This window comes from Mesoplodon densirostris, chromosome 7, assembly GCF_025265405.1.
Source record: "Mesoplodon densirostris isolate mMesDen1 chromosome 7, mMesDen1 primary haplotype, whole genome shotgun sequence".
Taxonomy (NCBI): domain Eukaryota; kingdom Metazoa; phylum Chordata; class Mammalia; order Artiodactyla; family Ziphiidae; genus Mesoplodon; species Mesoplodon densirostris.
Genome location: NC_082667.1, coordinates 87,436,610 through 87,502,167, shown reverse-complemented (window position 1 = coordinate 87,502,167; position 65,558 = coordinate 87,436,610). Strand labels below are relative to the sequence as shown.

At 42.8% G+C, this 65,558-nt stretch overlaps 1 protein-coding gene and 2 pseudogenes across 3 annotated transcripts; all 3 read right to left on the bottom strand.

Annotated features, from left to right (window-relative positions):
• Positions 1-13,071: 13,071 nt before the first annotated feature.
• Positions 13,072-48,460, bottom strand: LOC132494219 (centrosomal protein of 78 kDa-like; annotated as a pseudogene).
• On the bottom strand, positions 48,312-51,225 carry LOC132494217 (BCL-6 corepressor-like; annotated as a pseudogene).
• LOC132493266 (BCL-6 corepressor-like) lies at positions 50,718-61,092 on the bottom strand. 3 transcript variants are annotated; one of them, XM_060103615.1, is made up of 8 exons: positions 61,016-61,092; positions 59,090-59,479; positions 58,375-58,428; positions 57,717-57,903; positions 56,843-56,905; positions 52,053-52,298; positions 51,389-51,615; positions 50,718-50,803 (listed from the first exon to the last, which is right to left on the bottom strand). In XM_060103615.1, the coding sequence occupies exons 1-7, from the start codon at positions 61,016-61,018 to the stop codon at positions 51,524-51,526; spliced, it is 1,035 nt and encodes a 344-aa protein (XP_059959598.1). In that variant the 5' UTR covers positions 61,019-61,092; the 3' UTR covers positions 50,718-50,803; positions 51,389-51,523. The 3 variants fall into 3 exon arrangements, with proteins under 3 accessions (XP_059959598.1, XP_059959600.1, XP_059959599.1); XM_060103617.1 differs by lacking the exon at positions 56,843-56,905; XM_060103616.1 differs by lacking the exon at positions 58,375-58,428.
• Positions 61,093-65,558: the final 4,466 nt, after the last annotated feature.

Below are 65,558 nucleotides of genomic sequence, written 5' to 3'. Positions count from 1 at the left end.
CTTTTCTGAGAGTTCCCATCTCAGGAGTCTCTCTAGATGGTTTAGAAAAGTGGAAATAAGAATAAGAAAAAAAGATAATCTCTGCTGGGATTAAGCCAAAGGTTTCTTACCTTCCTGATGTTTCTATGTTTCCTAGGTGGTGCTAAGAATGGATTACTCTGGAAGCAGGGGAGTAACATTAGGAAGAGCCCCAGTCCACACAGGAACCCAAGGATGATATCAATCACCCAGGAAGTTGGGCTGGATCTCAGCCAGATAGCAACAGTGTTTTTCAAAGAAAAGAGATTCTCCATCTTCTGAACTGCATTGCTGCCCTCAGGCAACAGAGCACTGGGAGTTCACTTGATGGCAGAACCCCGGGCCTGCATCACAGAGCTGTGGCCTTGTCACAAAGGGCTCCTGAGTGTGGGGGAGGGGCAATAAGAGAAAGAGGCTGAATCACTGCCCCTCCTTCCCATCCAGACCCACAGACACCTGCACCCTCCTGGGGCTTCCAGATCCCTCCTTCCAACTACTCTCATCCTGTCAGAGAGACCTTAGCCAATTTTCTGTTCATTCCATCTGGAACCTGGTTCCTTCATCCATTAGAGACCTTTACTTGAGGCCCACCAACTTGATAACTCTTGAACATCTTAAGCTGACCCTAGAAGACTGGCTGTTTCACAGACATTTTTACTCAGGATTTCCTTTGTCCTCAGCTCCAACTTTCCCACATCATGTTTGTGTCTTGTGTAAACTCAGGGATAGAACTTGAATTTCTTTTACACTTATTTAGTTTTGTGAATTTTGAATAGTGTATGTTTTGCCTCATTTTCTATCAGAGGGAACTACACACAAAAATTAAAATAATTTATTTTTCAAAATTCATAAGTATGAAAGAATTATAAATAGTTATGTAATAGGGAAGAACAAATCTGACTCCACATCAGATCTTTTTTACTTTAATCTTTATGCTTTGTTGCCTGAGCTAACTCTGTCCATTCCTGTGACCCGGGCTGGCTCTGCACTTTTTGTAAAACAATGTTGCCTAGAGCCTGAAATATACAGGATAGCCTATTTCTAAGGCTCTGACTTTTAAGAGCCCATTCCTGGAGATAAAAAGTTGCAGAACAGAGAATAATAATTGTTTTGTTAGAGGTTTACAGGAACACGTGACCTGACCAGGATCTGACCCATCTGGCCAGCTGCTAGAACAAAAGATCCAACACCAAGATATTTGCAACAATTAGCCATGCCCCTCCCTCACCTTGCCTTTAAAAAGGCTTTGCTGAAAGCCTTCAGGGAGTTTGGGGTTTTTCCTGGGCATGAGCCACGTGTCTTCTTGCATGGCACTGTGTAAACCTTTCTCTGCTCCAAACTCTGATGTTTCAGTATTTAGCCTCACTGTGCATCAGGCACACAGACTTGCATCTGGTAACAGTTAAACCTTCAAATGATATTTTTGTAAGTTTGTAGTGTTTATAATTCTGGAGTTAGTAAATCTTTAAACTGCACAAAAACTTTTGGGACACACTACAAACACGCACACACACACGTACTCATTTTCCTTAACCACTCTAGTACTTTCAAATCCAATAATCCATAATTTTCTACTTAAAAAAAATCTTTCATATGTTGTCTCAACCCAACTTCTTAGTTTGCAACGATAAGACAGTCCCCACTCTCCAGATAAATTTTGAAGTATGTGGTCTTAATCCATTAGGGCTGCTATAACAATATACCATAGACTGGGTAGATTAAAGACAACAGACATTTATTATCACAGTTCTGGAGGCTGGGAAGCCCAAGATCAAGTCACCAGTATGACCACCTCATAGTGAGAGCTCTCTTCTTGGTTCACAGCTGGAGCCTTCTCTCTGTATCCTCATATGATGGGAGGAGGCTAGAGATATCTCTGGAGTCTCTTTTATAAGGCACTAATCCCATTCATGAAAGCTCATAAGCACTTTTGCATGGCCCGGCCTCCTATCTTTAAGAGGTAGGATTTCAACATGTAAATTTTGAGAGAACACTAACATTCACACATGTGCACTCATTCTATACCCGGAAGCTAGGAATGGGTTAGGGTGAGCCAAGGTCCTGACCCTAACGGGCTGTAGGGTGAAGAGTAGGACTAGGGGTCAAACCCTTGGGGCTGAGCCAGGTCTTGAGCAGCCTCTTCAGATATCCCTAGTGTGTTATGGATGTATTCTCTTTTCTGAGTGTGCCTTGCCTTTCCTGCCCCATCCTCCCAGGCCCCTGAAGCTTCAAGTCCAGCCTGAACCATATAGAAAGGGAGCTTTGAGTCTTACACAAAATTCCCTTATGACACCACTTCCTATCCCTTAGCAGTAACACAAGATTCACTGAAGGATTCACATGGTAAATATGTCTTAATGCCCCATGAGGGCTTTAAAATAATGTGTATTCTCTGCTTGTTGGTCATAATTTTATACAGTTTTAGTGGGAACGTGGGCATGTGAGTTTATTTGGCTATATTGCCATGAATGTGCACTTTCACAAACATATCTCCTACATCTACTGTTGTTCCTACAGTCTTTTCCTCCCATATGATATTCTCACCTTAATTCCACCTTTTATCAAAATTTAGACTTAGGTCTGTCACCATGTGGACATGCTTTGTAACAAAATAGCTTCAACCGAGGAGGTCAGTGGAAGGCCTGGACAAGCTATCTTGGTTCCATGATAGTAAGCAAAGGATCGCAAACTCCCATGTTAAGCTTAAGCAGAAAGCAAAGTTTAGTTAAGCATAGGTACACTCTCAGAGAGGGAGAGAGAGAAGGAGAGAGAAAGAGCAGGCTGTTTCTGAGAACAGGCTATTTCAGCGAAGTGAAGCAAGCCCAAAGCAAAGTATATCGAAGCAAAGGTACACTCTCGGGGTGGGGGGGGATGGGTGTACTGTTTCTGCAAATTGAAAGCAGCATTCCTATAAAGGCTTACGAGCGCTTTTAAGGAGCATTTTGCAGAGAGGTGGGGGTGAGTGACAAGGATCATTATTTGATTGACAGTCCTGAGCTATGGAACAAGTTTTCTGCTGCGCATGCTCTCATCCTTGAATCCCCAAGAAATGCCTACTGGGTGGGGGGAGGGGCAAAACCACATGTAATTTATTGTAATTATGGTATAATGAGTTTGGATTTACTATAGGTTATACGCCTGTCTGGTCTGGGCATGCACAGCCTGGAGAAGTCCCCTTGTGTTACTGTGCCTCTCTTTAACAGGATAAGCTGCCCACCACCCGACCATAGTTTCTCCCGTTCTGGGTGGAGTCAAGGGAGAGTCCCCAGATGGCTGGGTGTGACTCAATTTCTTCTTCTTGTCTTTCTCACCACTGTCACCTCCTTGCTGCTAATGTCTGACTAACTACCTAACAGGTCTTCTTTGCATTCATATTTGCTCTCTAAATTTTCTCTATTACTTTATTTTCAATATGTTTTGTTTGATGGGGTTTTTTTTTTGAAATTTAAAAATCTTATGATAACATTTACCTTGATTTATTTAATTATTGTTCTACTGTTATTGATTTCTGCCATCTTATTTTATGCTTTATTTTCTACATTTTCTTTATTGTTTCTTTTTTTCCCTTCTTTGGCATCTTCCATTTTACAGGTCAAGGGTACTTATGTTTGTTTGACATTTGGGAATTTTTAGTATTGTAATGGTTTTATATCTTGAATTATGTTAATTTTCTCCTCCATTTCTTACCCGTGGATGAAAAATGTTCCCTGCCATATCAGTAGACAAAGGATGTTGCAGTCATCAAGTCAGACGTCAAAGCAGGAACCCTCAACTGTGCACCTTGAGGGGATTCGGGATGGAGAAAAACAGGGTACTGGTTCTAGAGTTAAGGTGCATATCAAAGGAATGATTTCACGGAGCCCAGATTCTTTCATCTTCTCATACATAGAAAAGTGCTAAAGTCCTTAACTTGAGAGGTCTAGTTTTCTTTAATTAATAGTAATCTTTTGATGTTCTGACTACCTGGTTTTTCTTGACTGCTCCCTTAGGTCTTCTGAGCAGTTCCTCAGAGTGATCTGACAGGCTGTGTTCTGGGCTTAAGTCCTCAGAAAATCTGCCAAGTAAAACATAATTCTCGGGCTTCCCTGGTGGCGCAGTGGTTGAGAGTCCGCCTGCCGATGCGGGGGACACGGGTTCGTGTCCCGGTCCGGGAAGATCCCACATGCCGCGGAGCGGCTGGGCCCGTGAGCCATGGCCGCTGAGCCTGTGCATCCGGAGCCTGTGCTCCGCAACGGGAGAGGCCACAACAGTGAGAGGCCCACATACACACACACACACACAAAATTATGAATCACTATATTGTATACCTATAACTTATATAATATTGTACAGCAACTGTACTTCAATAAAAAAAAAATAATAATAAAGTTTAAAAAAAAAAAAAAACATAATTCTCCTTTTGGGTTGTGCATATTTTTCAGTCAGCAGTCTTGGCAACCAATGAAGGAGCCCAGAGCAGACTTTTCTTCTTTGCCTGAACTCTATGAGGATCCAGAGTCCTGGCACCAGCAGAGGCTTCTTGGGCCTGTCCGCTTTCTCAGAGAGTCCAGACGAATTTGGGTGAGTATCTCCTGGTTCTTGGATCTCCAGTTTTGGTTGATGATCCTAAGTTTTATTCAGTGGTGTTAAACTCTTCTCTTGAGTAGTAGGTTATCCTTGAAACTTGGTTTCAAGAAGAAGTACCTGGGTCATCCTCAGTGAAAGACACTGGGAAGATTTTTACTCAGTTTAAACACTGAGAGCTTAACCTCGGTAGAAAAACACTGGAAGACTTTTGCTCAAGTGGGTTAGCCTCACTTAAAAGACACTGGGAAGATCTTGCTCAGTTTAGACACTGCGTGGTTTATCCTCAGTTGAAAGACTGGGGAGACTTTGCTCAGGTGAAAGACACTGAGTAAAAGCTGGACTGGGTAATTAGGTGGAAGACTAACCTGTCTTCCTTGAATTGGCTACTTTAATAGAGTTTGTCAAAATAAAAGTGATCTTCACAAATTGAACTCAGAATGGGGAACTTAGCTTTCAATACAAAAGGAAAAGGAACAACAACAGATTTCCAGCCTCCAACGGATATCCTGGCCAGGTTTATGTCCATACAAAATTTACATTTACAAGTGCTTACTTTCTTGGGACTTAAAGAAAATCTTGCCCTAAAAGTGACTAAGATAGGACTCTTTTATTGCATATGCAGTTAAGTTAGAAAAAGCTGGCTTGATAAAAACATCTTTTCAGAATTCTGACTTCAAAAAAACAAAAGGCTTTCTAGGGGAAACTTGCATTTCTCTTCCTGTGTCTTTGAAACGTTAAGTGTTCTGATATTCTTCAGTGTGTGTGTGTGTGTGTGTGTGTGTGTGTGTGTGTCTGTGTGTGTGTGTGTTTTGAGAACTTGGTCACTACCATCCAAAAGTACTTATATGGTGTACATTTGCCAATTTCCTCACTTCCATTGTGAAAGGAGTTCCCTATTCCTAAGAAAATGGACCTATGTCCGACTGACACAGAAGATGGAGATTTATCCCAGTGCATTTATATATGTATGTCTATTAAATTTATATATATATATATAATGCCTAATGGAAACATCTCAGATATTCTATTTGGTATTTTTCTTTAATTTTACTTATAAAATTGTGACCATTTTTTAACTCAAAAGAGGAGAATTTTAAAAATTAATTAAGAAGACATCCTCAGTAGTCTAAGGTTCAGAGTGACTTGGCAGAGAAAATTGCTGAATGGTTAGATAATAGTGCTGGTATGCTTGGCTATTGTAACACTTTACATTTGAGTTTCTCTTCCTTGAAATTACAAGAACTATATGACTCAAGAGAAAGGTTGATAATTAGGAATATTCTGCTTGCTTTATTTTATTTATTTTTGTTGTTGTTGCGGTACGCAGGCCTCTCCCTGCTGCGGCCTCTCCTGTTGCGGAGCACAGGCTCCGGACGTGCAGGCCCAGCGGCCATGGCCCACGGGCCCAGCCGCTCCACGGCATGTGGGATCCTCCCGGACCGGGGCACGAACCCGTGTCCCCTGCATCGGCAGGCGGACTCCCAACCACTGTGCCACCAGGGAAGCCCCTCTGCTTGCTTTTCATAGAGCCTATTGAAGAACATTTTAATTATTTGGAGGTCATAGGAAGGAACCTTCATGATCTAAGTTTTGAACAAGTAGTGTTGCAACACAAAGCTATGACTTAAAAAGGAAATTTGAAATGACCTATTTCTTTTGGCATCTCAATCCAGATATCTGTCAGTAAAATGAGTCACTTTTCAGTCAAATGGGTGGTCAGCAATATAATTTTTTATTGGGAAGCTGAAAGACACCATTGCCAAGCAGAGCACCTGCAGTGTTCACATCTATATTTGAGCATCTTTCGTTTTCCCAAGGGGTGCAAGTGAACAGAAGGAAGGCCGAGAAATGCACTTGAATAAAGCTTTTCAAGATGGATAGAACAGAGAGCATTCCCAGAGGCGGGTCAAGTTCAACCCAAGAACAACTCTCTCAGTGCTTTCACAACTAGGTAAAATACAAGACCAGTAGTAACTCAGCTCTCAAATCAGTGCTGAAATCCAGCAGAAGGTTGTTAATATTGATACGGTTAACATACATCAAATAGGATTACTGAATTTTCTGAATCCAACTGAACTCCCAGGATTGTTTGGTTTCAAAGGCTGTCGGGCTCAAGACGCATTTGGTTTTAAATAAATAATCCTTCCTAAAATGTTCAGCTTTCAGTCTAATATGATTGAAACCCAGCTTGAGTGTGTCTTATAATACACTGGACTGGAAAGACTATGGGCATTGAATTATTCAAAACATGGCAGGCGAAGGAGTGATATGTGGGGAGGATGGGATCATAGAAATGAGTGAGACTTGATATGTCTTGTTATCTCATTTGATTTACCTGTTAGAACTCTTCCAAATATTAGAGGAAAGAAATCAATATCAATTTTCACCTGTCATGTTCCACACTTCAATGATGAATGAATGTCAAATTTGACTACAGTTTTCTGTACCACCTGCTCTGAAATAATACTTCTGGGCCTTTATTAAAAATGTAAAATTTTCATTGAATTTCCAAATATGATTCTGCAGTGGCTAATTCAGCTTGTTTTATTAGTAAGCAAGTTCTGATGAGTAATACTAATTTAATAAGCCTGCATGTGAGGTTAAAGTGTCAACTATTCCCGCCGAAGGTGATGAGATACGACTGTGATGTGGTGGTAGGGCACTCACCTTCCTGAACGAACCCTGCGAGCACACAGTTCTTGGGAGAAACCAGTACAAATCTGATATCATTTTGCATGTCTCCTGTAGCAGTGGAATGCACACACATACAAACATGATCATGGGTGAAAAAACACACATGCGCACCTTAGAGGCTTACATTAATTTCTGAATATAGTTCTCCGGAAAGAAAAAGCTTCACTGATGATTTGTATTTTTATAGTTTATTGTTTTATCCATACTAAAACACTTCATGAAATCACTTCCTGTTTTGTTGTCCATGGAATCCTTTCCATTTTGAGATGCTAAATATAAATCGAAAGAATGATTATGGTCCTTGGCCATGAAAGACTAAGTTACAGAGAACCCGGTGACTGGAGGTCAGCGCTGCCACGGAATTATTCTCTGCTCCAGAGACCATCAGAATATCACTGTGTACCCACTTAAGGATAGAATGCTGCTACTGAGAAACGAGCTCTCTTTTATTTCTACTAAAAGGAGAGAACAGTAGGGGACCTTGGCTGCGCGAGTGTATGAGACTTTCTCTGTTTTGTACAATAAGCCAAAAACACTACATGAAATAGCCTCACGCCTTTTGTCTTTTGTACCCAGCTCCTTCCTGTATTGCTCCTGATCAATTACACTTAAATCAACAAGAGTTGCTTGAACATTTTGACAGTTATGTTCCCCATACCCTGAAGCATTTTTAAAGGGTTACTGAGATAAAGCTATTTCAAAAATACTCCCTCTAAATTTTTTCAGGGTGGCATCAATGAAAGTAACTTAGAGGAAAAAAACTTGAGTTCCTGGCCTACCACTCTAAGGCCAGGCAAGCATAAACCTTCAGAGCAAAACCTAAGTTTGCTCCCAGTTGAGAATTTGGTTTCCACGGTCTTATATAAAAAGTATATGGAAACTTTAATTCCCTATAAGCCCTTTCCAAAGAGTGAATACAGTTCATCATTCGTAAGAGATGATGGAAGTTACAATTTTGTTGAATAGGTGGAATATATATTACATATAATATACATATTTATTTTTAATATATATATATATAATATATATAAAGTTACTATTCAGAGTCCTAAAACGTGGATTTTTCTTACTTACCAAGAATGAACAGTAACTTGATCTCTAAACAATAAAGCACCTGGTCATAACAGAATCATAACAAATATTTGATATCAGAATGAATTCACTGTTCAGGTGTAAAGAGGGAATAGCTTCAGTTTTCCTCTTTCGTGCACCCCATTATTGCATCCTGGACAGAGGGGATTTTCTTGATTTTAATCTGAAGGAGAAATGGTCACTTTTGTTGAGATGGAAATTGACCACCCCAGTAGGCAGAGGCACTGTTTTTATTTGGCTGAATTCATGTTTCTAGTGATAATTCAAGGTGTAATAGGGTTTTCTCAGCCACTGCAAAATCTGAAAATGATAAGCATCTCACCAGAGTTTCAGGATGGCCCATTACCTATTCTGTGGAAAGGATATTCAAAATACCATGCTTCATCAATGTCTTCTTTGACTTATTAATGAATGGACAACTACTGAGTTAAGACAGTGTCTTATCCTTGCTTCAAAAAAATAAAAACAAAAAACCCCCACAAACACAAAAAAACTGTTAACAATGAAAACTTATTATGCCAGGCCTTAGTATGGCCTGACTTGGAAATTTAGTTTCAGAGGCTTTTGTGAATATACCAAGGAAAGAGGGCCTAGGTGTATCTTATTCCCACAGGCCGCCAATAAATATTTGCTTAACGGACAAAAAATTAATATATAGTATAGGAGAGAACCTGACAGATGCTTAACATTATTGAGTGATAGCAATGCTCAAACTCATCTGTGATCAAACACTATGAAAGTATCCTCCTAAGGATAAACTTATTACAAATAAGTGAAAATTCAATTATGCAGATACTTTCAATGTCAGCTCTGATATGCAAAAAGCATGGAAGTTGTCACTGTATCTTGTCCTTACAAGATAATGTTGTACAAAATGAAAATCAGTGACTTTTCTCAGACGTGATTTATAAAACATGTAACTATGAAAGAATTTTCAAACGGTAATTATGTATGTGTATATATGTGTGTCTGAAAAATCTGTGTCAAAGAAAACTGAGGCTATCAGTATAAACTTATTTAACTTCTATCTCTTCTTACCTTTATTTTCTCCCAAACTTACCAGTATCCATCCAGCTCGAAGGATACAAGTGATTTTTATATACTGCGCAAGGTTTTTTTTCTTATTCATATGTCCATGTTTCCCCAATTCTCTAAATTATTATCTACATCTTCAGGATCTCCTTTATTGGTTCCTTCATTTCAACATATAAAATATGTCCTTCTCATTCTAAAAAATTCTTTTTTGCTAATTATTTTCTCTTTTCATCCAAACTCCTTGAGAGTAGCCTATTCCCACTGTCCTCACTAGCCCCGCCTGGCCCCGACAGGCAGCCCTACACCCTCAGTTTATTGCCATCTGGCTTTTTGTCCACCACTTCACTGAACTGCTCTAAGGTCACTGGGGACCTAACTGCCCAAATCCAATGGACACTCACATTCTCTGAAGGATGACACTGTCATCTACTTCCTCCTTCTTGAAACTCTATCACCTCTCTCCTTCCCAGAATTCTTTCTCTGCTTATTACTTAAACGTTGTCAGTACTCACAATTCTCTGAAATCTCATCCATTTTCATGATTTTAATGACTGCTGATATGTGCTGAGGACATTCAAATTTTTATCTTTCCATGTCTTCACGTGCATGTCCAGTTATCTACCAGTTTGTCTTCTGAATTCTACAGGTGCTTTCAAATTCTACATGTCCAGAGCTAAAGTCTTTTCCCCACTTCAGTTCTTTATCCCCTATTTCCAAACTCAATGATACCATCACCCAACCTTAGTCACACAGATGGGGGTTCAGCCTCCGCCTCCTACTTCTTCCTTACTTCCCAAGGTCAAGTCTTGCCGGTAATTTCCTAAATACAATTAGAACTTACTTCCTCCCTTCATCTATACCTTATTTCAGACCCCTTTCTTCTTGCCATAACCTGGTCTAGAAGTTACAAAATTGCTGTTTGGTGGAACCAGTTGTTAGACATTCTATTCGAAAAGGACTCTAGGGTCAAATAGCTTTGAGGATGGCTGTGTACCATACGCCTGCTGTGACGATCCAGAATGAACATTAGCCTACAGCAGCCCCGAGAAGCTGTACAGTAAGGGAACCTGATTAACTTTACTTAAGCCAGGTTCTCCCTTCTGCCGGTCTATAAACCTTTCAGTAGGGACAGGAGAGGAGGTGGCAGCGTGAAAATCCCACTTGAAAATATAAAGCACTGCTCCTCAGAAGAGTGGGGCATAATTATCTCCAGGCTTCTTCAGAGTCCTCATCCATACTGACGTCAGTGGTCTAAAATGCCACCTGAACTTGTCCTTTCCATTCTTAGCTATTTTCTGAGGAAACCAGCTCCACGCACATGGATGGTTAAGACCTGCTCTCCTCCTCCTCGCTGCCTCCTTTAGGGGCACTTGCCGCTGCCTGGGGACACTGCACTGATCCTCCAGAGCCTGTGCCTGTGGCTCCGTAACACACCCCTCGCACACTCACGGCTCTGGACTTCCGCTGTCCACTCTGCCTTGAGTATCCTTGCCTTTCACCGGCTGACTCACCAGTTTCTCACGAGTCCTTTAAGACTTAGCTTAGGGACTGCCTCTTTTGATGACTTTTCTTTGCCTCACGGCTCCCCCTCTTCTTCCACAAACACTGACTAAACGCCCTGAATATGCCCGTCACAGCAGGTCACGTGCAGGATGAGACATCTGCTGTGCGTCTTCCCCTCTCACTCCACTGCTAAAGGGCCAACACTACATCTTGCTCATTGTTTCACTCCTCTAACACTCAACCCATGACTAATGAACTAGTACTGTAGTAGCCCTCTTAGTAACAATCAGGCAGGACCTTCTACAAGAAATCTGACACTCCAGCTTTTCTCTGATCTCACCTTTCACTCTGATTGAACTAAAGACTTATCTGTACATGTTTTACCAGAGAGACATCATTTAATCCAGAGATGTGTCATCACATACTCTTACATACTCTGCCATTTAAAAATTCTGCTCACGATGGGGGAAGGAGACAGGTGTGCTTTCTGACAGCCCCACTGTTTTTGCACTTCTAGTGGTCACTGGCTTCTCTCTCAGTGCCTTCCTTAAACCCTTCTTCTCTTAACAAGGAAACAGGATAACAAAGTAATTAAGAGCCTGGTTACAGCCTATGTGTGAACAGAAACATAACCAAGGACATAGAGAATAGACTGGCGGTTGCCAAGGAGGAGGGGGTGGGAGAGGGTTGGATTGGGAGTTTGGGATCAGCAGATGCAAACTGGTGTATATACAGGATGGATAAACAAAAAGGTCCTACATGGGACTTCCCTGGTGGTGCAGTGGTTAAGAATACGCCTGCCAATGCAGGGGACATGGGTTCAAGCCCTGGTCCGGGAAGATCCCACATGCCAGAGAGCAACTAAGCCGGATGTCACAACTACTGAAGTCCAGGCACCTAGAGCCCGTGCTCTGCAACAAGAGAAGCCACCACAATGAGAAGCATGTGCACCTCAACTAGAGGAAGCCCACGTGCAGCAACAAACGCCAAACACAGCCAAAAATACATACATACATACATACATACATACATACATTTATTTTTAAAAAGTGCATGTATTTATAAAAAAACCCAAAAAGGTCCTACTGTAGAGCACAGGGAACTATATTCTATATCCTGTGATAAACCGTAATGGAAAAGAATATGAAAAAGAATGTACATAAATGTGTAACTGAGTCACTTTCCTGTACAGCAGTAATTAACACAACACTGTAATTCAAGTGTATGTCAATAAAAAATAAAATATAAAAAAATTGCCAGAAAAATGGTCACATAAGGGGAACTTCCCTGGTGGTCCAGTGGTTAAGACTTTGCCTTCCAATGGAGGGGGTGAGGGTTCAATCCCTGGTCGGGGAGCTAAGATCCCACATGCCTTGAGGCCAAAAAACCAAAATATAAAACAGAAGCAATACTGTAACAAATGCAATAAACACTTTAAAAATGGTTGACATCAGAAAAAATCTTTAAAGAAAAAATTCACATAAATCAGAAACAAATGAAAGATAATAAACTCCATACATTAAAAAAAAAAAAAAAGAGCATGGGTTCGGGTCACATTGAAACTTCCCACTTACTTATAGCTGTGTAATTCTGGGCAACTCACATAATGTCTCCTCAGATTGTTCATCTATAAAATGGGGATGGTAAGAGTTCCCTACCTCAGAGCGTTGCTGTAATCCATAAACACGGTTAAGTGCCTTGGTAAATGTTTGAGGCTCTCTGGTTATTATGAATTAAAATATGTCAATGGCTTCTGGCCGTGTGATTTATAATAGTTTGATGTTTAACCAAATGGTAAAACTATTCCATTTATTATTCCCATCACTTTTTAATCCTTAGCCTGCTTTGTTGTTTATGTTTTCTCCCACCACAGAGTGCTAGTTCCAGGAGAGTAAAGGCTTTATTTTGTTCACTGCTGAAAGCAACAGCACCCAGAAAAGTACTGTACATGTGAAGCCCTCAGTAAACACTAGCTGAATGAATGGTGCAAAGTGTTACAAGGAAAAGTACACCCAAACTTTCATTATAATAAAAAAGTATAGATAAAAAAATCTTTCTCTAATGGCTTCCAGTCAAGTAACTGAAAACACCATATGCTATAATAAAAACATAAGTAATTTATGAAAATTTGAAGGCAAAAACATAATTTTAAAAGATTTAGACCTATGTTAGGCGTGATAGAGTATGGATGCTTTCTTGAAATTCACAATCAGATCCAAGAGTATCACTTTCAGACTGTTCTAGTAGACTGAGTTTACTTTTAGTGGTCTTTGATGAAACAGTCACTATTCTACTCTCTTTCTTAACAGAAATGTGTTTTGTCGAAGGCTCACTTTTAATTGGTTTATTAACCAAAGAATTATTTTGCCCAATTCCTTTGCTTTTCTGCTTTACAGGTGAGTCAGAGCAGGAATGCAGGTCCTTCCCAGGTTGTTTCTTAGCAGAGTATTTTTTGGTCTATTCACCTGCTTTGCTCATTTTCTCTGAAGAAGACCTGCTATTTCTAGATAATTCCTCTTCTTTTCTTTGACTTCCAGTTCCAGAAATGACGTCTGCTGAAGGAGAACATGTTCTAGCAATGAAATCTTCAAAAGACTCCTGCCGCTGCTCTGTGACTGGGACCCCCAGGTTGTCTTTGGAAGTTTCTAAGGCCTCCTGAGTAGACGCTGGGACACGGAAGGAGTCAAGAGGCAAAGGAATCCTAGCATCACCTGTAATTTTCGGAAAGTGGAGGGGAAGACAAAAGACAAGACAAAAATTCAGTGATGAACAGAGCCAACCATTAAAAAGTAGAGTTCAAAACTTCAGTGTTACTCTGTAATCTTATTATTAACACAGTCAATTGATTAATCAGAAGATTTCAGAGCCAGTTTTTTTTGTAATTATATCTTGCCAAGTGATTCTCAGCTTAACCTAGCTATATCCAAGGCTATGTCCGCTACGTTTTCAGACTTTGGTGATTGGGGTAGTTATTACCCATTTCCTTTCCCTCACTAAAAATAAAACCCTATTCTGTAAGATAATTAATTTCTTTTCTATCCTCCAGGCACATGTAAACCGTATATAGTTTCTGACCAGACTGTGTTCTCAAGCTGTCAGTTCCCAAGACCACTCTGAGATTGGCTGATGGGGGCTCCAAGTAAGGCTAGAGGAAAAGCTGACAGGTTTTCCCCTCCCATTCCCATAACCAGGTGATTCACTCTAATTACCTATTAGCTATGTCTGGACTACTTATTTTAAAAATTATATCAGTATGTGTACCTTCATTAGTGTTCCTTCATTGTAAGCTGACTGCATACAAATAGAAACCTAGATAAAATATGAACAGAATAGACATTTATACAATTTAAAATCTGGAATATTTTCTCTAATGTCTTCTTTCTTCATTAAGGATAGTTTGCTTTAACTCATAAATTTTTTTTTTTTTTTTTTTTCCGGTACGCGGGCCTCTCACTCCTGTGGCCTCTCCCGTTGCAGAGCACAGGCTCCGGACGCACAGGCTCAGTGGCCATGGCTCACGGGCCCAGCCGCTCCACGGCATGTGGGATCTTCCCGGACCGGGGCACGAACACGTGTTCCCTGCATCAGCAGGCGGACTCTCAAACACTGCACCACCAGGGAAGCCCTTAACTCATAAATTTTCTAAAGAACTTCCAGTCTCCTTATTTACAAAAGTACAGTATCATGAAATGGGCACACATTTACTAATCTCAGATTTGGAAAGGACTCCAGAGTCTTCTAGCTCCCGAGCATGTGAACTATTAGAGACTGATCATTATTGTTTTCTCCCTGACTTGGTCATTTCCTTTTTGCTAATCACTCTTAGAATCATTAAGTGCTGTTCTGTCCATTTACTTCGCTATTTTGCATTTGTTATGGGGCACCCTGTTTTAATTCTGATTTTCCTTCTTCAAGTGCCTTCTTTTCTTCTTTAGGTGGACTACTAACAGGAGAATTCATCTGGGGACGACCTAGTAAGTGAAAATCTGACTGATCTATACCAGCCATTTTGGCCAACTGCCCAAGCCTAGACGAGAGGAGGAAAGGAGAAAAGACAAAGGTTATTATAATCACAGAAGAGCAGTTTAGATTTCCCCAGACCTACAATCATGAAATACTTCTAAAATCTTTTTTTTTTGGGGGGGGGTACGCGGGCCTCTCACTCCTGTGGCCTCTCCCGTGGCGGAGCACAGGCTCCGGACGCGCAGGCTCAGCGGCCATGGCTCACGGGCCCAGCCGCTCTGCGCCATGTGGGATCCTCCCAGACCGGGGCACGAACCTGTAGCCCCTGCATCGGCAGGCGGACTCTCAACCACTCCGCCACCAGGGAAGCCCTACTTCTAAAATCTTAAAAGCCAACATCCTACTCCAGACTACAAGCCTCTCTCTCCCCCAAATCCTCAGCCCTTTCCAGATTCATCCTCCAGGAGACATCCCACTGTCTCACTAGCAGCTTCAATATGTACCATGCACCCTGTCCACTGCCTGTCACACCTCCATTCCCACACTTCTTTACCACCTTTCCTCCAGTTTCCAAGAATGTGTTTGTTCCTTCCTTCCCAACACCAACACCAATTCATTCACTGACAAAACACTGACATTCACTGACAAAACTCCATCAACTATCAATCTCCACTTCCCTCTTTCAGCAAAATTGCTCCCGGTTGAGAACCACTGACCTATATCTCCCCTGCAGATTAATAATCATTTTTATGTCTAAGGCAAAGATAACTTTAATTCAAACTTATCAAACAAGCAAAATAAGTGAAAGATAGGAAAATTCTTATGCATTCCCAAATATTTTCAATGAAAACTGCCTTTAATTTAGTCTTTACAAAACAACTATACCTACTAATTACTCTGTCTACAGGTTACTCTTTTATAATGGGCTCCCCACTCTACGAAAGCAGGCTTCCCTACTTGCATTTCTTAAAAAATTTAATTCCTCATTTTAAAACGTCAACTATATTACCTATAATTACACTAAATTTGGCTAAATATGGCCACGTAAGTGATGAAAATTGCTCCAGTTCCTCAGCAAACTACCATTAGAGTCGCAAAGAGAAGAATGCCATGAAGAGAAATGAACTAACCCAGCATCTTTAAGGAGAACCAGGAAAGCGTGGAACTTCTGAAAAGAATTCTCAGTGCTGCCCAGAACACCTTCATCATCCAGGATCATGCTTGTCAATGAGTGGGCATGAAGGGCTTCAGACAAAGAGAAAGTTGTGTTTCTTAACTGGGCATTTTCATGTTCCAGCTATACAAGAAGACTGAAAACGTCTGACATGATTTCTTCTCATTGTCATCAAAAGTTGTCTTGCCTTGGGCTTCCCTGGTGGTGCAGTGGTTGCGAGTCCGCCTGCCGATGCAGGGGACACGGGTTCGTGCCCCAGTCCGGGAAGATCCCACATGCTGCGTAGCGGCTGGGCCCGTGAGCCATGGCCGCTGAGCCTGTGTGTCCGGAGTCTGTGCTCCGCAACGGGAGAGGCCACAACAGTGAGAGGCTCACATACCGCAAAAAAACCCAAAAAAAACCAACAAACAAACAAAAAGTAGTCTTGCCTAGTTTCAAGGAACAAAACTAAAACACTCAAAATGTAATTAATTTATAATTAATGTAACCCTCCGCCAGTAAAGACAGAGACCTTATCACATAATAACCAAAACCCACAGGCACCCAACAAAGTTTCCTATATAACACTTAGGTGGTATAGAAATAAACCCAAGCTACCGTTTTATTAATGATCTTTCACAAAAGATCACATTTCTAACTGGTTCAATTCATAATGGAGCCTCATTCCACATTAGAAAATGACCTGGACTTCCGGGTAAGATGGCGGAAGAGTAAGACGCGGAGATCACCTTCCTCCCCACAGATACACCAGAAATACAGCTACACGTGGAACAACTCCTACAGAACACCTACTGAACGCTGGCAGAAGACCCCAGACCTCCCAAAAGGCAAGAAACTCCCCACATACCTGGGTAGGGCAAAGCAGAGAGATTCCCGCACAGAGGAGCGGTGCCGAGCGGCACTCACCAGCCCGAGAGGCTTGTCTGCTCCTCCGGGGCGGGCGGCGCTGGAGCTGAGGCTCGGCCTTCGGTCAGAGCGCAGGGAGAGCACTGGGGCTGGCGGCGAGAACTCAGCCTGAAGGGGGCTAATGTGCCACAGCTAGCCGGGAGGGAGTCCGGGAAAACTCTGGAGCTGCCGAAGAGGCAGGAGACTTTTTCTTCCCTCTTGGTTTCCTGGTGCGCGAGGAGAGGGGATTAAGAGCGCCGCGTAAAGGAGCTCCAGAGACGGGCGCGAGTCGCGGCTGAAAGCGCGGAGCCCAGAGACGGGCGTGGGACGCTGGGGCTGCTGCTGCCGCCGCCAAGAAGCCTGTGTGCGAGCGCAGGTCACTGTCCACACCGCCCTTCCAGGAGCCTGTGCAGCCTGCCACTGCCGGGGTCCCGGGATCCAGGGGCGGCTTCCCTGGGAGAACGCACGGCGCGCCTCGGGCTGGTGCAACGTCACGCCGACCTCTGCCGCTGCAGGCTCGCCCCGCACTCCGTGCCCCTCCCTCCCGCCCGGCCTGAGTGAGCCAGAGTCCCCGAAGAGGCTGCTCCTTTAACCCTGTCCTGTCTGAGCGAAGAACAGACGCCCTCCGGCGACCTACACGCAGAGGCGGGGCCAAATCCAAAGCTGAGACCCAAGAGCTGTGAGAACAAAGAAGAGAAAGGGAAACCTCTCCCAGCAGCCTCAGAAGCAGCGGATTAAAGCTCCACAATCAACTTCATGTACCCTTTATCTGTGGAATACATGAATAGACAACAAATCATCCCAAATTGAGGAGCCAGGAGTCAGTGCTGTGCCTCTGAGGTGGGAGAGTGAACTTCAGGACACTGGTCCACAAGAGACCTCCCAGCTCCACATAATATCAAACGGCGAAAATCTTCCAGAGATTTCCATCTCAACACCAGCACCCAGCTTCACTCAACGACAAGCAAGCTACAGTGCTGGACACCCTATGCCAAACAACTAGCAAGACAGGAACACAACGCCACCCATTAGCTGAGAGGCTGCCTCAAATCATAAAAAGTCCGCAAACACCCCAAAACACACCACCAGACGTGGACCTGCCCACCAGAAAGACAAGATCCAGCCTCATCCACCAGAACACAGGCAGTAGTCCCCTCCACCAAGAAGCCTACACAACCCACTAAACCAACCTTAGCCACTGGGGACAGACACCAAAAACAACGGGAACTACGAACCTGCAGCCTGCAAAAAGGAGACCCCCAAACACAGTAACATAAGCAAAATGAGAAGACAGAAAAACACACAGCAGGAGAAGGAGCAAGATAAAAACCCACCAGACCTAACAAATGAAGAGGTAATAGGCAGTCTATCTGAAAAAGAATTCAGAATAATGATGGTAAAGATGATCCAAAATCTTGGAAATAGAATAGACAAAATGCAAGAAACAGTTAACAAGGACCTAGAAGAACTAAAGACGAATCAAGCATCGATTAAAAACACAATAAATGGGCCTCCCTGGTGGCGCAAGTGGTTGAGAGTCCGCCTGCCGATGCAGGGGATACGGGTTCGTGCCCCGGTCTGGGAGGATCCCATATGCCGCGGAGCGGCTGGGCCCGTGAGCCATGGCCGCTGAGCCTGCGCGTCCGGAGCCTGTGCTCCGCAACGGGGGAGGCCACAACAGTGAGAGGCCCGCATATCGCAAAAAAAAAAAAAAAAAAAAAAAAAAAAAAAAAAAAAAACACAATAAATGAAATAAAAAATACTCTAGATGGGATCAATAGCAGAATAACTGAGGCAGAAGAACGGATAAGTGAGGTGGAAGATAAAATAGTGGAAATAACTGCTGCACAGCAAAATAAAGAAAAAAGAATGAAAAGAACAGAGGACAGTCTCAGAGACCTCTGGGACAACATTAAACGCACCAACATTCGAATTATAGGGGTTCCAGAAGAAGAAGAGAAAAAGAAAGGGACTGAGAAAATATTTGAAGAGATTATAGTTGAAAACTTCCCTAATATGGGAAAGGAAATAGTTCATCAAGTCCAGGAGGCACAGAGAGTCCCATACAGAATAAATCCAAGGAGAAATACACCAAGACACATATTAATCAAACTGTCAAAAATTAAACACAAAGAAATCCTATTAAAAGCAGCAAGGCAAAAACAACAAATAACACACAAGGGAATCCCCATCAGGATAACAGCTGATCTCTCAGCAGAAACTCTACAAGCCAGAAGGGAGTGGCAGGACATACTTAAAGTGATGAAGGAGAAAAACCTGCAACCAAGATTACTCTACCCAGCAAGGATCTCATTCAGATTTGATGGAGAAATTAAAACCTTTACAGACAAGCAAAAGCTGAGAGAGTTCAGCACCACCAAACCAGCTTTACAACAAATGCTAAAGGAACTTCTCTAGGCAAGAAACACAACAGAAGGAAAAGAACTACAATAACGAACCCAAAACAATTAAGAAAATGGGAATAGGAACATACATATCAATAATTACCTTAAATGTAAATGGACTAAATGCTCCCACCAAAAGACACAGACTGGCTGAATGGATACAAAAACAAGACCCATATAGATGCTGTCTACAAGAGACCCACTTCAGACCTAGAGACACATACAGACTGAAAGTAAGGGGATGGAAAAAGATATTCCATGCAAATGGAAACCAAAAGAAAGCTGGAGTAGCAATTCTCATATCAGACAAAATAGACTTTAAAATAAAGACTACTAGAAGAGACAAAGAAGGACACTACATAATGATCAAGGGATCAATCCAAGAAGAAGATATAACAATTGTAAATATTTATGCACCAAACATAGGAGCACCTCAATACATAAGGGAAATATTAACAGCCATAAAAGGAGAAATCGACAGTAACACAATCATAGTAGGGGACTTTAACACCCCACTCTCACCAATGGACAGGTCATCCAAAATGAAAATAAATAAGGAAACACAAGCTTTAAATGATACATTAAACAAGATGGACTTAATTGATATTTATAGGACATTCCATCCAAAAACAACAGAATACACATTTTTCTCAAGTGCTCATGGAACATTCTCCAGGATAGATCATATCTTGGGTCACAAATCAAGCCTTGGTAAATTTAAGAAAATTGAAATTGTATCAAGTATCTTTTCCGACCACAATGCTATGAGACTAGATATCAATTACAGGAAAAGAGCTGTAAAACATACAAACACATGGAGGCTAAACAATACACTACTTAATAACGAAGTGATCACTGAAGAAATCAAAGAGGAAATTAAAAAATACCTAGAAACAAATGACAATGGAGACACGACGACCCAAAACCTATGGGATGCAGCAAAAGCAGTTCTAAGAGGGAAGTTTATGGCAATACAATCCCACCTTAAGAAACAGGAAATATCTCGAATAAACAACCTAACCTTGCACCTAAAGCAATTAGAGAAAGAAGAACAAAAACATCCCAAAGTTAGCAGAAGGAAAGAAATCATAAAAATCAGATCAGAAATAAATGAAAAAGAAATGAAGGAAACGATAGCAAAGATCAATAAAACTAAAAGCTGGTTCTTTGAGAAGATAAACAAAATTGATAAACCATTAGCCAGACTCATCAAGAAAAAAAGGGAGAAGACTCAAATCAATAGAATTAGAAATGAAAAAGGAGAAGTAACAACTGACACTGCAGAAATACAAAAGATCATGAGAGATTACTATAAGCAACTCTATGCCAATAAAATGGACAACCTGGAAGAAATGGACAAATTCTTAGAAATGCACAACCTGCCAAGACTGAATCAGGAAGAAATAGAAAATATGAACAGACCAATCACAAGCACTGAAATTGAAACTGTGATTAAAAATCTTCCAACAAACAAAAGCCCAGGACCAGATGGCTTCACAGGCGAATTCTATCAAGCATTTAGAGAAGAGCTAACACCTATCCTTCTCAAACTCTTCCAAAATATAGCAGAGGGAGGAACACTCCCAAACTCATTCTACGAGGCCACCATCACCTTGATACCAAAACCAGACAAGGATGTCACAAAGAAAGAAAACTACAGGCCAATATCACTGATGAACATAGATGCAAAAATCCTCAACAAAATACTAGCAAACAGAATCCAACAGCACATTAAAAGGATCATACACCATGATCAAGTGGGGTTTATTCCAGGAATGCAAGGATTCTTCAATATACGCAAATCAATCAATGTGATACACCATATTAACAAACTGAAGGAGAAAAACCATATGATCATCTCAATAGATGCAGAGAAAGCTTTTGACAAAATTCAACACCCATTTATGATAAAAACCCTGCAGAAAGTAGGCATAGAGGGAACTTTCCTCAACATAATAAAGGCCATATATGACAAACTCACAGCCAGCATCGTCCTCAATGGTGAAAAACTGAAACCATTTCCACTAAGATCAGGAACAAGACAAGGTTGCCCACTCTCACCACTCTTATTCAACATAGTTTTGGAAGTTTTAGCCACAGCAATCAGAGAAGAAAAGGAAATAAAAGGAATCCAAATGGGAAAAGAAGAAGTAAAGCTGTCACTGTTTGCAGATGACATGATACTATACATAGAGAATCCTAAAGATGCTACCAGAAAACTACTAGAGCTAATCAATGAATTTGGTAAAGTTGCAGGATACAAAATTAATGCACAGAAATCTCTGGCATTCCTATATACTAATGATGAAAAATCTGAAAGTGAAATCAAGGAAACACTCCCATTTACCATTGCAACAAAAAGAATAAAATATCTAGGAATAAACCTACCTAAGGAGACAAAAGACCTGTATGCAGAAAATTATAAGACACTGATGAAAGAAATTAAAGATGATACAAATAGATGGAGAGATGTACCATGTTCTTGGATTGGAAGAATCAACATTGTGAAAATGACTCTACTACCCAAAGCAATCTACAGATTCAATGCAATCCCTATCAAACTACCAATGGCATTTTTCACAGAACTAGAACAAAAAATTTCACAATTTGTATGGAAACACAAAAGACCCCGAATAGCCAAAGCAATCTTGAGAACGAAAAATGGAGCTGGAGGAATCAGGCTCCCTGACTTCAGACTATACTACAAAGCTACAGTAATCAAGACAGTATGGTACTGGCACAAAAACAGAAATATAGATCAATGGAACAGGATAGAAAGCCCAGAGATAAACCCACGGACATATGGTCACCTTATCTTTGATAAAGGAGGCAGGAATGTACAGTGGAGAAAGGACAGTCTCTTCAATAAGTGGTGCTGGGAAAACTGGACAGGGACATGTAAAAGTATGAGATTAGATCACTCCCTAACACCATACACAAAAATAAGCTCAAAATGGATTAAAGACCTAAATGTAAGGCCAGACACTATCAAACTCTTAAAGGAAAACATAGGCAGAACACTCTATGACATAAATCACAGCAAGATCTTTTTTGACCCACCTCCTAGAGAAATGGAAATAAAGACAAAAATAAACACATGGGACCTAATGAAACTTCAAAGCTTTTGCACAGCAAAGGAAACCATAAACAAGACGAAAAGACAACCCTCAGAATGGGAGAAAATATTTGCAAATGAAGCAACTGACAAAGGATTAATCTCCAAAATTTATAAGCAGCTCATGCAGCTCAATAGCAAAAAAACAAACAACCCAATCCAAAAATGGGCAGAAGACCTAAATAGACATTTCTCCACAGAAGATATACAGACTGCCAACAAACACATGAAAGGATGCTCAACATCTTTACTCATTAGAGAAATGCAAATCAAAACTACAATGAGATATCATCTCACACCAGTCAGAATGGCCATCATCAAAAAATCTAGAAACAATAAATGCTGGAGAGGGTGTGGAAAAAAGGGAACACTCTTGCACTGCTGGTGGGAATGTGAATTGGTACAGCCACTATGGAGAACGGTATGGAGGTTCCTTAAAAAACTACAAATAGAACTACCATATGACCCAGCAATCCCACTACTGGGCATATACCCTGAGAAAACCATAATTCAAAAAGAGACATGTACCAAAATGTTCACAGCAGCCCTATTTACAATAGCCCGGAGATGGAAACAACCTAAGTGTCCATCATCGGATGAATGGATAAAGAAGATGTGGCACATATATACAATGGAATATTACTCAGCCATAAAAAGAAATGAAATTGAGCTATTTGTAATGAGGTGGATGGACCTAGAGTCTGTCATACAGAGTGAAGTAAGTCAGAAAGAGAAAGACAAATACTGTATGCTGACACATATATATGGAATTTAAGAAAAAAATGTCATCAAGAACATAGGGGTAAGACAGGAATAAAGACACAGACCTACTAGAGCATGGACTTGAGGATATGGGGAGGGGGAAGGGTAAGCTGTGACAAAGTGAAAGAGCGGCATGGACATATATACACTACCAAACGTAAGGTAGATAGCTAGTGGGAAGCAGCCGCATAGCACAGGGAGATCAGCTCGGTTCTTTGTGACCGCCTGGAGGGGTGGGATAGGGAGGGTGGGAGGGAGACGCAAAAGGGAGGGGATATGGGAACATATGTATATGTATAACTGATTAAATTTGAAAAAAAAAAAAAAAAAAAAAAAAAAAAAAAGAAAATGACCTGCTTTAAGTTTCCCTTAAATTAGAAAGTGAGTTATAGAATCTGATTTGAACAAAACATATTACAACTCTGCTGAATGTTAAGAATTAACTTTAGTGAGTAAAATATCTAATGCTTACGTTTAAAAGTCCTAAATCATACCCAACCCAATTTATTAAATGTACGATCACCAATATTTTCTTTGGCTTCTTCAACATATTCACCCCCGTGCACTCTTCCCCTTCCGCTCAGCATCTACGCACTTAAAACCCCCTGTAAGCTCAACTCTCGTATTTCTCAGAAAGGCTGTTAATGTTCATGATGCCCCTTTTGCCTTACATGAGCAGGTACTCAACATTTATTGAATGAGTGTCTGCCAATCCAATGGATGCACTTTCAAAAATTCCTCCCTACACTCACCCTGTGATAAATTATATTTAGATAGAACTTTTTAGATTATGCCCTGCTTTCATGCACATTACCTAATGTAATTCTCATAGTATATATTTTTATCTTTCATTGCATTCTTAGAAGTTTTCCAATATCTTAAATTTATTTCAATGATTCACTTTCCTAATTCATTGCCAGGAGAGTCTCATCATGTCTTTTATGTTACTGTATATACAATACATGCACAGAAAGTGCCTTCTTGAATCAAAGAATCATGAACAGGAAATAAGCTAATGTCATATAAAAGTGCACACACACACACACACACATACACAAAACCAGATTTTCACATCTTTAAAAACATGCTTTCTGGAATATAGATCATATGATCACTAAATACCAGTAAATGCAAAAGTCCATATGATACAACCAATTTGCAACATATTACAGTTCTAAAGCTTAAAAAATATGTGTATATGGCTTAAAATCAAATCAAAATAAAACCAAAACACTCTCAAAAGCAGATGAAACGTGTTTACCTCACTGACTCATCTATCAGCCTTCAGTCTTATAACTCTTTCCTCCTTTAACTGCTTTAGGCACTGCTCCAGGGTTTCCTAAGCAAACAGAGTCAATATTATAACTAATTCATAGTATAATATCCAAAAGCCTTTCCAGCTATTGGTCTCATCAGGATTTAGGGGCAGAGCCAGAAGTGAACTCAGATTTTAGTCTGCTACTGGTCATATCATACCATGCCAGTGAAATGAATGATCAAAATCTATCAAATTTGCAAAGATTTATTTAAATTCCACTCTTTCCAACATAAATTTGTGGCAGCCCACCATAAAAGGCATATGCATATAACATAGTAAGTCAGAAATAAGAAGTTACGACCAAGAAAGAAAAATTCTATTTTTATTTGTGGGTCTCTTTATAGCAGGAAGTCCTATTAACGAACCTGCTTAGCATACCTGAATTGCATAATTGCAGATTCAAAAGCATGTTTTAAAAAAGTGATCACTTTTAAAGCAATTTACAGTCAAGCACTGTTCCTGGAGTTCCCTGGGTATTAAATAATCGAATCATCAAAACCCTAAGAGGGGGCTTCCCTACTGGCACAGTGGTTAAGAATCCGCCTGCCAGTGCAGGGGACACGGGTTCGAGCCCTAGTCCAGGAAGAACCCACATGCCGCAGAGCAACTAAGCCTGTGCGTCACGACTACTGAGCCTACGCTCTAGAACCCATGTGCCACAACTACTGAAGCCTGCGCGCCTAGAGCCTGTGCTCCGCAATAAGAGAAGCCACCGCACCGCAACGAAGAGTAGCCCCCCGCTCGACGCAACTGGAGAAAGCTGGCGAGCAGCAACGAAGACCCAATGCGGCCAAAAATAAATTTATAAAACAAAAAACCCTATGAGGAAAGAACGATCACTAACTCCATGTTATTTTACAGATGAGGGAAACAGAGGCAGAGCAGTAGAGTAAGTAGAGCAGCACAGCCAAGGTCACACCACTAAGTAGCAGAGCCACACTGTGGACTCGGGAAGCTGGCTGCCATTCCTGCTCACGGAGGTGGTAGTCTTCCCTTCACCAAGGTCACTGAAATAAAATGAACACTGATAAACTATCTTAGGAGTTTTAGGAACTAAGACACTTCGGTCCTTGAAGTGGGGACACTGCTTGCAATAGGCAGAATTCTGACAGAGCCCCCAAGATGACCATTTACTGAAGTACACAAACCTTCCACTTATCCAATCAAACTCTAAATGTAGGTGCTGTAGTGAAGGGATTTTGCACATGGAATTAAGGTTCAAAATCAGTTGATCTTTTAAGATAGATTATTTTAGGTGGATGTGGCCTACTCGGGCACCCCATGAAAAGGACCTGAACTCTTCCTGAATTGAAGTACAAAAGGGACAAGAGGGAGACTCTCCATTGCTGGCTCTGAAGAAGTCCAATGCTGCGGCAGGGAAGGCAAGCGAGAGGCCTCTAGGAGCTGAAACACTCCCCCGACTGACAGCCAGCAAGGAAATGGGGACCTCTGTCCTGCAACTGCAGCATCTGAATTATGCCAACAAGCCGGAAGAAGCCTGTAGGCATTCTTTCCCAGAGCCTCTGGACGCTAACACAGCCAGACTGACATCTTGATTTCAGCTCTGTGGCCCACACAAACTATGGTGAACATCCAACGTTTGGGGCTCAATATCTTACACTTAAATTTCACGTGCTTTAACACTCTCAGGAGGGAACCCACATGTTCCCGTGTGTATCTGAGCAGGAAGCCCAGTCACGCTGTGCCTGGACTTCTGACCTACAGAACTCTGAGCTAGTCAAATAGGTATTGTTTTCAGTCAGTAAGAGTGTAGTAAAAGAATTAATATTCTACTCAACCTCCAGGTTCGTGAACAAAATAAATGATTGTCATTGTTTTAGGCCACTGTTTTGGGGTGGTTTCTTATGCAGTGATAAACAATCATAATACCTATACTTATGAAAACAGTAAGGTATAGTTATCCATGTTAACTGCTTTGAACAATCACTTAAAGAATGAGGAACTCTATTACCTGCCATCATTGGGAGAGGAGCTGGTATCACTGTCTGGACAGTAGCTTTTGGTACCTAACAACAATCCTACATCAGGAGTTTACCCTAAGGAAATCAAAGATGGGGGCAAAGATTTATCTACCAACATGATGTCATAAGATTGTTTATAACCAAACCCTAGAAGAAAGCTAAGAGCCTCCGAATTGGGACTGGTTTAAATAAAAACAGCTCATCGTCTGAAGGAATGCACTATGAAGCCACTAAGAATGACAAGAGGTCTCAACCAGAGTTCATGAATGGGCTTCAGGAGTGCTACATTCAAAATATATCTGTGCGTTTTTCCTGGGAGATGATGCATAAGCTTAATCAAATTCTCTGATGTAGAAGAGTAGTTAGTGACATGGCAAAATATTTCAGATACTTTTTTAAGACAAAAGAGCAGATTAGGTGTGTGTACATGCAGAGGTGGCTTTTATTTCCTTCAAGAAGTTGTTCATTCTTTTCAAACATTTGCTCAGTGAACATATATATATATATATATATATATATATATTTTTTTTTTGGTGGTATGCGGGCCTCCCACTGTTGTGGCCTCCCCCGTTGCGGAGCACAGGCTCCGGACGCGCAGGCTCCGGACGCGCAGGCCCAGCGGCCATGGCTCACGGGCCCAGCCGCTCCGCGGCACATGGGATCCCCCCAGACCGGGGCACGAACCCGTATCCCCTGCATCGGCAGGCGGACTCTCAACCACTAGCGCCACCAGGGAGGCCCTGAACATATATTTTTATATTCAGAACATGTTTAAAAAATTGAGAGTCTAAGAACTTCAAATTCTTTAATGTTTCATTACTAAAGCCAGTCAAGTTTTCAATGGGGAAAAAGGGGAAAAAATTGCAAAATTCCTCTACTTTTAATATAATGGTTTAATCAATCTTCTAAAACTGATTTCAAAGAAATTCTAGACAAATAAACAAAAAAACAAAAAACCCTCAGCACGGTCAGAGGAAAGTAGACTAAAATTCCTGACTGGTTCTAAATAGCACATCAAATTGCAATTACATGCAACAGTTTCTCCCTCTAATGGAGGGAATTAGAACACAGTGTTCAATTTTTGTGAAAAAGTGTACCCTCCTCCTACAAAGTATTCAGAATTCATGTCCCTTACATGGAAATATGGAACCAAAAAAGTTAGAAAGTAAAATTGCTTGATATTCTATTACTTAAGTAAGACTAAGGATGAGGCTTTGGAATAATTTTCCTTCCTGCCATCTGCTCTCCCTTCCTCCCTTCTGTACACCGGCTAGGGTGATTTTTCTGGGACAAAGCTCCCATCATATTGGATATCAAATTTTATGTTCAACTTTTCTCCATTTAACATTGAAATCAATCATTTCTCATATAATCAGGGGACTCATAACCTTGATTTTTTGTGCGGGCTACAAAATATTCCACTGCGTGGGTTTACTGGTTAACCATTTTACACATTTAAATTCTTTCCAACTTTTCAATATTATCAGACAAAACAACCGTTTTTATGCATTAAGGCCTTTTTCCATATTGAGAATAACATTCTTAAAATAAATCCATAAAAATGAGTTTGAGATCAAAGCAAATGAACATTTTTAAGGCTCTGAGGTACCTATCTCCAGACTTCTTTCCAAAAGATTTCTGAGATTTTACACTGCCATCAGCGATGTATCACTTGGTATATAACCTCTACTATAACTGTTGGCTTACTTCCTCACTTAGAGTGCAAGTTATTTGAAGATAGGGGGTGTATTTTATTAAGTGTTTATCCCCAGCACCTGTGCCTAGCACAACGTAGATGGTCAATAAATAATTGCTTAATAAGGAAAATCCCTGCCACACACGTACATATAAGATGTACGTGTGTGAAAGACAGACTGTGTGTTTTTCTCTAACTAGATAGATGAAAACTTGTCATCTTCTTTAATGTGCAATTTTTTTGCTTATGATTAGTCATTAAATTTCTCTTTTAGATTATATTGTAAATATTCAGATTCTCTGAGGCAAATGGGCCTGGCACTACCCATTAGCTACATAACCTTGGACAAGTTGTATAACTCTAGGCCTCAACTTCCTCATCTATAAAATGGAGATAAGCTCCCATATTACAGAGCTCTTGTGAGAATTACATGAGTTACAACACATATAAAATTAGAAGAGTGCTTGGTACATAGAATATGTGCAGTTAATGCTGAATGAATGAACATGCGAATGCAAACAGTAGTGAAGGGCTTAAAATGAAACGGTCTCATCCCACTCCCACATCCAGCACTCAAGAAGCGACCGATTCTTTACGCAGTTTTTAATTGTAAAATACGATATGTGTACTGAGAAGTGCACAGAACAAAACTGTCAATGTGACAAATAAAAAGAGAATACTTACATAAGCACAACTCGAAGCTGAAAGTATTGAGACTTGTCAGCATCGCAAAAAACCCCCCATATCCTTTTCTCATCACAAGCTCCTTCCCTCTTCCCGGTTAAACACCAACCTCACTTCTTGACAGTCATTTCCTTTAACCTGCATGCATCCCTAACAAAAGAGTTTAGTTGGGTCAACATCTAACTTTATGTACAGGATCATAGTATATGAAGTCTTTTCTATCTTATTTCTTTCTCTCAACGTTGGTTTAAAAAATTCATCCATGGGCCTCCCTGGTGGCGCAGTGGTTGAGAGTCCGCCTGCCGATGCAGGGGATACGGGTTCGTGCCCCGGTCTGGGAGGATCCCATATGCCGCGGAGCGGCTGGGCCCGTGAGCCATGGCCGCTGGGCCTGCGCATCCGGAGCCTGTGCTCCGCAACGGGAGAGGCCACAACAGTGAGAGGCCCGCATACCGCAAAAAGAAAAAAAAAAAAAAGAAAAAAAAAAAAATTCATCCACATTGCTGCCTGTAGCTCTAGTTCATTCATTTTTACTGCTGGATAGTTTTCCCACTGTACAAATACACATCATTTATTTAATTTTTTTTTTTTTTAAATTAATTATTTATTTATTTTGGGCTGCGTTGGGTCGTCGTTGCTGCACATGAACTTTTTCTCTTCGTTGCGGTGCGTGGGCTTATCATTGCAGTGGCTTCTCTTGTTGTGGCTCGCAGGCTTCAGTAGTTGTGGAGCCCCGGCTTCGTTTCTCCGGGGCGTGTGGGATCTTCCCAGAGCAGGGAATCAAACCTGTGTCCCCCTCATTAACAGGCAGATTCTTAACCACTGCGCCACCAGGGAAGTCCCATTTATTTAATTTTTGACTCTTAATGGACATTTGGTTTGTTTTCAGTTTGTGGTAATGCAAATCATGGACAGGAATCCTGCTGTACCCATTATTCTGGTGCATTTACACAGGGCGGGGGTGAGGGCTGCTGGCTCACAGGCTATTTATATACCTTCAGTTGACGGAGAGGGCTAAATGCTTTCCAAAGTAGTTGTGTCGATTTACACTCCAGTATAATAAACAGGGTAGAAGATTCCCATAGTACTTCAGGTCTACAATACCTGATACTACCAGACTTTTTATTTATGTATTTGTCAATCTGATTGACATGTAGTTTCCTTGGTTTTGACTCACTTTTCACTTATTACTTAATGAAGTCGTACACTTTTCTGTGTTTACTGGCTGTATGGATTTCCTTTTTTATGAGGTTTACGTCAAATATTGTTATTTTTTATTATTTTATTATTATTATTTACTTTTGGCTGTATTGGGTCTTCGTTGCTGCGTGCAGGTTTTCTCTAGTTGTGGCGAGTGGGGGCTACTCTTCATTGCGGTGGCTTCTCTTGTTATGAAGCACAGGATCTAGGCGTGCAGGCTTCAGTAGTTGTGGCACATGGGCTCAGTAGTTGTGGCTCACGGGCTCTAGAGCACAGGCTCCGTAGTTCTGGTGCACGGGCTTCGCTGCTCCATGGCATGTGGGATCTTCCCGGACCGGGGCTCGAACCCGTGTCCCCTGCCTTGGGAGGCAGTTTCTTAACCACTGCGCCATCAGGGAGGTCCAACTCTTGTTATTTTGAATTCTTCTCCATGTCCAAGTAATACTCTTCCATGACTATTTTCTCACTAAATTGGAGGCATTATCTGTTCACTTTCTAACTTACTAATAAGTAAGGGTTTAGTTCCTCTACACTCTTTCCTATGTCCACACTGCTCAGTAAAGTTATGTCATCAGGAGTTATTCCACTGCTCATGATCTCTTTGACTTGTAGTCATATACTTAAAAACCTACATTGTTGATCAATTAGAAACTCTCTCAATGTCACGCTTTGTAAAATGAGGACATTCATACCATCTTCCCTTTTTTCTACCTCCTGTCTACCTTCCAAACCTAGCTGTTACGTTGTCAAAGTTGAAATTTATGTTCTGTTCTATGGGCAGTTAAGTCTTCTGTTATTTGAGAGTCAGTACGGAGTAAGGTTTAAGAGAACAGTCAGAGAGCCTAAACTCAAAGCCTCGATCCAACCTTAAATTAGGTACAGCCTGGGCAAGTTCCTTCCCTGACTTAGCTTCCTGCTCTCAAAAGTGGGAATGATATTAGCACCAACCTCATAAGGCTATTCAGAGGATTAAATGAGTTAATATATGCAAAAACACTTAGAGCCTAATATATACTAAGTACATACTAGTACACAATACATTTCAGTACATACCAAGTTAATACTCATACAAACTAAGTATAGTTTACTTTAGTTATTTGTGATTACATGCACGTTGACAATAAAAGCTGCAAACCAAGACAGTATTGCCATTATTACAATGAAATTAATATTGCCCACTGCAGAGGTACTGTGTCTCTGTGTATAGACTACACCTCGTTCCATACTGTGCCAGTGTCACTGCCCTTGTGCAGGGTGACCACATACCCCAAGCCGCCTTGGGCTGTTCCAGTTTATACCTGTTGTCCTGATGTTACAGCATTAGAGTGCCTCCTTACACTATTGAAGTGTAAGGAGTTTGGACAAGTTCTGGTTTGGACAACAAATTAGATAGGTGGTCATTACCCCTGTGTGTCACTGAAAAGGGGGACATCTATAGTGTCAAGTTGAAGTGGATTCTTCCCTTCCTCACCAATAGTAGGTTAAAAATCAACCATAGTTTAGTGTGCTTCAGCTTTATGTCCGTATAGCCTTTTCTCCTCCGGAGTTCAAGTTCCTTCTCCTCTTCCTCTCCCTCCTCCCTTCCAACAGTGCCTAACACCTAGTAAGTACAATATGCCTCAAGGTGTTTCTAAGCTCTCAATCATACAATCAATAGAAGCCTCTCCACTCTAGACTAGCTGCAATCTGCACTGAATCCCCTATTATCTTCCTTCTTGGTTTATTGCCTCATTTTGCTGGATTATGTCTATAAATAGCTTAAGGTGTAGCACAGGAGGTCAATTTTTCAAATTTCTTTCTTTACAAAATATCTTCTTCAGCCTCCACGTATGACTGATAGTTTGGCTGGATACAAACCCCTAGGGTGAAAATTATGTGCCTGAAAAACTTTGGAGATATCTTTCTAATGCCTTCCAGGATCCATGGTGCTCATGACAAGTATGATAAAGTAAGATTTTAACCTTTTTTTTTAGGTGACCAGTATTTTTCTCTCTGGAATGGATGTATCCTCTCAGTATTTTATTCTATTTTAATTTATTTTTTCAGTATTTGAAAGTTTCACAATGAAGGGTGCCTAGGTATGAGTCTATTCTTGCTCATCTTGCATAACTATTTTCAATCTGAGGCCTGATGTCTACTTTCAGCTGTGGGGAATTTTGTTGCCCTTTGACAGCTTCCCTCCATTTTTTTTCTGGGTCTGGACTTTCTAATAGTAACATGTGGGACCTCCCAGATGCAGCCTCTCTAACATATTTCTGTCACATTTTCCATTGTGTCTTTCTTTTTTATACACTGAGAAATTTTTTAAATTCCTACTGAATTTATTTCAGCAACCATATTTGCATTTCCAGGAGACCCCTCTTGCTTTCTGACCATTCTCCTTTTCATTAATACCCTAGTCTTATTTTATACTTGCTAGCTCTTTTTAACCCTCTCTCAGGATACTAATTAGGGTTTTTTCTTAAATTATTCTGTTTCCTAAATTGTCCCTGGTCCTCCTAGGATATGTTTGCACTCTTTCCCCCTCTCTCATATTGTAAGCTTTACTCAACTAACAGGCAAAAGACAGTTATTTTCTATTTAAGAATGAGCGCAGAAAGCTCCCTAAAGTCAACGATTGATTGGCTTCTTATGCAGGAAGAAGCGGGGAGTAACTGTAACAGGATCTCCCCCAAACACAGTTTTCGAGGGTGTAAAAACTCACAGTAGCTGCCCCAGTTCTCACCAGTTTCACTGTTTTCAAAATGAAATCATCTCATTTCAGGAGGGTGAGGGCGGGGCTGGGAGTCCACTCCTCCAAACACATCCCTTCAATGAGCTCCCCTATTTGTCACACTTTCAACTAACTCCACCCTCTCTCCTACATGCGCACCTGAGCATGGGGCTACTTTTTCAGGTGGGGTCAGAATCCTCCTCAGTTGCACGTGGTCCCTGTGCATATTCTAGGTGATGCTTTTCCTCTGTTCTACTGCTTCAGTTTCACACTCTTCCACTTGTCTTCTCTCTTTCAAAACTATGTTGAAATCTCTTGATTGTTGTGGGCATATATACTTAAACACTTTGATACCATCACTGTAGTGTCTTGTCAAAACAGAGAAGAGCTAAAAGGGTTCTCAGTGTATTCTGAATCTGCTATTCTGTGGTCCCAGTGTTTAAACTTCTTGGACTTCCCCAGTGTCTATTACTGCTTTTACAAATACAATCTCGTGGTCTATTCGTGAAGGAAATGAATACACCACATCTAAAATAACAAGGAATGCGGGTTAGATGCTCTAGGGTCTTGTCATACTCTGCCATTTACTAATAAACCACTTACGTTCTACAAATTGTAGGTGCTCATTTATAAAACGAAAGGGAGTAACTCCACTTGAACTATAGATTTCTCCTACTCTAACATTTCATAATTTTCTAAGTTCTTTTCTTAAAATTTCTCTATATTATCATTAATTTTAATTAAAAAATAAAAATCTAACTTTCTCTTTTGAAAATCAAAGAGTAATTCCTGTAGTCCTACAATAATGGGATAATCAGTTCTGAAACCTGTCAAGTGTCATGTTTCATATGAAGAGAAAGTCATATTAAATAATTTTAGAAAATTAAACATGGACTTTGTAGCACAAAGATAAGGTCCCCCCCAAATGGTGTTCATTTATTTACTAGAAATGTTCAGCTCTGCATTAAAGTTGAAATAAAATAAATATATTAATTTTGAGGTGCAAAAATTTCTTATAAAAATCAATCTTTCTTTTCTGCCCATACAAACAAAAGTATGGAATGACATTAGAGGTCAGGTTTATTTGGTAATAGAATGTAGCTTCTTGATATTTTTGATTTTAGGAAAGGAGAATATCAACATCCAAACTTTTTTCAACTTTACTTTTATTTAAAATGAGGCCATATTTTCCTCTTATAAAAAGAGAGTTCAACTAGAACTGTCCATTTTCTCATCTGTAAAACAAGAGCACTGAATCAGCTGACTGTATTCATTCAGAACTCAATTTCCTTATCTTATGATCACTAAGCTTCTCCCTAAATCTAACATACTAAGGTTCTAAGGAAAGGAAAATATATTACTAACGACATGTTTTGATTTTAGTTTCTTAGAGTTCAAATGTCCACCATTCACCTTGGTCTAAGCTTAAGGAACCATTCAAGGGGATACAATGCAGATGGGAGGAGAAAACAGAACCCTCACACAAGCTGTGCTGTGTTGCAATCAGCCTTCCGTTTGAAAAATAATCTTCTCTATAGCTTTAAAGTGATAACTTTGTACCTGCAATGCTTCTTGTTTCAAACGGATTTTCTCTGGCTCTTCCTGAACATGTTCTGAGGAATCATCGACCTCTTCGATTTCTGAGGAGGAAGGACTCTCTACTGTCACAGTCACAGGAAATTCTGATGGACCTGAGTGTCCCAAGAAGAAGATAGAAAACCACAGAGTTGTTACACTAAAGTGCAAAGAAAGAAGACAAGATTGTATAAAAGACAACACAAGCCAGATACCAAATATCCAAATATTAGAGGACATTTAACAAAAGTGATCTGAGGTATCATTATTTATAAATGTCTCTCACTGCTCTTTAGTGTAAACCAGGCAATGACTAAGTAAAAGTACAGGAACTTATTTTTGCTATGTTACTGTACAGACCTCTGTTGTACGTGCTTACGATGAGTAATGGGAATTGCCCACATTATTTTATTAAGTTTCTTTCACAGAAGCCAAGTTAAGATCCAAGGTAAACATTTCTTCTCAGATCAACTTTATACTGCAAATGAAAAATTTATTCTTCACCATCAGACAAAAACAGTCTGGAATAAAATGTAGTTTTTCAGAGGAAAATACATCAGTAAAGGGACTGATGAATAATCAGGAAGTCAACATATCTAAGCTGTGAATAATAGACATTAGAATTTAAAAAAAATAAATCACATACACATACACAACTAAAACTGACGCATCAAAAATTTCATCTTCTCACCACCCTTAAGCCAAAACTAGGGCAACAATTCTCCCAGCAAGCTTCACTGCCACTGCAATGTTGTTCAATAGGACATTTCCAAACATTTAAAAACTGACCTGGCCACAACCCCATAAAAGTCTACACATCATAAAGAACTGTGCTGGGATTATATAACCACGCAGAAGACAAGTCACTAGGACATCATTTTGACAACAAGCAGCAAACCCTGCAGCATAGGAAAACCCTAACAGGAGAACGAGGTCCCTTCTCTCTGGGAATGCAAGGCCAGGACTGACACCCAAGATGCGCTTCTCTCAACCTCAGCAGTGGTGCCATTCACAGAGCAACTATGCAGTCTCCCAAGACCACTGGGAAGGAGAATCTGATACTGACAGTATTAGCTTGCCATAAGGCCATAAGCGAGGGAATGTGTGTGGCCTTGGTGAGAGAGCAGAGGTTTGGGAGATGTTGCTTTATATTGGCTTTCAGATCAGGAATTTGTACATATAGCCTGCAAACAACGTTTCTTGAAAACATGCGAATATTCTTGAGTATGACAGCTCCATGTGAGGGGTCAGAAATGGCAGTCAAGTTCGTTTCACTGGGTAACAGCTGATTTGCGGACTGGAAAACAGGCTTCCTTGTTTACAGACATAACCATAAGGCTGCGAGTTGTGCGCCAAATCCACACAACTACACAGTTGCATTGGGAGAGCGACCAAACATGTTTTACATGGATTTATATCAGAGAGGGAAATGCTTCTTGTAAGGCTCTGTCAATTTAAAAAGCAAGAAGAATGACCATCCACCTTTCCGAATTCAAGCCCTATATATCATAAATATGATAGCTACACACCACCAACTGATTACATACATCACGAGCTTTGATGAATGGAAAGCCCCTAAAAAGATAGCAACAAAACGAAGTTAGATCTTCATGTAAATACATCACCAGTTAAACCCAGTTAATACAACTATTTAGTAGTATGAACAGTATCCATACAGAATTGTGTATAAAAATAAATAAGCTCAAAACAAGGACCTGGAGGGCTCTGCTACGGAGAAAACACAACAGAATTCAGCCTACTGGCTTGCTAATAACTCTCTGAACTGCTGAGAGGCCCCTTCAGCTCCTATGTTCAGGATGGTTGAGATTTCAGTCTCTCTTCTTTAAATGGTGATATTAAGCGTTCTCTAATTTACCACCCTGTGTGACGAGGATGGACCTGCGATGAAGTGTCTCAGCAAGAAGACAGGAAACCACAGAGCTGTGAAACTCAAGTGCAAACACTGGGGATTCAACACTATAGTTTATGCAACAGCAATTCACATTACCATTTGCAAAAAAGTAGTTGGTTGTCCAGTGGGGATTAGAAACATCCATTTAACATGAGCAACTGAACAGATATTTTACACAGTAACTACTTCAAGTACTATTTAAAATCAATTCTCTTTGTTTTCTTAAGCAATTGTTAATCCCCAATTTCCTGATTACTACCAAGTAAGTCACCTGAAGATCATCTAGAGCCATCTATTTCACTTAGCAAGCCTAAAGCTATAATTCAACCATTTTATTTACTGTTCTGTGACAAAAATTACTATGAACAGCTATCCCCTGGATAAGAAATCAGGTAATGCTAGTTTGACTCACTAAATCTGATTTACTGAGTTAATAAGCCAGTTGATTTAGAATAGGTCTAATGCATATTTTTCATCCATTCTGCATTAAACTATTTCCCATGCCTAAAATGTCTTTTTTCCCATTCGTACGTCTCCAAATTCCTACTTCTGTGCTGTAGGGCTTCGCTCAACTACACCTGCCTTTATTGAAACTTTCCTCACATGCACAATTGGTGATCATTTTAGTCTCCTCAAGACTCCCACGGAGTTACCTCTGTTGTGACACTTGAGAAACAACTTGAAACTCCCAATTACTTTTAATTTTTCTTCCTTAGAGGCCTCATTAGGCAGAAGCCATGTGTGAGTTACCTTTTTTCCTCTACACAAAGCACCAGAGACCACCCACATAATACAAGTTCCAAAATAAAGAACTCTAAATGACTGAAAAAGACAGGGAACGCAAACAGGTTACCTGTTGCTTTTTGCACTTCCTGCAGGACACAATGGCCGGAAACCAGACACTCCAGGTGGTAGCGCTTCAGGAGGGTAACATTCTTTACGAGCAGAGTGTTTCCTTCCATTACTTACAGGCTTCTTTGCGGCCAAGACTACGTTGGACAAAGCATGAAAAGAAGGAATCAAGATGCACCAAAGGTCTACAGAGCAACTGTCACACGTGCACACGTCGAAAGGAATCAAGAAGGCACTTGACAATGATGCCAAGCCCATTAAAAAGAGGATCGTTTTGTACAAAGGTTTTACATAAGCCAGCATTTTTAAAAAATATAAGTCCTCTACAGTAACAAGTTATTTTAACTAAAACAAAAGTATTGAGATGTGCAGAAATGCAAAAATAAAGTTTAAAAAAAATCCCAAAGTATGATACATTTCATGTATCATGCAGAAACACTCAAGTTTCCTGAATCTTAGAACACCTTTGGCATTTCTGAATCTCAAGGACACAGAAACACAGATACACCCATGACTTCTGCCAAACAGAATCTTCAGAAGTAGACCAAAAGTTAAATTTAAGATGAATTTTTCTATGTAAAAACAATACAAGTTATAAGGCTGCAAGTTGCTGGGGGGTAGGTGAGTCAGTTTTACCTTCCTATAAGCCTGTCAACCTTCACTGCTCCTTTGATTTCATATAGAAAACACACAAAAAAACATATGAAACCCACTGGATGAAAGAGTGAAATGTGGAGACTTACCCTATATTTCAGTAGTAAAGAGGCAAGTATCTTTATATGAAACATTTGGTTGCAAAAACTAGACCTACGTGTTAATATTTTACTTAGAACAAGCCATATATTAAAATTCACATTTAAATATTTATTTGAATTTATTGAAAACAAACATCATAGGTTAAAATGGTTATATTTATCCTTCAAAGCTACTGTATTTTATGTTATTTATTTATTTTAATAGATCTTGATTGGAGTATAATTGCTTCACAATTCTGTGTTAGTTTCTGTTACACAACAAAGCGAATCAGCCATATGCATGCACATGTCCCCATATCCCACCCTCTTGAGCCTCCCTCCCACTCTCCCTATCGCACCCCTCTAGGTCATCGCAAAGCACCAAGTTGATCTCCCTGTGCTATGCTGCTGCTTTCTACTATATTTTAGCAGCATTAGGATGCAGGGTAAAATGGAGTGTATGCGGTAATATAGGACAAATATTTCATAGAGTGTAGCTTATTGATAATCACCACACGATCCTGTGTCATTTACATGCCTCTTAAAAATATATAGGAGGGCTTCCATGGTGGCGCAGTGGTTGAGAGTCGACCTGCCGATGCAGGGGACACGGGTTCGTGCCCCGGTCCGGGAAGATCCCACATGCCGCGGAGCGACTGGGCCCGTGAGCCATGGCCGCTGAGCCTGCGCGTCCGGAGCCTGTGCTCCGCAACGGGAGAGGCCACAACAGTGAGAGGCCCGTGTACCAAACACACACACACACACACACACACATATATATATATATGTGTGTGTGTGTATGTATTAAAAATTTTTTTAATTACACTTTTCTTGTTAGGAGATTAAAAAATTTCTAATAAAATTCCCATCTTTTATTAGGCATACATAAGTACAATATAAATGTGACACAATTCACACCATTATTTCACCCCTATACTCACCTGGATCTAGGTATATACACAGATACTGATTTGGCTTACCTCTATGTCTCCAAATAACTGAGGCAAATACAAAAAAAAGCCCAAGAAATAAAATTACTCTTAAAAGAGCTCAATGAGCTTGTATACTTCAGTTACATTTCCACTTTGTTTAATCATGCTAACTAAAAAAAAATGTTTAACTGTTCTCATTCCATGATGCCCTATTATTCTGTACTAATTTTACAGAATTCCTAATATGTTTTACATATACATGTTTTATTTATATATCTTTCCATTTCTAATATCATAGCAAAAGTCAAGGTAGCTATTTTAAGAATGCTTTACATATGATATAAATTTTAAATAATAATATCTAATTAGTGTGATATCACAAATCTTAACTTCTTTGAATGTACTATTTGATTATTAAAATATCACTCTCTTGAAATAACAATTGGCAGATGATCATAAGCTTTTTTTTGACTTCATAAACACTCTTAACAACTTATTTAATACACTATTGTCCAAGCAAGTTGATTAATAGAGAATCAAAAACATACAACTTTAAGTAGAAAAAAAAAAAGCTGTATTTATGAAGATGTTTACAATAGTTTATTTGAGGTTATTTCCAATTTTTCACCAATTTAAAAAATTGACCTACTCAATGAAACCTTGTGAATGCAATGTTAAAAAGTATAACTATGAATCACAGAATTTAAATTTAGTATGAAGAGATAAGAATGGCAAATTATATTGAAGCTATGTGGAATTATGTTTATAGACAGCAGGAAGAGAAAATTAAAATGTAAATATTGCTTGATAGGATAATGGGATTAGAGGTGGTCTGTTAAATTTTTCATTTTTATGCTAATACCTTTATAAAACCCCAAAATCTTCAAACAACACACTTTTTAAAAATTGTGGTAAACTACACAAAACAGAAAATTTATAATTTTAACCATTTTAAAGTGGACCGTTCAGTGATATGAAGTCAACAAATTTTTAAAACTTTCAGAGGGCACCTGAATAAAACATGTGTTGTCCACTGGTGATTTTAATGTATCTGGTATATAACTAAAGTCACCACAAAACTCGTTCTGGGAAATTGGCAGATCATAAACATAAAAAATTTATTTTGCTTTTTATTAAACCTTATTGTTTTGCTGTTTCAAAATTCAAATTTACTCACAAGAAAGAGTCAGTTTCATATTAGATTTGGTTTCACAAATGCTGCTCCTGCCATTCATTCTTATCACCAAAAAAAAGACTATTTGTGACTAACGATAATATGTTACAGAAAATAAAAAGTTAAAAGGTTTTCAAGCTGCATATCTGGGAACCTAAATTAAAGCATCACACAACATTTTCAAAAACAGAAAAGCCATTTGATTTGACTCAAATCTTAGTTTTAAGATGGCAGAAAGTACCTTGATAACTTTCTTTTAAGAAAGAAAGAAAACCAAGCCATTAAAGAGAAATTCTTCCGAGACAACTGAAACATGTTATATACCTCTGACTTGGCACTCCTTCCATCTGGAGAACTTTTTTGGTAACTGTTTTCATCACAGAATGATCTAAAGTAAAATGAATTGAAATTAGAGTAATTATTTTCCAATGAGTGGCTATTTCCATTTAAAACCAAAAGCCAACTAATTATTGCTTTTCCCATACATTTAAATATGAAATCTACATTATATAATTATACACTTATTTCCCCCTTTGTGTATTCTAATTTCTTCCTCAGAAACCTAAGATGCCATCTTGCAGACTGCCCACAGTGGCTACTATTTTGGCAGCAGCAAAGGTCAACTTGAAACATTTTGCATCTAAAGTGGCTTTGGACACCTTTGGATACAAAGTACAGTCTGAGCACCGTCCAGACGCTTAGATACCTAAAGAGCATCTAAGATATCAAACCAGGGCATCCAAGATAACAAACCAAGTCCTGATATTCCCTCAAAAGCTGCTCCTCCCATCAGCCCCCTTCTTCTAAGTGATACTACCCAGTTGCACACATAATCATCAACGACTTGTCTCCTTGTTACTATTTCCTTCATACCTCACATCTATCTGCAGGTCTTGATAGCTACACCCTCAAAACACAACCTGAATTCAACCACTTTTCACTTGCTGCAAACTTCCAACCTAACCTGGCCATAAACATCTCTTATTTGGAGCACTGTGATAGTCTCCTAATTGGTCTCCCTGTTCCTCTTCTTTTTTTTTTTTTTTTTTGCGGTACACGGGCCTCTCACTGTTGTGGCCTCTCCCGTTGCGGAGCACAGGCTCCGGACGCGCAGGCTCAGCGGCCATGGCTCACGGGCCCAGTTGCTCCGCGGCATGTGGGATCTTCCCGGACCGGGGCAGGAGCCCGCGTCCCATGCATCGGCAGGCGGATTCTCAACCGCTGCGCCACCAGGGAAGCCCCCTGTTCCTCTTCTTTATCCTCCCAAGGCCCTTCTCTATACCAGGTCACCTTATTCAGATACGATTTGGATCATGCCTTTTTCCAGTTCAAACCCCTCTACTCATTTAGAATAATCCACATCTTTACTCTGGCCTTCAAGACTTTACAAGAGCAGACCCCTGGCTAGCTCCTTGACCTCATGTCATACCACACTCTTCTTCACCCGGTACTCTGCCCAGATTGGCCTCCTTGCTTTTCCTTAAATACTCCACCCACCTACATGCCTACATACTCATTGCCTCCTTGTCCTGGAATGTGCTTACTCCAGATCTTCCATGGCTTGCTCCTCTCTTCATTCAGGTCTCCGTTCAAATGCCACTTCTCCAGTGAAGCTGTCCCCTAACAAACCTATCCAATGGAGTCCTACTTGCTCTCCCTCTCTCTCCTTACATTAAGATAGTTTTGCACTTCCTACTCTCTAAAATTATATGACTTATCTGTTTACTCATTTCTATTTGATCTCCTTCACTAGAATGTAAGCTCCATGAGGGCAAGACTTTTGTCTGTCTGGTTCACTGCTTTATCCCTAGTCCCTAAACCCGTATCTGGCACACAGAAGATGATTACAAAATTACTTGTGAATCTCACGAATAAAGTACTCCTGGCAAGAATTCAGAGGTTGCACAGGAAAGAAATAATGCTCTTGGTGGAAGCAGGCTTAGTATCTAGGTTCACCTCTATTCAGAGCAGAGATAAGAAAAATTTACAAGTATAATTCACTTTAATTAGTACAGTAGCTGCTAAAAACATAAGGGAAGTGCAACACTAGAAAAGTACAGTTGAAGCTTGAACAACATGGGTTTGAACCTCGCGGGTCCACTGACACACGCATAGTTTTCAGTACATATGTACTATCGTCCTACATGATCCAAGGTTGGTTGAATCCACAGATGTGGAACCACTGACTATAAACTTATACCCAGATCTTCAACTGCGTAGTGGTCGACACCCCTAACCCCACGTTGTTCAAGGGCCAACTGGATATGACGAGGAAAGTTAAACACATTAAGTTTTAAAAAACTGTCAATACCTGAACAAATTCTTTTTGTTTTGCTATGTGTTCATCAATTTAAACAAAGTGACCACATACCAACAAGCAGGTTTTTTCTTATATCCAGAACGAGCAGAGTTCTGTTGGTTTCAAGGGCCTTTAGGAAAGCCTTTGCTCCTTCACTGGTGAGGCCGCACTGCTGCAGGTCAAGTGCTTTCGATGAAAGACAAAAGGTCACTTGCTAACTCTACAGATTTAACATATAGACAACTCTCATTTTCTCACGTGTGGAAGAGTCCTGCACAAGACAAGTCATGGCAGGTTTGTAATTTTGGGTATGGAAAAAAACAGAAACATATACGCACACACATAATGCATAAGCCAATTTAAAGACCTCTTCTTGGATGTGCAATGATAACCCTGGCTTTAGTACCAATAAATCAGACAACATATTTTACAATTACAGAACTGAAGAATAACTGTATAGAACCTATGAGCAAAAAGCATCACAAAATGAATCTCAGTTCATAATTAGCAAGGGCGGCAGGGGCATGTAAACCTCACAAGCAAAACCTGGTGGAGCTCAGAAATGCACTGCATTCTTTTGATCATGATCTTCAGCTCCAAATCACACTTGAAACTACTTCAAAGGGGAAAACAAAATAGAAGAAATGTAATAACTGTTAGTTTTAGAGGAAAAAAAGACAAGTCTAAGAAGTTACAAATAATAAAAACTTTCAACAATGTGTGAATAGAGAATACATACTAAAAACCTATCATGGAAATATGATGGTCAAGAACGCTCGCAGTAAAACGTCAGACAAAAACCAGAAAAACTGATCATGAATTCTAGTAGTTCTGGGGCTGAACAACCTACTCATTTAAACCAAAGGGATCATCACTAAAGCACAGGGATTAAAAACTATTACATGAAAGGAAACTATCATGAGTCTTTTGTTTAAGTGTTGTGTGGACCATCACATTAAAATAACTGGAGTCTTTCAACACCCCCATGACACACAGAAATAGCAAGTCAGACATACGGATCTGACAGGATATGATACAACCCTTACAAACTCTCACTACAGAAGAACGGACACAGGGTATAATTAACCAAATAGCCAAATTAATACAAACAGCCAGTAAACCTCACCAGTCAATCAAATGAATAAAAAATAAAACACAATGTGGTTATTCTCCTATCAGATGAAGCCAAGATTCTGTAAGAAAAGCCTTTAAATAATGTCTATACCCTTTGGATCCAACAACTCTCTTTCTAAGAATTTAACCAAAAGAAATAGTCAGAGATACAGGTAAGGATATATATCAGAGTACTATTTGTAACTGAAAAACTGGACAAAGCTTATATACAAGAATGGATAAGCTATGTGCACTGTGGCATATTCATATAATGGAATACTGAACAATCACAAAAAGTGATGTAGGAGATGCAAATTTACTGACTTGCTAAAATGCTCATACTAAATTAATTGAAAAAAGTTATAAAATTTGGAGTAATCCCACTTGCATAGTAGAAAATGGAGAGGTACTCATTTTTGTAGTTTTACATTTTTTTACAAGTGCTACAGGCCAGTGTTTGTGAGAGGCAGGCTTCACATCTACTGTTGGGATGGACTACAAATTGGCATAGCCTTTCTGGGTGGTAATTTGGCCATGTGTATCAAATGTCTTAAAAATAGGTCACACTTAGTCATTCCACTTGTAGTACCTTATTCTACAGAAGTAATCCCGATGGACACAGAGATGTATATACAACGTAATCACATTGTTTCTGACAGGGAAAAGCAAACTGTCTAAATAGAATTGCAAAGAATTGATTAAACTATGGGACATCAATACGACGCAATACTACATGATACATCATTAAGTGAAAAAAGCAGGAATGTGAAATAGCAAGTATACTACAATTCTATTTTTGTAATCCCTAAGTGTACATATCTATTTGTAGAAAAAAAAAGACTGAAAGTATATACACCAAAATGAACAGTGATTATATCTGGGTATTAAAATGATAGGTAATTGTTCTCTTGTTACTCTGTATTTTCTATATAGGATATATGCAACTCTTAGAGAAAGTTTAAAAGCAAAATAAAAGCTATCAGTAAAATGAGGCTTAAAAAAACCTATCACAATAGTATCATGCCAAAAGCTAAGCATATTAAAAATTCAATATTTTCAACTTTAGAATTTCCCTCTAAGCCATAAATCCTCACTAAGAGATTCTGCCAAAGCACTTGCACCCAGGTCACCAATGAGCGTGTTGCAGTTCAGAGTGATGTGCCTCAAACCAGCCATGCAGTCAAGATCACGTCTCCTGGAATGAAGACTCTCAGCCCAGGTTTCTTCATGCCTTCTGGTAGTCTGATACTTCAAAGATTTAATGGGATGAAATTAAGATGCTTGAATAAGGAAACAGGGTGTGCCTGAGTATGGCTTCTTATGTCAGAGATTTACACACACACACAGATCAAGCATATATGCCAGGAGCATCAACCTGAGAAATTCAACAGTCACTTCTGGTTTACGAGTCCAGTGACCCAGATTCTGCTCGGTCAGTGATTAGATTCTAGCCACTGCATTTCCTGTTTCTGAACACTTATGTAAAGTTGGACAACTCAATTACAGTCTATGAATTATTTTCCTTATCTTCTAAGTCAGGGAATTGGTTCTAAATTCTATCCTTGCTGAGGCCCTATATTTCATCATCCTGTCCTCCAATGGCCTCCAAACACCTGACTAGGCAAACCATAAGAAAACTTTTTAATATGCATCTTATTTATTAACAAATTATATACACAAAGTTCCATACATAGAATTTATGTACATGATAAACTACACAGATTTTTTAAAATAATACAAAGGTAAAAATGTTCTAATATTTTCTTTTCCTAACTCCTAAGGCATTATTTTATTTTACTTATTTTTTATAAAGATTTATTTATTTATTTGTTTGTTTGTTTGTTTGGCTGTGCCGGGTCTTTAGTTGCAGCATGCCGGATCTTTTAGTTGTGGCATGTGGGCTCTTAGTTATGGCAGGCACGTGGGATCTAGTTCCTTGAGCTGGGATCGAACCCAAGCCCCCTACATTGGGAGCACATAGTGTTAACTGCTGGACCGCCAGGGAAGTCTCAAGCATTATTTAAAAAACTATATTTACAAAATGTATCTCACATGCTGCCTAGGGTACACACACAAGCTTTAGAGGCCTGGACTATGCAGAGCCAGTTTGATGTGCCTTGGGAAAATAATGGTTTGACATTTAAGCAAAAGTACTGTCTTGAAGACATTCAGTTCTTTATATTCATAAAGTAAATTTTGGTAACAGGGAACACTGACTGTCAATGAAAAAAGTCTTATTACATTCCTGAAAAAGTAAAAGACTCCAAGTGCCTTTGTTACTCTAAAAGGAAAATCATTAGTGTCATTTTTCTATTAACAATAACTTATTAAAGCTCCAAGCAGAAACAACAGCAATCACTTACACAGTGCTTAGTATGCGCCAGGCACTATTTATACAAATAAGTGCATTTAAACCTCATAATGAGGCATAGAGGTTCAGTGATTTGCCCATGGTCACGAGCTATGAAATGGGAGAAAGGGAATTTGAACCTAGGCCATTTGGCTTCCGCACCCAAGTTCCTGACTGTTTTCTACCTCAGGGGTCAATGGACTCGCCAGGTATAGGCTCAAAGAAGTTTTCAATTTTTAAAATCTAAATTTAAACATTTCCACATTTGTGGGCTCTACAGTTTCTGTTGCAACGACTCTGCCCCACTGGTGTAGGGTGAAAGGAGCCACAACTACCATGTAAACAATGGGTGCGACTATGTTCCAGAAAAACTTCCTTTACAAAGCCAGGCGACGGGCTGGATCTGGCTCACCAGCCAGAGTTTACCTATCCCTGATCTGCACCATCAAACTATTAAAAAGCCTTCATGTCAAATTATTAGCTAACTTTAGGCCTAAATACAGTCATTATAACCACTGTAAAGTTGTTAAGGCATTATTTTAAAAACTGTATTTACAAATTGCTGATGTACTGACTTTTATTAGTTTAAAAACTACAACAGCTAATAAACACTTGATTCATTTAAGTCTTGAAGACTAGAATGGCATAGTTTCTTCACAGTATTACAATAAATGTTTTCAGTAAAAAAAATACATAAAAGTATTATCAGGTATTATATTAAATCTCCTATTTCTAAAATTAAGTGGACTATCTTTACTAAATGGTAGAATCCCAAACTGAAAACTGGTCATATTCTTTCAGCAAAATGAAAGCTGCGCTCACATGTATCAAAAGACAAAAATTAGGGCTTCCCTGGTGGCGCAGTGGTTGAGAGTCCGCCTGCCAATGCAGGGGACATGGGTTCGTGCCCCAGTCCGGGAAGATCCCACATGCCGCGGAGCGGCTAGGCCCGTGAGCCATGGCCGCTGAGCCTGCGCGTCCAGAGCCTGTGCTCCGCAACGGGAGAGGCCACAACAGTACCACACACACACACACAAAAAGACAAAAATTAACTGCCCTCTGTATCAATATATTAATGTGTTTCAATCACATATGTTTTCATGAAAGTTTAAACATAAAATCACCTTTAAGATCTAGGCCATGTGATCTGCTCCATGCCATGTCAGAATACACCCCGTGAAGTTTACTTAACTTGTCTTAAGTGTGATAGAATTCTTTATACCTTGACAAATAACTAAAAGGAAAACAAAAAAAACCCACACACACAATAAGATGAAGAGCCTATACATTTGTCAATCTTGACTTATTTGCTTTTCTTGAGTCAGTTGCAAGTTTATAGCCACATTCTCAAAATCATTAACTACAATCTTCCCAAACAGGTAATTGACGAACAGATGCATTCTAAAACTTGTCAGTAACAAAGTGCTATTCCAGTTTACAGCAACAGTTTAATTCTATTTAGATACTAAAACTGAATACACTGAATACTGCAAACTTGATTCCCAACCACTCAGCAAAGTACTACATACCTTTTCAGATATAGGGAAAAAAAGAAAAAAAAGAAAAAGCATACGATTCTTCCTATTTTCATTTCCAAAGATACATCCCAATCTTAATGATCAATCAGCGATTTAAACGTCAACTGTAAACCCAGTATACTGCTGCTATGCAGTGTACTAGAGCAATAGAAGAGAGAGGACCTCAAACCCTCTGTTCCCTCAAATTCAAAGGCAGGCTTCCTGACCCCTCCAGACCACTACTGGACACAGGGAAGGCACACTAGTGTTTCAGGACCCCAACCAACAGTCACCTGCTTTGTGATTACTTCCATGACACACCCTCACCAACACCACTGAGTTTGCTGCTCCCACGGGACGTTACATGTACTTCCTATTTTAACACATACCACAGTGCATCATAATTATGATTGCAGATAGATGTTCTAACAATTGAAAGAGAATGATGACGTTTTTGCTCTTTACATCTTGGTATTTCCCTTCCCATAATATTTCCTGAAGCGAAACCATAAAATATAGACAAACACAGAAAACAGAAAATATACAAAACGTGTGCTTTGCACCTTAATGCAAACTTAAGTAAAATGAGTTCTGACAGTATCCAGCATGACAAACTTCCATGGTACAAATGAGAACGGACCAAGGTTTGAGCAGGTACAGGAAGACAATCCAGGCATGAACACCACCAAGGAAAGGTAGACAGGAAGTAACATGGTGTGTAGGAAATCACGAGACCAGTCTGATGGGAAGAGACTTAAACAAGACTGAAACTCACTTTCTAAACCTCCATCTCCAATTGGACAATTCGCAGGACACAGGTGCACCAAAGTGGCCAATTTATTCAATCCCTTTAATATGGAGGAAGAGTTTAAAATGTTACTGGTTTAATTTGCCCCAAAAGCAACTCTCAACAGTTATGGCCTCTGTCGTCGGAGCTTTGTATGAAATTAAGTCAAAGTGTGGAGCTCCTTTGCCTTTTTTTTTTTCTCCTTAAAAAAGAAAAGAAACAATTGTTCCGAGTAAAAACAAACATATTCCAAAGCATGTGTACATTGAAAAGTAAAGAAACTTTATTAACAACTTCATAAAAACTGACTTAAAATTTTAAAAAGAAAAAAACATGTTTTGAAGTCCTTCCGACTGGAGTCGTGTCTCATAGTGTCCTTTCTTTACAGAAATAGTCGTATTAGGACACATATGCACAAGGATTAACACCATGACACACTGTACACGGCGGGCCCCGGCGAGCTCACCAGTCGTCGTCTGAGTCCAGGTCTCTGGGGAGGATCCACTCCACGGATGAGCCCAGCAGAGTCTGAAGCTCGTTCGTGAACTCCACCAGATCTAAAGCTCCTTACTTTCCGGATTACAGGACTCCAGGTCTTTGGGGCAAGAGAATAAGAGACTTGCTGACACTTGCCGGCAGAACTCGGCCTCCGCGATGGTGACAATTTCCACATTTGGAAAATTGCAGCGGAATATGCAGGAGGACATTTGCAGTTTCTTGAGCAGGTCTGAGAGCAACAGCCAGTTATGAGGCCTACACCAGAGAAAGGACAGTGGTTTGAGTTTCCGGCAAAATTAGAGGCGCTCCCAACTATGAACTACCAGTCTCCTGGCGGTGAAAGGGCTTGCTACTTCCACTTTGATTACCCCACCCCCACCCCACTTCTCACTGTCCTTAGAAGATCTACTTCTTCTTCTTTTTAAATTTTATTTATTTATTTATTTTTGGCTGCGTTGGGCCTGTTGCTGCGCACAGGCTTTCTCTAGTTGTGGCTCGCGGGCTCTAGAGCACAGGCTCAGTAGCTGTGGCGCACGGGCTTAGTTACTCTGTGGCATGTGGGATCTTCCTGGACCAGGGCTTGAACCTGTGTCCCCTGAACTGGCAGGCGGATCCCTAACCACTGTGCCACCAGGGAAGCCCGGAAGATCTACTTCTAGCGGGGGAACTCTGGACTCATGTGCATGTGTTAAGAGGCCACCTAGGGCGGATCAGCCAACTTAGACAAAAGCAGGAGCAGCGCCCCTGAACGAGCCTCGTTGCAGGCCACCCCAGTGCTGCCTTGGCTCTGGCCACAACTCAGGTCACCCCTCTCCAAGTAGTGCACCCCGTTCTAGTCACTGGGGAAAACCAGTCTGTATGCCAACCCAAGGGAGATGGCAAACACCTCTTTGACCTCTCCTCTCCTCCGGCCCTCACGGAGAGAGCATGAGAAACACTCGAGGTCACCTGGCTTTCCTTTCCTTTCCCACACCTCCAACCCACCCCTCAATGCTGCCGGGAGTGAGGCTTTTTCGAGAAGGGAGGTGGTACAATCCTTCCTGATACCCTGCCACGCTTTATCATCTCTATCCCTAATAGAATGTCACCACAAAGGCAGACACGTTCCCAGCCTCAGAGTCCAAGGAGGATGCTACTCCTTAAGCACTGGGGTCAACACACAGCAGAGCAAGGTCTCCTGATGTGTTCACTCCGAAGGGTTGGTCATGGGGCACAGTGGCCCGACCGTGGGGACAAGACTCGATCTAAGCAAATCTGAAGACACATAAGATCCCAGGTGCCACATACGGCTTTCTCTAATCTTATACGAGAAGAGGGTACACATCAGTATCGTCCCGTGGACTTCACGCGCCTTGGAAGGCCCCTATGGTAGCCGTTTGGGGAGGATCCCTTCCCCAAGCGTTTACTGACTGAAACTGTGCAATTGCAGTCGCTGACTCCCGTGTCCTTTGGGCTCTAGGGGTGTGTTCCAATGAGGGCTGTTGGCTGGGGAGCCCTCCCACCCCCCAAACTTTTCTGGAAACGTTCCACTGCATTATGTGAGGTCGGTGGACACTTGGTGAGGAATTCACTCACCCCCCAACCCATCCACCCTCATCTGCTGAAGGGGATTTCTAACTCCTGCCACCCCACAGAGCAGCTGGGCTGGCTCTCGACCACACGCTGGCCACGCTCACCCCTAAGCGACAGACACCTGGACGTTATAACACGGCAAAAGGGGGTCTTCGGAAAATTCAAATTCCAATAGGTCACCATAGGCCTCGTTGCTGTCATCCTGGTCCTCCGGTCGTGGGGGATTTGCTAAAACATCGTAACCACTTTCATCATTTGGTTCTAACCGGGGGGGCAAACAAGAGAGAGGTCAGTAAGCTGGAGCAAGATTCCAGCCGTTCGCCAAAAAGGACCCTGGAAAAATTCTTTCCCAAGCAAGTTCTGCTCACAGCACCACCCCCACCCCCACCCCCACCCCCACAAGCCCAACTGGAACGAACAAGCCTGCTCACCACACACACAGCTGCCAGAGAACTCCGAAGAGCAACCGGGGGGCGGGGGAGAGCCAGGGGCAAGAGGTACCTTGCCATCCGCATTGTCCACTTAGGAGTCCCCTGGCAGCGGCAAGCCCCGCCTGGGCTCCTGAGGGATCAAATGCTTGGTTTTGCACGGTCGCTTCCTGGATGGCTTCTCGCTGTTGTCGGTGTATTTCTGCGGCAGGGGCGAAGGCTGCCGATCCATTTCTTCGTCCATGCACAGCACATCTGTCAGGGGGAGAAGCAGCGGGTGTTACACAGTTGTAGCCGGTGAGGAAAGAAAAGCCCATTGTTAGCACTGATCGTTGGAGCACCTTCAGTTTTTAAAGATATACCAATTATGTTTTCGAAGCACTAATATTTTAATTATCCCACATTCAACCGGCAAATAGGCTAACCCACGAAACGCCAAATGGCAAGTCGCTTCAAAGGGCCGCAAGACAGGGCAGAAGCCAGCCCTTCGTGTGCTCCCGTCCCCACCCGTGGGGGGCCTGGGTGCTCGGGACAGGGCGACTGGGGACAGACAGCCTGAGGCTGGAATGAGGGCACTGACAAGCGCCCGGCGTCACCCAAGACTTCCCTTCCTGCCCAGCCGCGGGCTGGGTGATGAGGAGCAGCCCAGGAAGTCGAGCTCCCGCCTCACTGTCCATTCCATAAGGAAGTGTGCAGGCTGAAAGGACCTCAGGAAGAAAACTCCCCGCTCGCCACACGCTACTCTTGTCAACTTGGATGGCGCTCAGGTCCCCTCCAGGGCCGTTTCCCACAGAGGGCGAGTGATCCACCCTCCAGGAGCGCCCCCCGCCCCGTGCGTACCTTGTTCATTGTCACTGCATTTAAGGGACTCCTCCAACCAGCTGCTGTTGCTTTTGGCCTCTGCCCTTTTCCTGCCAGGTTTCTCTTCGGAGATGCTATTGCCCTGGGGGGTGACCGCAGGCTGAACCGCCTGGGTCACTTCCTTCCTGCCCTGCCGGCCAGGTTTGCTCTCTGCTCCCGCCGTTCTCTAAGGTGCAGCAAGCGGCGCTGCTTTTTGGGATGGAGCCCTGTTAATTCAATGCACACCTCAGGTTGGTCAGCTCACTATAATGTGGCTCTTCTAAGTGGTTAGAGGAACTATTTGTCATTTCCCTCTCAGGCCAGTCAGCTAATGGAGGAATAACTACAAATTAATGAAGAAGCCCCCCGGGGCGGGGGGTGGGTTGGGGGGAACAAACTGTCTTACACATCACTAACAGGGGTGGGGGAGGGGAGGGGTGTGGTCACTGTGTTGGCTGGAACTTGTCACCAAGTCTCGGGAGGGGGCCTATTTGCCTTTGGCCACCTTTGGGCTCCAGCCCCGGCACCGGGCTTTGGGGGGGTGGGGGGTGGGGAGGTGAGAGTGGCTCCCCCCAGGGCTCCAGGGTGGGACTGGAACTTTCCACTGCTCCGCTCCAGGACTTCCGAAGGGTGCTCTGCGGGCCCGAAGCGAAATCGAGCTCACCTTTGCAGACCCGTCTCCGCTTGGCTTTCAGCAGAGAGTCCTCCGGGAGCACAGTGGTCTCAGTGTGGTTCCTATTGCCAGAGACCTTGCGCTTTCTGTTCAGCCGGAGGGTGGGGCTGCGTGACGCGTCCGGGGCCGCCTGGTCGGCGGGGGACTCTCTGGGGGGCTCCGTGTCCATGTCCTCAGGAAGATCACTGTCTTCTGGGGCTTTGAAGGGGTCAGGTTTGCTTCCATCATAACACTCCCCTAGGGGAGGGAAAACAACCCGGAAAGGCGGGAACAAAGGTCACCAGGAGCAGGCAGGACCCCCATGCCCAAGGCAATCTGCTACCAACAGACCACCCCCCTTTGGAGACCAGGGGCCTCACACGCCGGAAGCACAAAACCCTCAGAAAGACGTCCCAAAGGAAGGACAGCTGAACACAACCAGCAAAGAAAGCAGAAAATGAGGCGTGTAGCCCACTCACAATCCATCCTTCAAGGGTCAAGGTGAGGCATCTACACCATCCGTCTATAGGCATGTGAGATCACTCCCTAACTGCTTAACTCTCCAAGGTGGCTTACTTTTAAAGGGGGGGTGAGTGACCTCACAGTAAGATCCAACCAATCAGGGCGGAGCTACAAATGACTATGGAAACAACTGCTAGTAAACAAAAAAGGCTGATGTCATCAAGAGACCAAATAGCCCCCAACTGCCATCTACACAGACATAGCACCAATGTTCACTTGGGTCAGCAGGGGCGAGGGTGAAGAAAAAGGGTAGGGAAAGAATGGTGGGAGGCTGGGAAGCTGGGGAGACCAAGGCAAGAGGAGCCTGGCAAAGGGAAAGGAAAGCCTTCCTGGTGCACACACAAGGGTCAAGGGCAATTTCAAAGAACTCAACCAGATTGCTACAAGTCTGTCTGTCCTCTTTCCACACCCGTGGGGGGAAAAGCATTTCACTGCCATCGAGGGGCTGCTCCTGTTTCCTGTCTAGGAAGAAGGCCCTCAGTGACACCAGTCACCCACCTGGCATGTCTCCACGCCTTCCTTCCCAGGCAACAAGCATATAAGGACATTTCAAAGACAAGACTCCAACCCCCTTCATGGGGGGTGGGGGGTGGGCAGGCGGCGGGCAGGGCTGAACTGCTCACACCCCAGCTCCGCCTGTGTTGCTCCTGCCCCCTCTGCTCAATCTAGCATCCACTTGGGGCTTTTCCTCCAATCACCCCAGCCTAACATCACTCCTCACTTTTGCTCTAGCCAAAGAAACAGTTCAACTGCTTTGCTAGTCACATTGTTTCTAACACACAAATAATTCCATAATGATCACTGTGCTGTTAAAGAGTTCCCCGAAGATGACCCTGTGTCCATCACCGGCCGGGGGTGGGGGTGGGTGTATGAGTTTGGTATTTCATTAACACCTGAGCTAAGCTCCCACAGCCCGTTTTTCTAGATGAAATCATGGACACACCCCTCACATGCTGCTCGCATTCCTCCTCCTCTCCCTAGACCACTTCAAGTATCACTCCCACTTCTGCCCAGCCGGCTGGTCCCCTGATCAGCCTCTCTTGGGGGCATTCCCAGCATTTAATGGCAGTCAGTTGTGGGGATGAACCTCACCCTGGCCTGGGCTAGTATGACCTGTGTTCTCAATGGTGGAACACACTTAGCATTTCTCCAAGGCTATCCCAAGGTGGGAGAGATCCCCATCTACTCTTGCCGGAATGGTGGAATCACCCCAACCGCGAGGGTCTCCTACCATGGCAGCAGGAGAAACCCCAAACTCCTGGCCTGTGCTTACGGGTGATGCAGCCCAGGCTACCGCAGGCCCGGTGAAGATGGCGTGCTGCAACTCTCTCTCCGGCTGCTCTGTGACCCTCTTAAACACTCGGGCAGGAATGGCGCCGCTTTACAACTAGGCCCCCTTCACTTGTCAAGTGGGAAGGTTACTGCTAGCCTCCCTCCAGGGGTGGGCTTCATAATCACGGGCCGGGCTCAGCACAGAGAAAGGCTGGAAAAATCCCTTTAACCAAAAGATGCCAAGACTTTCAGACCAGCCTGAATCTCAGGCCTGAAATGTAGGAAATTTTAAGAGGTGAGCCCTGCTGGTTACACCATTGGACTTCTCTGGTCCAATCTGGTCCAATCAGCCTTCCCTAAAAGCTCCGTGGGAGGGCATCCATGGAGGAATGGAAGGGCTACCTTAAGAACCCCCATGTCCAATTTGAAAGTTTCTTTTTCCAGACTAGGTCCATCCACCCTTCCCCCAACCCCGGAGCCTTTTAGGGCAAAGATCTCAATTCCCCTCAGCTAAGGCCCCCCAAGACCTTACGCTAGTGTGACCTTACCCAGGCCACTAATAACCCTGAAGGACACCCACCCCGACTGCTCAAGATACCCATGGCCACCAGCTATGGGGTAGAGGCTCCGTGTCACTTGGAGCTTCTCAAAGACTGTTCTAACCACGACCCACAGGAGGATGACCCTTGAGGGCAAAGGAGATGGGGAGATAAATAGATACACGGGGATCCTAACCATCAGGCTTTGCCATCATTGCTAATTTTGGCCCTTCTAAAAGTGGGAAGCCATGTGCCCTTGGTCACCCAGTCTAAGCAAGATGTGAACGTGGTCCCTGCAGCATGGTCCTATGACTCACAGCACATATATCCCAAATTCATTATGGTTGTACCATAGCATCACCTCACAGAAGCATCACCTCACAGAAGCATCACCACAGCAACATTTACAAGTCACTGTGGCAGCAAAGCACCCTCACCACTGTTGAGCCATGCCCAGTGAGGCCTAAACAAGGTGAGAGGGTTCTGACTTGCTGGAAGGCTCCCCAGGATTAAAATCCCCTTTTCTGTAGCTTCACTATAATAGCACCTCCAGTCAGGGCTAACCTTGTTCAAAGTTACACCCGCTACACAAGGAGTGCAGGGGATCTCTGTTCCAAAGTAGTTTACAAACGTGCAGGTGCTCAGCTGGAAGAGAAGTTCCCTGAGCAAAGAAGTTTCATGAAGCCCCTCGACTGAGGCTTCCTCCAGCTCCTGGCCAGGCACTGCCACTGAGCAGGTCCTAGGCCTGTCCCAGACAAGTGGTTCGCAAGGGAGATGGTTACTCCAAGTTTGAGAAGGAAGGGACCAATGCCTCCTTGCCCCGCCCCATCTTCAAATGCCACTGAGGGTTCCTAGTGATGAACTTCCAAGTCTGAGGAACCTCCAAACTCATTTGGTGAACTTCCAAAATAAAAATTTCACTCAGCCACCCATGTGATCATAAAGAATAAATGAGTATCTCGGCCACTGTGTTTTCAAGTTAATTCCTTTTTTTAAACAAGCCCCTAGCAACAAGATGCACCCGCACCAGGAAAACCAGGGCCGCGCAAACAGCACCCACCACCTTGGAAGCTCCTGGGCCCTCCATGGGTAGGGGCTGCCTCAGAAGGGGGAAGGCATCTTGAAGGCGTCCTGGACCCTCTCTGTGACCCCTGCCCACCCCAAATCCCCGCCCCAGCTCCCATGTGCTCACAGCTCGGCTCTCGGCCACACCGACACCCATGAGAAGGACCTGAGCCCATATCAGCTCAAGACGTGATGGCCCAAGAACAAGAAGGCCCGTTCATATCCAGCTGAATGGAGTGAAAACCTGTTGGGCCTTGGACGTGGAGGCCGCAGTAAGAACAGTGGCCCCTTCAGGTGACCTTTCCTGACCAGCTATTTACAAACCCCACGTCTCTACAAGACAGAGGGTGGGTGGGGAACCCACCTCCATTGCCCCAATCTTTCAAACGGAGCCCCTCACCTTCCCCAACCCTTCTCCTGCCCTCCCATGGTGGCGATTCATGGCTCACTGGGCCATGTGCCGGGTGCTCCAGGAAGAGACCCGTCGGTCCGTCTGAGATTGGAGGCAGGCGGTGGGGGGAGGGGGCTTTCGGAATCATCTGGGGCTCAGGCCCTGCCCCCCATCAGCCACACCAAGTTCTCGTCTCCACGCTCAGCAGGAAAGACTGGGAAGGACGCACACAAACGTCTCTGGGAAGAAGGGCGGATGAGGCCACTGAGACGTGAAGGGCAGCGGCCACCCTGGATTTCGCCACGTTGCTGGAGAAAAGGGAGAGAAGACTCGAGGCCGGTTAACTGCCCGCTCCCTTCCTCCAGCCTCCCTCACCGTCCACCCACAACAGGCAGATCCCCTCCTCAGAAAAGTGCAGCCCCGTGAACTTGGCTTTGCCCACTTTTATCACATCTCTCTGAGAAACTTCCCCAGGAGCTGAGTTATGAGGCCACTCAGGAGGGTAAGGGCTGCGTTTCAGCTGTGAGCACAGGCAAGGAGGGAGACCTTCTTGCTGCTTCACTCCAGGGTGGCCTGGACCCTCCGTTTTTCATTCCAATCCCGAGGGGGAGGAGCTCGGAATCGTCTACTCCAGGCACATCAAGAGCCCCATCCCTCGGGTCAGGCCGGCACTGACTAGCCCCAGAAATCCCCTTCTACGGGAGCCACGTAAGACACACCGGTCCCGGTGTGGCTTACCCAGAACCCTGGCCACAGGCCTTTGTCTGACCCCAAAGATGAGCTGGGGGAGGGCAGTGCTCCAAGCAGCAGAGAGAAGCACACGCTGTGGCTGACCACAATTTTCCCGAACTGCATCAGGCACCCACGACCTAAGCGTGCGGGCGAACGCCGACCCTACGACTGGGTCCAAGGGCCTGGGCCTCCCAAACGTGCCCACCACCCCCGACTGTCCCATCTCAGAAGGATTTCACGCCCACCCTGTCCTCGACGTTCACCTAGGTGCCCTCACTCACCATCACCCGTGAGGTTTCTGGGGTCCGGAGCAGGCTGCAGGCCACAGGCCACAAGCACGCACACTGAAGAAAGCGGGAGAAAGACCTCCACTTGCTGCCAACACATCTCATTAGTCCAGGAAGTCTCGAGGGCAAAGCCCGAAGTCAACCCCAGTGGGGGAGCAGCTGATGGGACCGCAGAGTGTGACTCGAGGCAAACACTAGCCTTCTCTCCAGTTTGGCCTCCAAAACCGAATACAGCCCGTCTGGTGGGAAGAACGGCCTCGTCGATCCCACGCCCTCGGAGCGTGCTGTCAACTCCTAGTGACTGCAAACACGCCTGCCACAGAGAACAATTCTGCTCCTCTTTCTGGTGCCTTCATCAGCCCTCATCTCACTTGAACGAAACCTCTGCCTTCGGAGGGAGAATCCGAGTAGTCTCCACTCCCTCCCATAGGAGACTGTCACTCTGGAGGGTCTGGCTCTGGCTGCAAGTGTCATTCCACTGCTACCAAAAACCCGTATCCGTACCTGCTACAAAACAGAACACATACCTGCTACGCTGGAGGTCTTGCACTGCCATTGCTCTGCTCTACTGTATCTGACTATTACCAACTACAGGACTAGCATTTCTCCGGAAAAAGGAGATGCGTGCCAGGAAACAACATTTCATAGGTGCTTCACTCCTGGATGCCGCAACGCTCAAAAGGACAACCAGCCTTGCAATCCACAGCTGGGAAGGGTGGCCAGAGCAGCCCGTTCTCCGAACAGCCAGCACCCAGACGCTGGGCCGTCGGAAGCGTATTGTTTCCTCTCACCTCCCTCGGCACTGGGAGCGGAACCGCCCCGTTCCCACCGACGTGGTACCACACGCGAGCCGCCTGGGTTCACTTACATCTCTCACTGTCGTTCTGGTCAGCAATGGCCTCCTCCGGGGCGACCGACTTTGGCTTTTTGTCCTGACTTCCTTTCAGCCTTTCCCAGTCAGCGGGGCTGAATTTGCGCACCTCGGAGTCTTTGATCCTGGGGTGGCCACCTTCTCGCTCTTTCATCTCCAACTCTGAGAAGCGCATCACTGCACGCTACAAAGAGAACGGAGATGGAAAAAAGACACACCTTACCACCAAAGCTATTTCACTGCCCTTACCTTAAAGGAAAGTATCTTCAAAGAAAAGTTTGCCCAAAACCAACCACAATTTATGATACAACTGAGATATTTTAAAATTGAACGATAAAAATGTAAGAATGTCTAAGTGTAAGTAGTCACACACTCTTTATTCGTAAAGCCATATGTATGTAGAGATATATGTGGTGTGTATGTATAGCCATACATACACTGTGGCATACAGACAGACATTCTCTTTCCAAGGTAAATAAAACAAAACAAAGACACAACGCAAAGAAAGCGAAACAAAAACACAACAGAAAAGAAAACAAATGCACAATGTATAAAGACGACCATGGCCCACAAACTTCCCTTTGTATATTTGGAAATGAAATTTAACTCAGAAGGTTTATGTAAGATTCTAGTAATAAAAATTAGAAGAACTGACCTCACAGTAAGCAGCGGGTAGACATAAAATACTGTCCTCTTGTAATCCTTCCATCTATGTCATTAAAATGGGCACTCAATGGATCATTTAGATAACTTCATCCATTTTTTTAAGCATAAGCCAATTTTTTTCTTAACATTGCAAAACAATTTGGCTTTATTTGTCTTTTAATTAAAAGTAAAATATCTTAAGGAAATTCCTATACAACATCTATCATTCACTAGCAAGTTAAATACATACTCTATCCCTTTAAGCAAGGTTTGTGTTTTTGTTTTGTTTGTTTGTTTGTTTTTTGGGTGGAAAAAAAAATTGCACGAATCTCACAGACATGCGGCCGCTACACACCTCCACCAAGTATCACATAAGGCATTCTAAGCAGCGCTTTGAGGTATATTTGTTAACGTACAGTAACGGCAGAGAAAGCAAAGCGATTGATAGGTAAATGTCATGCAGTCTTTTAGACATCCTTCGCAATAATTAAAACTTCCGTTATCAGCATTCGAGTGGAGTTCGCTTAAAATCTACAGAATAACTTCAAGTATCCACTTACGTCCCCTTACTGGACACATTTCAAACATTTAAATTATCCTAAGCTTCATTAACCAAATCAGCCCGGTGTCCTGCCCTATAATACCCCCGGCCCCCTCCTCTTCACACATTTAAAAAACCTGACAACTGGTCAGGCTCCTGAAATTCGGGTGTGGGGGGGGCTCACCTGCAATGCCCGCTGCTCCCGGCCGAGCTGACTGGAGTCTGCGTTCAGTCCGGTAGCGACACGCTTGAACCGGTCACCCACGTAACCAGCGGAGTTTGCGATTCTCTTTGCCAGCTTAGATGGCTTCGGGTTCAGAACTTTGCCATCGGTTGGTCCTGCCTCGTCAGCTCCGTCTTTGGTGTAGGTGGGGGTGACGTCCACACTCGGTGGGGCACTGCCCACGCAAAATGGTTTGGGATCCTCTTGGGTTTTCCCGAAAGTGACCGCAGAGCCGTCGCTCCCGAGGGTCGGCTCCAGGAATGGAGTCGAGACCGGCGTCGCCAGGTTCTCCTTGTTGGTTACCGCTGGAACATTCTCCTTGCTTAAGCCGGAAACTGGCTGGCCCGGAGCCTGTTTGAAAGTATAGGCTTCTTGGAAGTCACTGATGCGCCCCTACTCCTCTCTCAGGGCAATGAAATCTTGGTGTGGCTGTAGGGCCACATTTTACTTTTTTATTTTTAATATATGTTCACATGTTTCCATAAAGGATCCAAGGTGGCCCATAATGTAAGAACACACAATATTAGCTTTAAAAACACATGAAAAAAAAAAAAAGGGAAATCATGATGCTGGAAATGGGTTGCATCCTTTTAAGGGGTGAGAATAACAGAATGAGTGAGCCAAAGATGTGGGAAAGGATCTCACATTTCCAAATGTCCAAATCTTAAAATTGCACCAAGTGGGAATGTAGCTGTGGCAGTATTAACCTGAGAGAGCTCTATGATCGTTGTCTTTACTCATCACTTGGTAGCAAGGTTATAAATGACAGGGTAAGTGAAGGAGGGCAAGTAGACAGATAAGAGTCATTTCCTGATTCTCAAAAGAAGGGGCATCACCTAGGGAAGGGGACTCCAAAATCCTACAGGAATCATCTGGATATACTAAATTTTCTAGGTGGCAAAAGTATCTCTTGTGACCCTAGCAGCCAGATGGAACTTAGAAAAGTAGTGAAAAGCTACTCAACTGAATGCAAGTCATATGACTAGGAGCACGTCAGTGAAAAGTTCAAGGGAAGATGCTGTGGAAGAGCAGTTCACCTTGTGGTTGAGCGTCCTCAGAACGTGCAGTGGGAGGTGCAGGACCTGCTCTGTCTCACAGGGACCATCCAACCTCTAAACTCATCTTTCCTGGGAAGCTGAATTCAAAAAGTCAATGTAAAAAGAAGATAGGGCTTCCCTGGTGGCGCAGTGGTTGAGAGTCCGCCTGCCGATGCAGGGGACGCGGGTTCGTGCCCCGGTCCGGGAAGATCCCACATGCCACGGAGCGACTGGGCCCGTGAGCCATGGCCGTTCAGCCTGCGCGTCCGGAGCCTGTGCTCCGCAATGGGAGAGGCCACAACAGTGAGAGGCCCGCGTACCACAAAAAATAAATAAATAAATACATAAATTTAAAAAAGATAAAAGTCTCTAGTAGAGAAATTTTATCAGAGACTAGTATTAAGAGCTGTAGAGCCACAAGTTTCCCACGATACAGCCTTAGGAGAGGCTGTTAAGGCAGTGACAGAAAATTTGTACCGAGGGAAATAGCAGAAGAGTTTGCCTACAATTCACGAAAAGGATCCCTGCACTTGGCCTGAAGGAAATCAGCAAAATTTGTAACAGCTTGTGTATTTGTATGTGGGATTGAGAATGAATTTAATTTTTTAATTTCTCTGAATTATCACATAAGATTCAGAAGATGCTCTCTCTGCCTAGAAGCCACCCCACTGGGATAACTATGCCTACGGAGTTCCTTTGCCTAGGACTCCTACTTGCTAACAGACTGGCAGCCTGGCCCCAGGGCCTGGTCGCTGCTCCCAGTGCAATGGTGGATATGGTGTCAACGCTTGCAAAATCAAAGCCCCTTACATCCTCTCCATGCCTCGGTCCCACCCCCCACCCCACTCACCATTGATGTTCAGGAAGGGGAAGGCGTCCTGGATGGGAACGTGGTGCTGTGACTGGTCCAGCTCATCTTCCTCATCTTCTTCATCCACATCATTATCTTTCTCATCCCAAGGAGCAGATCCAGTGGATCCTACCCGAGAAACACACACACACACAAAGGTCAAAAGTGAGGCGCTCACGTTGCACTGTCATCCCTGCAGCTGACCCACTGTTCAAGCTAGGCACTGCCAGCACAGGGGTTCCTTGGGTTCAGTGTGCACCCTCAATGCCAAAGAGTGGGAACCAAGGGTGTTCACCCCACTCCCAGCTCCTCCTATGGAGCCCCAGTGCAAGCTCTCATCCCCTCCCCTATCCAGGAGCTGCAGACCCTACTCCCTTCTCCTAGAAATCTTTTAATTCCTACTCTAAACCCCTTTCTACACATTCGCATCCCTTCTAAGGACCCAAGGAGCACAGCTTCTCTCCTTTATAAGCTTACTGTGAAGACAGACCCTTCCCTCATGGCAGAGCCTCACTAGATTCACTGGACGTCAAGTCTAAATTATCTGGCTCTTAGTCGGAACTGGCTCAATATTGAGTAAATATAGGGATCAGGTGGTATTCTCCTAGGAAAAATACCATACAAATTAAATGATCACTTACCCATCATTTATAAAGAGAACTTAATAGCCTTCCTAATGTCATGGCAATTGATTCTTAGAACAGCCTTTGAAATACGCAGGAAAGATGAGAACCCAGATTTTATAGTGGAAGAAGCTGAGGCTCAAAACGTTGAATGACTTGATTCAATGTCCCACAAGTAGTGAAATGGAAAGACCGAGGTTTATAACTCAGACCTTCTAAGTTTTAAGCCCTCCTTCTTCTAAACTACCTGGCCTCTCTTCTCAGTGTTGAGTCCCAAGAGAAGTTATTTTTTATAGAACTCAATACCCCCTCTTCTTTCTAATGCTTTACTGTTCCACTGGGTGGGCAGGAAGACTGTGCTCAGTTTATATCTTTTGTTCTCTGGGTTCTTTCTAGGGACAGCATTTCTTGCTTTATTTACCAGTCTTCAACTTTGTAAGCGAGGCGACTTTCAAGTCGACTATCCCTTTAAGGGTCCAGCCCGGAACCTGGCACACTGTCCACCTTCTCCCCAGCAGCTGGGGCCTCACCTGGGTTAATGATAGAGCCCTGGGGCTGGGGGATGTCACACACTTGATATATCTTCACTGGGTTCATGGGCACCTCCTTGGTGCCGTCGTACATCAGGTTGAATTCCCTGCTCTTGTTGAGCGCACAGCGGAGCTGGGCCTTCCGTTTAGCTGGGTCGGGGTCGTCCACCCCTTCCTGGTACTTCCCCTGTCCACAGCCCAGGCCTGAGGGATAGGAAACTGCAGTCAGTGCCTGCTTGTTGCCCAGAAACACTGGAAAGTGTGCCCGCCCTCCCTCATACAGACACAGATACACACAGCCCTGCCTGACCGCCCCATCACCCCAACTCCAATTTACAGAGACTGCAGCAGAAAACACCATGCTGGGGACCAGGCAAGGCAGGGCCTGAGACAAATTAAGCCAAATGCAAATACAGTATTTTAAAAAGAGGAGCCTCATCTCAAGTGCTTGTGCCAGCATCATCTGTCAACACTACAATGGCCGTAATGAAGGGTTGAAAATAAAGAAAAATCTGGAACAAGTATACACCAAAATACTAATGGCAACTTTTGGATAGCAAGACTTCAGGTAATTTTGTTTTGTTTTGCTTGCCTTATTTGTTTTTCACATGAATTGCTTATATAATAAGAAGAGAAAGGGAGGTGGCGTATGATATGAAGAATTTAGGCTTGCTGTTCCCTCTCCCTTCAGTCTTTAATCTGATGCACAAATAACTGTTGAAACCAAGTACCTTTAGGAGTAGCAGCCCATAGGGGGGCAGGAAGCACGCTCTGGGGCTTCAGCTTGCCTCAGTGCGAGGCTGAGGGCCTCAAGTCCTAATAAACTCACACCACCTGCCTTTCCCTGCTTCCTCAAACTCCCACATTGGGAACATTTTGCTGGGAACACCAGTGGCTGGTGGCCTGGGCCAAAACCAGTGTGGCCCCGCCTCTCTGGTTTTCAATTTCCAGGTCTAACAGGCATTTATGTGTCTGTTCACGGGATATCAGCCCTCCCCCACTGTTAACGTATCTCAGATGTCTACACTTTCTTCAGGCCTGTGACGTATGTGCTGGTGCAGAAAAGGGGGAGGTCTTTGGCAGAGGACTCAAGATCAAGAGAACGAGATGGACCGGCCAGACTGCTCCCACTTGATGTTAGGAAGATAAGGTGGCCATGTAGTTAGAATTCTGCAGGGGAACATAGCCTATAGAGTCTATGGGTTTGCGGATCCACAACTTTTATTTTTTCAGTAATGCCAACCAAGCTCATAAGAGACTGACATATAATCCAGAATGCCAGTCTACTCGTTTTCAATGGGGGATAAAGCTGGTCAGTGACCAGCATGGTTAAGTCCAATAACCTGGACATAACCATGTATGATCTCAACCAGTAACTCCTGTATCTGGTTTCTAATGACAATTCCAAGAACATAAGACCCACTCAACATTTAAATCCAAATTTTCAGATGACTCCAAAGCTAAATGGAAATGATTTGATATTCAACTCAAAATCTGCATTATCTAGACTATCTCTTACCCAGTTGGGTAACCCAGAATCAACAGTAAAAGGCTCCTGCTTTCCCAAAAATCACAGGGCGTAGAAATGAAAAGCACTGGAAAGGCAAGACCCCCAGTGAATTTGCAAAGCTGCTCCTGTGTCTTTTTCTTTTTGACCTTGAAGCCAGGAGAAATTCTAAAAATACAAAAGTATTCATTTTTAAAACTTGACTTTACTGAATATTGTTCAGATCCCCAAGCCTACAAAAATAATTTTATTTTTTTTAAAATGCTCCCTGCCCCAAAGGAGTCTACAATCCCTTAAAGGAGACAGATGAGTCCACAGATCAGAAATACAGATACTATGTGAACACCAGTAAAACTGCCTAATCCATAAAGAGTCGGGGGGTAGGTATGGTTGGCCAAGTTTATCAGAATTTATGATTCTAGGGCTGAATCTTCAACATGGGTAGAAGTTAACCAGGTGAGAAGCGTGGGTCACGATACTCTAAGCAGAAGAAACTTTATGGGCAAAGGCAGAGGCTGAAAAGCACAGTGCTTAGGGGACCTACAAGCAGTTCAGCTTGCGTGGAGGCAGCATGAGATCAAAGTCTGGGCTTGTAAGTAGGAACCATGCCAAGGAGTCTGGACCTGATTCTTAGAACACTGAGAACCACTGAGAGATTTAAGCAGGTTGTGATGTGATCAGATGTAAGTTTTAGAAAGAACCCTCTAGCTGCAGGACTGAAAAGGGTTTGAAGGGAGGCAAGGCATGAAGATAACACATAGTCTCTATATAATCCATATAATAGTGTCACTAGGGTCTGAACTAAGGCGGTGGCAGTAGGGATAGAGGATACAGGTGACGAACGAGCCGTTAAAGACGCTGACCTGACAAAGCTTGATGAGGAACTGATTCCTTGAAGAAGGTGAGAGAGAAATCAAGGATGATTCCCTGGTTTAGGGTTTGGGAGACTGGGTGGGTTGTGATGCTGGCCACTGAGATAGGAGCAGGTTTAGAAAGATGAGTTCCCTTTGGAAATGTCGGATTTCAAATGCCTGTGGAAGGCCTAGGGGAGAATGCCCAGCATGCCCAGGGCAGTTTTTTATCCCCACTCACCTCTCACATCACCTGAGGGACTCTCCCTGCCTGCCTCCAGCCTGGAAGAAGGTCCACCAGATTACTGACATCTCTGCCCTGTGGGCAAGGACCAATTTCTTTTCATTTCTGTATCCCTGCTCAGGCTTTAGCACACAGTAGGTCAATGTGTATTTGTTGAATTGCCTCAAATTTACAGAAATACACTTCTTGGGGAATGAATAAGTTGCTATTACAGATGCAAGACCAGAAAAACAGCTATGAGCAGAAGGCCAAGGAGACACTGCAGAAAGTGCTGGAGGAGAAAATGCGTGCAGGACAGCAACTGCAGAGCAAACAGGTGTGGGGATGCTCCATAACCCTTGGGGCTGGGAACCCTGGGGCAGTCTGGGTGGCAAGGGAGCCAGCTGCACAACTCCCTGGAACCCCCAAGGCACCACCCTCTCCTCTGATCTCCCTCAGCGGTCCCTGGCCCTGGCCGAGCACAAGTGTGAAGAGTGGAAGGGCCAGTACGAGAGCCACCCCCAGCATGCAACTGTCCCCTACCCTGCCAGCCCAGTAATCATGAACGCCGTCTTCCTTCTCTTTTTTACAATGTGGTACATATGGATTTTTTTAAACTGAGATTTAACCAGCTTTTAAACCTTTCTTCTTTCTAACAATATCAATACTCTCTGACTCTCCAAATGCGCCTTTTAAAGTGGATTTAATTTATGGAAAAATCACCCTTCATACTTTCCCTTTCTTTTTTAAACCTCCCCATGGTAGTGTAATGTAGTAGAAGGAGATTTGGCCTGGGAGCTTGGACACCA

What these genes read in the sequence shown, in the direction of transcription:
- LOC132493266 (XM_060103615.1), bottom strand. An exon ending in GGGAGCAGCGGGCATTGCAG is followed by an intron (nt 58,429 to 59,089) that starts GTGAGCCCCCCC and finishes TTAATGACATAG; the next exon opens with ATGGAAGGATTACAAGAGGA. An exon ending in CCAGAACGACAGTGAGAGAT is followed by an intron (nt 56,906 to 57,716) that starts GTAAGTGAACCC and finishes CGCTTTCTTCAG; the next exon opens with TGTGCGTGCTTGTGGCCTGT.